The sequence below is a fragment of the Neofelis nebulosa genome, chromosome X (assembly GCF_028018385.1).
Source record: "Neofelis nebulosa isolate mNeoNeb1 chromosome X, mNeoNeb1.pri, whole genome shotgun sequence".
Lineage (NCBI taxonomy): Eukaryota > Metazoa > Chordata > Mammalia > Carnivora > Felidae > Neofelis > Neofelis nebulosa.
In genome coordinates, this window is record NC_080800.1 from 98,855,860 (window position 1) to 98,927,948 (window position 72,089).

The 72,089-nt window shown below is 43.1% G+C and overlaps 1 protein-coding gene across 1 annotated transcript; it reads right to left on the reverse strand.

Annotated features, from left to right (window-relative positions):
* Window positions 1–11,539: 11,539 nt before the first annotated feature.
* Window positions 11,540–47,911, reverse strand: LAMP2 (lysosomal associated membrane protein 2). The gene is given in 10 exon segments (XM_058713848.1): window positions 11,540–12,048; window positions 22,403–22,567; window positions 23,064–23,127; window positions 26,014–26,136; window positions 27,169–27,356; window positions 29,575–29,733; window positions 33,859–34,072; window positions 34,714–34,832; window positions 47,675–47,893; window positions 47,896–47,911. Coding segments are annotated over 10 exon segments (1,407 nt in total). The 3' UTR covers window positions 11,540–11,908.
* Window positions 47,912–72,089: the final 24,178 nt, after the last annotated feature.

A 72,089-nucleotide genomic window follows, 5' to 3' on the forward strand; every position in this document is an offset into this window, starting at 1 on the left:
AGGGAACGGCTCGCGTGGCACCCTTCCTGCGGGGCCTCTGCAGGCAGCGTGGGGGACAGTGGAGAGACGGGGACATGGCCGCTCAGGGGTCACAGGAGGCGGCAACGGGCCACGAGAAACGCACCTCTGCTTCGCTCCGGGGATGGCAGGGCCGCGCGGGAAGCACGGGAGAGGCCGGGTGACCGCACTAAGGAACAGTGGGAAAGCAACGCATGTTTCTTTGAACTAAATGTGCTCCCCATGAGGGGAGAGTCCTGATATCCGGTAGGAGTAGAGGCTTCGTCCCCTCACGGAGCCGGCTTACCTCTCTGAGCAGAATGGCCAGAGAGAACCGAGGAGATTCCACACTCGCTCTCTTGGATTGACCAAAACAGAAATATAAAAAGCAGCTGAAACCGCCCACAATCCCCAAACCTGGGGCTGACTGCTGTTTATATTTTAATGTATTTGTTTGATATACATACAGACACATGTACATGGATGTATATGCACACACACCAAATGGGACACGTTACGTACTTTTTGGTAGCCTCCTCGGCTGCACAAGTGCTGGTTCCAATCTGGACCCCTCTTGTGGTGGACTCTGTGCCCAGCACGGGGGCGGGGGTGGGGTGCGGAGGTGGGAGGAAGGCGAGAAGCCCTCACAGACATGATATATATGAATTTATTTACTGAAACAGAATAATGGTACATAGTTCTTTCCAACACTTGTTTTTCCCTTCACAGTAAGACATGAGCAGTCTCATATTCATATTGAGAATGTGACTTTAAATACATTTTAAGTTTTATTTATTTTGAGAGAGCAAGAGACAGCACATGGAGGAGGGGCAGAGAAACAGGGAGAGAGAATCCCAAGCAGGCTCCTCGCTGTCAGCACAGAGCCCAATGTGGGGCTCGAACCCACGAACCAGGAGATCACGATGTGAGCCCAAACCAAGAGTCGGATGCTTAACCGACTGAGCCACCCAGGCGCCCCTTGAGAATGTGATATTATTAAATTTTTTTAATGTTTATTTTTAAGAGAGAGAGAGTGTAAGCTGGGGAGGGGCAGAGAGAGAGGGAGACACAGAATCCGAAGCAGGCTCCAGGCTCCGAGCTGACAGCACAGAGCCTGACGTGAGGCTTGAACCCACGAATGAGGAGATCATGACCTGAGCCAGAGTCAGATGCTTTACCAACTGAGCCACTCAGGCGCCCCAAGAATGTGACTGTAAATGACCGTGTAACATTCGGTCACGTGAATATTTCCATTTGCTTAACTAGTTCTATCTTACTGGGCATTTAGATTGTTTTAAAATTTTTATTTTCACACTCAACATTGTATTAGTATGCACAATATTCTGTACCATGGCTAAAAGTGAATTTCATCACCAAAAATATCCTAACGAGTTAGAAAAATACTTGTTTTAATTTCTTTCTTTGCTTACTAGGAAGATGGAACAGTATTTCAAGTTACTTATTCATTTATACTCTTCTATCATGATTTAGCTATTCATGTCCTTATTCAAGTTCACTCGTGCAATATTCATCTTACCCTGTATTTGATAGTAACCTAACCTTTTGTTATACTTAAGATTGCAAGTATTTTTCCTTGTTTCTGGGTTGTCTTTAAATTTGTGCCTGGTGACATTTTGATGATCAGAAGTATTAAATTTTTAGATGTTGAGATCTTTTCCACTGGTATTTCTTCTTTTTCTTAGGAAGGCCTTCTTTATTTTGAGGTAAGATCTACAGCCATCTATATTTGATTCTATGTCTTTTAAAGTTTTCAAAAATGTCTTTCTTTTTAGCTTACTTATTTTGAGAAAGAGTGCCCACATGAGTGGGGAGGGGTAGAGAATCCCAAGCAGGCCCCGAGATCTCAGTGCAGAGCCCGACGTGGGGTTCAAACTCACAAACCGTGAGATCGTGACCCAAGTTGAGATCCAGAATCAGACACGTAATGTGACTGAGCCACCCAGGTTCCCCCCAAAATATAAGCCTTTAATCAGTCTTGAATTTATTTTGGTACTTATTGTGAGGGAGATGTCTAAATGTAATTAACCTTGTACCTCAGCTACAATGTTCTACTTTTTCCCCTCTGATCTGAAAAGAACATCACACACAAACACACACACAAGTTGTTGTCTGTTAAAACTGTTGGTCTATTCTTAAAGATCTCAGGGTTGTGGGATCAAGCCCTGTGTTGGGTTCTGCATTGAGTGTGGAGCCTACTTGAGATTCTCTCTCTCTCTCTCTCTCTCTCTCTCTCTCTCTCTCTCAAAAAAAAAAAAAATGCAATGCAAGTTATCACTCATCGATCTTTTTCTAAATTTCCCAGGGAGTCATCACCTGTATATTCTCTCAGGTGAAGGTTTGTAATTTAACTCTCTGTTCCTTTGAATCCCAGATGTACTTCCTTCATTTGAATTCTGGGAGACTTACCCTATAACTTCATAGTCCATTCTTCTGTTTTTAAACCCAGTTTGAGTGAATTTCTGTTCCCAGAGTTTTTATCTCAGTCCTAATCTACTTCCTGTGTCTGTGATCTTGTCTAAAAATTCGACATCTACCAACTAAATATTTTGTTTGACATCTATCATCTTTAGAAAGAAGATCTCCATCTATATCATTTAAAAAGTCCACGTTTGGGGTGCCTGGGTGGCTCAGTCAGTTGAGCGTCCGACTTCGGCTCAGGTCATGATCTCATGGTTCATGAGTTCGGGGCCTGCATCAGGTTCTGTGCTGACGGCTCAGAGCCTGGCATCTACTTCAGATTCTGTGTCTCCCGCTCTCTCTGCCTCTCCCCTGCTCGTGGTCTGTGTCTCTCTCTCAAAAATAAACAGTAAAAAATTAAAAAATAAATAAAATTAAAAAAAATTAAAAACCCATGTTTATTGCCTTACTAGTGTATTTGGTGGCATCATGTTACCTAGTTTTCCTTAAAACCCTACTAGACGGCTAATAGTACCATCTCCATTTTACAGATGGACAAACCTTGGCTTAGAGGTTAGGTGACTTGCCCAAGGTCGTACCGCCACTGTGTGGTAAGAGCCAGGACTCGGGTTCTGCTCTCACACACCTGCCATGCTATACCATAAAGCATTTAAAAGAAAGGAAACCGAATGCTAAACGCTGTCTGCTTTAAAAGTGAAACGTATGGCAACCAGACATAGGCTTCTGTTTCTGGAATTGAAAATGACACAAGAACCCTGTCATACTACAGGGAGGCTGTCACGGCAGAGTACCGAAAAGCTCTGCGTCTGAATCCCAGATGCACTCAATGCACTACAGGTAGATGGTGTAGCACTCTCCACAGTGCCTGTCACACATCAATTTTCAGATGCACATTTGTTCTTTTTTTTTTAATGTTTATTTCTTTATTTTGCGAGGGGCGGGGGGAGAGGCAGAGGGAATCCCAAGCAGGCTCCACACTCAATGCAGAGCCTGACGTGAGGCTTGATCCCGTGACCCTGGGATCACGACCTGAGCCGAGATCAAATGTCAGACACTTAACCTACTGAGCCACCCGGGCACCCCACGTTTGTTCACTTTTATATCTGAAACCCATGGGGTTCTCACAACCAGTTTAACTGGCAGCATTTACCTTACAACTGATGGCATCGTAGATGTGATGAAAGCAAGTATTAAGTGCTTAATAAATGTTTAGTGCTTACGCAAGACGACCACTCATATGTTCAGGAAATATTTATTCAGTGTGAACTATGTGTCAGGCACCATTCTAGGGACTGGGGCAGAATAGTAAACCACAGCAAAAATTCCTGCACTCGTGAAGTTTACCTTCCAGCGGGAGACATCCATGAAACAGATTAGCAAGTACGATGTGCAGGGTGTCAGGTGGTGAGATGGGTGATGAGAAGTAAGGGGACCAGAGCAAGGGGAGTGGAAAGTGGGGGTGGGGTGGGGAGTGCCATTTTAAATAGGGTGGTCAGGGAGCGCTTCACGGACCGTGGGGCATTCGAAAGGAGAGCTGAGTGGGATGACAGGGTGATCCCTGAGGAAAGCTAAGGGGGAGATCTTTTCAGGTTAAGGCAGAGCAGGTGCGGGGGCCTCAAGCACCCTTAGGGGCTTTGAGGAATAGCGGGCAGGCCATCTGGCTGAAGTGGGGTGGGTACAGAGGGGCAACGGACGAGCTAAGAAGGGGGGCACTGATTTAACTACGCGGCTACACATTTCTTGAAATCTTTTCAAAACAGGCTCCAGATCTGAGAGTAGGAACCGCACACCAGGGCTCAGAACCACCTAGCGAGGGCCGCTGGGTGTCACGGCTACACCGCACTTAAAGCCTGGGGACGGCTGCCGGGGGGGGGGGGGATGGTATTAATTTAGGCAAAGTGAGGGGAGAGACAGTTCCATTTAGTCTCTTAAACACACTAATGCACAGTCAAAATGATTCACGGTGCAGAACAGTTTGAGGGCAGAATGATAATGATACGTGATCAGAATAACTAGATGGGGCTCCTCTGAAAAAAGCGACATTCAGGGCTGAGTGTTACTGATTAGGCACAGCACGAACTGGCCTTGCTCTGATCTTTCAGAAGGCGCGCTGCCACAGCATCTGTCCGCCCCTCAAAGGGGGCTGGACAAAACTCAAGTTATTTTAAGAATACTGAAGAACATCTACAGAACGACCACACACAGGATAGAAGAGTACAGAAGTCAGATTTCTGGAAGCATTTAATGTAAGGCACACGGTTTTTGGTTTTTTGTTTTTTTAAATCTATGGTTTCTTAGAAACCAGAATGCCTAGGGGTTAAGGGCGCGGTCTTGAAGGCAGACAGAGCTGAGCTCAAATGTCGGTGTTGTCACTTACTTCCTGTGTGACTTCCCTTAAGTAACCAACCTAGTCAGGTCATCTGCAAACCGGGAGCGTTACTGCACAACCTCAGCGGGTTGCTCTGAGAATGAAATAATGTGTGTCAAAGTGCGCGGCTCTGCAACAACTCAATGAACCCATGCCTGAGTTTTCCTGCTAAAAATGCACTGTGTTGCATGACGTCTCCTGTTTCTTCTGGAGACCTCTTGAAACAAAGGGACTCAAGGGCACGCCGCCATTAAAATACATACAGAGGGCAAAAGCCAAGAGCAAATAAAACATTGCCTCAGAGTTCTAGAGCCGGTTCTGGCATTCAGAGTAGTCGCACCGAGCTGATAAAGATGAACGTTGCCTTTCCTTTTTCCAAGTTGACTCTCTGGTACATGGTAGCTCTCCCAGCAACATACATAGAACCACTCTTCTTGCTGTCAGTAAACTTAAAGTGCTTCTTTTAGAGGCCCAGTGAGGTGCAGAATCATGAAATATACTCAGTGAAGAAGCTGAGACAAGAAAAATGGGCTGTACCGAGAACCCCTTTCCCGGTCCCACAAATGCAAGTAAGTTTTTTTTTTTCTTTACTTAACAGTCACTAAACATCTCATAATCAGAAAATGAAGCCCTATTACTCAAGAGCTATAGAGCCAGTGTTCAATTCCGTCTGCCATCCAAAACGCACCCTCTGTAAAAAAGGGGTGTGTTGTCATTTAATCCAATGATCTACCGTTTGAGTAGACCAGGTTAAGGAATGTAAAGGAATTTTCAGAAACTGGATAGCTCCTCCTCTGCCCCTGCCGTATCCCCGAGGTCTACCCTGCTCAGAATGCCATGAACTTCAACAATGAGTACAGCGCATCAAGGAAAAGCAGACATAGGCTGAAAGGATGTTTATTTGGAAACTTTTATATTTGTTAGATTTCCATGTTTTATTTTCAGTGTTTCCTTGGAATTTTCATGACCACACAGGCCCCCATCTTTGAAGCGTCTGTACTAAAGGTTCCTGGTGGCTTCTTCCCGATGGCACTTGGTTAATCTGCAGGACCTATGAAATCATACGATTCCTACTGACAATTCAAGAGACTAAAATTTGAGGAACTCAGATTATACAAATCAATCCAAGCTCTTAAGGCTGAGCACATGGAATCAAAATGAAGTTATCCATAGTGATACGGATTGCATAATCTTTATTGTCTTTTAATCCACTGGTCTAAGAATCACACATATCAGATTAAACAGGACTACCACAAGAATGCTTTATTTTGCAGGTACTGATTAGTTCACTAAATTGATATAATCAAAACTTTAGGCAGCAGCAAGCATCAGTTCTTCCAAAGAAGCTTAGGTGAAAAACAATCCTTTATACTCTAGTTCAAAGTCCTACTGTCTGATCTGCTGTTGTACTGACATAAAAATAACCCCAGTGAGCAAAGCTAATACTCAGTTCATAGATTGGGGGCTTCCTGTCTTTGACTGGAATTGAAGCAGCTTTTGTTTGAACCCTCCATTAATATTTTGTATTTTAATCTTCATTCTCAAACAAGAATTAAACACGTTTGCTGATTATCTACTCAGAAGGTAGAAAACTTTTAAATGAAGCCAAAATTTTGAATGTCTTTCAATTTCCAGTTCACATACTTATTAGCAAGGTCACAAGCTGATTTAAATAATCGGGCTTTCTAGACAATCATCTCAAAAATATTTATTGAAACGAAGCCACTGTTCTTTATGCTGCCATCATTTTGACCAAATGACAAATGAGCAATTGTTTTCGCGGGAGAACATTTTAAGAGAAAACTTTCTTTCTACCCTTAGCAAATGAGGAGAGCTGGAATCTGCAAGTCAGAGCTAGACAGTTGTAAGGGAGAGGTAATCGAGCAAGCTGACTCTATGCCACATTGGAACATATGCTTTCTAGACGAACATATAGATAAGATAGTAAAGAAAGATGTGGATGAAGCTTCTTCCTTTTAAACAAAATTTAATAACAAACTAACTTTATTCAAGGTTTAGGCTTCATTTTAATCCATGGAACATTTCTGAAGTGAAGGCAGATCTTTGGAGACTTTGGGTTTTAGTCAGAGATAAAACCGCTTGATAAAATAAACATCTGCCTTAGGCTAATAACAGGTATGCAAAGCAGCCATTTGGGCCCTGGAGGAATACAACACTGTGCTTCCAAATCAAAGGGCAATTCACCAGCCTAGCTCATCAAGCAGGCCCTGGGATGAATGGTTCCCAGCACCTTACTCCAGAAGCCAGAGTCAGTAGAGGTCCCTACAGGGATACAAGTCTATATCAATATCAACAAATTTATATCAAGATCAACAAATTTACAGTATAATCCCAGTCCAGCTTTGGCTAGGCATTCCTCTTACCGATGTCACTTCAGGGCCCACTAGCCTCTAGAGTTAGCACTTGCTGCTGCGTGAACAGAGAAATCAATACATTAAAAATGTCCATTGGAACGTATTTGTATAGGGAATGGGAGACTGCAGGAGGCACACGAAGTATGTAAGTTTTGGGTTGGTTTTTTTTTTGAGGATGAATTAACTTTCTGAACAAGTAAAGGCTCAAGGGAAAAAAAATTCTAAATCATAACCCTAAAAAACCATAAGCCATCCTATATCAACACTTTTTTTTAAAGCTGAAGATTTTCATTCATCCGTCAGCATAAATGTCAAGTCTGAGATAATCAATCTAGTCCAAACTCCAGAAGGCAAAAAAAAAAAAAAAGACATCCTTATTAAAATACGGTAGCCACTAACAGTGATGAAAACAGCCAGACTTTTGCTATTAAGCACAATATTCTGAAGCCATTTCTTACTTTCTGTTTTAACAGAAAAATACTAAACAGATTTAAATAATCATGATTAGGAGGTGAGGAAAAGAAGTCTTAATGAACCAAATTTTATGCTTGCCACCAATGAAAACGAATTCATTATGTTCTTGAATTTATTTCCTGAAGCAAGTTAAATTCTCGAACAGCCTTGATTTTGCAAAAAACGTCAAACAAAGTAAGCAAAATACCAGTAACCGCAACATACAAAATTATTCTTCTGTAGAAATGCTTTCATAATTGAATCCAGAGGCTTAAAATCGTTACTTACTAAAAAACATACTCCAGCCCACAATTTTTCTTCCCATTACATTTTAACAAAGGAAGAAAAAAATAGAAAAAAGAATGGTCCTAATACATTTTTTCTTAAATAAGTGCTACTCATGCCCAAGTTAGCTAGCAATTCACTGAAGTTAGTCTGCATATCTTCAACAATCAATTGCACAGCATTTCCTGGCACCTCGCCAAGGGAAATGTAACTTCTGATGGCAAAAAAAGCGCTAGATTTAATTGATTACACAGACTGATAACCAGTACGACTTTTCCTTCTTCCAATCATATAAGAGATAAAGACAACAATTATAAGGAAGCCCAAGGCCACACCCACTGCAACAGGAATAAGAAAGTTGAGGTCAGAGTCAGCAGAACATTCTTCAGCTGTTAGAAAAGAACAGACAGAGAGCAAGGAAATTAGTAAGGAATGCAATTAAGCAGAAATGAGCCAACAAGAAACAAGCATTTCGAAAGTGAATGTAGATTAGTCTTTAATAGCATTACCCCCACGTCCTTATCTTCTTGATATTCACCCAAATATCTCTAAGGAACTGATCTTCCGATATCTCTCATTTTCACTTCATCTCAAATCACATCTAATTCCTCAGTACAGAAAGCAGAAGTTAAGGGATGAACAAGAAAAGAACTGTACTTGCCTAACACGGGAAATTTTTCTGTTTGTCTAATGGCACCAGGAAAAGAGCTGTCATCTGCACTTAACACACCGCCTGTGTGTTTTCCCACTCCCTTTCTCCCTTGCCACAACTATCATCAAAATATAAGTAAGAATTCTGTAGGAGTAATACAATTTAAGTTAAAAAGGACTTTGGATCAATAAAATGCAGCATAATGTTTCTTTCACACAGGTATCAGGTAGTGAACAGTGGCCTGGAAGAACAGTAGAACCTGAGACATGGCAGTCCATTCCAGGACCACCAGGAAGGCAATGTGTGGTGTAGGTTTTGAGCTGTGGATTCAGACAGAGTCGAGTTCGAATCTCAACTACTTCAATAAGGATTTAAAGGATCTTGGTCAAGTTATTTAAACTGGGCTTCACTTTTCCTCATCTGTAAAAGGGGGATAATAATACCTGTATTTTAGTAAAAGGGGGATAATAATACCTGTATTTTAAGGTATTTGAGGATTAAATACAATTGGATTTCTAAAGCATCTGACACACATCAGATGGTCAACAAGTATCCATTCCCTTCTCTTTTCCTCCCATGTTTATGATCCCATCCAAGGTTTAGGTTTTGAAGCAGCAAGTAGGGATCAAAATAAGAGTGTTCATGGGGCGCCTGGGTGGCGCAGTCGGTTAAGCGTCCGACTTCAGCCAGGTCACGATCTCGCGGTCCGTGAGTTCGAGCCCCGCGTCAGGCTCTGGGCTGATGGCTCGGAGCCTGGAGCCTGTTTCCGATTCTGTGTCTCCCTCTCTCTCTGCCCCTCCCCTGTTCATGCTCTGTCTCTCTCTGTCCCAAAAATAAATAAAAAACGTTGAAAAATAAGAGTGTTCACTATATTTTTATTGGAAAAGCCAATATTCAGTGCCTTCAAAAAGTACTTAAAGTTGGTATCATGTGTTATTTATTGAAAGTAGTTAGTAGAGAAGCTCAAAGTGCCCCATTCTAATGTCACAGTTTTATGTTTAAACTAGTTTTACTATTGAGTGACTAGATTTCCTTGGGACAATTTTGATCAAAATGCTAACAATAATGGTTTAACCTCAATGAAGTCACCCTCTTTTCTGTAAAATTATAGGGTGGGGCGCCTGGGTGGCTCAGTTGGTTAGCGTCCAACTCCTGGTTTCCGCTCAGGTCATGATCTCATGGTTCAAGCCCCAAATCGGGCTCTGCACTACAGCATGGAGCCTGCTTGGGATTCTCTCTCTCCCTCACTCTGCCCCTGCCCCTCCCCTGCTCATGCTCTCTCTTGCTCTCAAAAAAAAAAAAAAAAAAAAACCCACAAAACTTTAAAATTACAGGGTTAGAGGGGAGCCTGGGACTTCAGCTCAGGTCATGCTCTTGTGGTTTGTGGTTCAAGCCCCGTGTCAGGCTCTGTGCTGACAGCTCAGAGCCTGGGGCCTGCTTCAGATTCTGTGTCTCCCTCACTCTCTGCCCCTCCCCCACTCATGCTTGCTCGCTCTCTCTCTCTCTCTCTCTCTCTCAAAAATAAACAAACAATGGGGCGCCTGGGTGGCGCAGTCGGTTAAGCGTCCGACTTCAGCCAGGTCACGATCTCGCGGTCCGTGAGTTCGAGCCCCGCGTCAGGCTCTGGGCTGATGGCTCAGAGCCTGGAGCCTGTTTCCGATTCTGTGTCTCCCTCTCTCTCTGCCCCTTCCCCGTTCATGCTCTGTCTCTCTCTGTCCCAAAAATAAATAAAAAACGTTGAAAAAAAAAATCCTTAAAAAAAAAAAAACAAAAATAAACAAACATTAAAAAATTTAAGAAATAAAATAAAATAAAATTATAGGGTTAGAGTAAATAATCTTTAGGGTCCTTTCCAGTATAAACCTAATGCGATTAACATGACATATTTGGTGTGATATATGGTTGAGTAATACCTTGCACTTTTTCCTCTAATTTTACCTTTTATTCCTCTTGTGTTTTTGTCATTAATAAAAAAAAAAAAAAACACAAAACAAAACAGAAACCAGTTGCTAAAGGTACTGAGTACATGAATTTCAGTAATGACCATAGCTTTTATTGGAAGGATTTACTGTATTTCACTGAAAGCCTTCAGACACAGAAACCTGGGTACGAAGATACTGTCATCAGCGAGTTACAGAAATTCTGAACAAGCCAATATATACACAGAATGAATTAATAAAATAATCACTTCAGTGTGAATGTCTTCTCCCGTCCGTTGGTTAAACTTCCTTCTCATTTGTCTATACATTCAATATGCACGCTGTACTTATAATGAGCAGTATGCTTCAATAGGGGCTGATTATCTAGCTCATTTTAATGCCAACAGCTTCTCTCTACCCCCCTATCTATGCTCTGCCCCACGGGGGCCTTCTCGAAGAAGCAAGAGCCTAGTTGCTATGCTTCAGTGCCTCCCTTCTGAGATTGCTGTTAGCTTACATTTTATAAGTACCAGTCTGATGACAACACTAAATAGATTTTAATGCTCTAGAGATCAACAAGATGAGGTAGAGAAACACAACACAATCTGTCCTAATTAGTTCATAGAATATTTCTATCTTTCAATGCTAATCAGGCATCCAAAGAAAAGAAAAACACAAGGAAAAACAAGGCAAGTGGTTAAATACGCTTGAATCTTTTCAGTCTATGTTGCAGAAAAAGAAGCAGTTATTTTTTTAACTTTAATTCTGAAGCCAGTTTAAAGTTCTGTTGTGGTCTCTTGGGTCTGTTTTTCACCCAGGGAAAAGTCACAAGCCTGAGATCCTGGCTTCATCCTTAAATCAAACTCAAAGAAAACAGCAAGTCACATAACCTAAAAAATGTTGATGGTCCTGAGGACATTCGACTAAAAACCAAGTTTGAGCATATTTGATGGGCATTTATGTCACATCGATATTTATTGAATGAGCTATATGCAAAAGTACTGTGATGAGTTTAAATCAGGATAGTTCTAATATTAAAACAGAACACCGGTAGTGAAACAGGATTTATTAATTCCATTAAGAGACAGCTACATATTTTATTCTTATAATGGCCAGGTTAATAAGTTTAAGGCATCTGAGGTTAGGATCAAAATTTGGCCAAGGCCTCTAAAAGGGTAGACCTTAACACACCACACACCAATGTTTTTAACCAGTTTGTCTTCAGGACCAGTAAATACAGTATTTAATTTTAAGCTGATAAAAGAGAATAGTTTTTATTCATAAAGACTTATCTCTAAATGCTGGGACTGATTTCAAAAGTTTCAACACATCAGTCTTAAGAGAGCAACGTGTTTCAAAATTGAAAGGCAAAAAAATCTTATGTGCATGTATTTTTATATAATCAATCAAACTACAGGTTCTAGAATTGCTCATATCCAGCGTGATGGCGCTTGAGACCAATAAAGTAAGCCAGCAACACTAGAATAAGTACTCCTGCCAATGCTGCTCCCACCGCTATGGGCACAAGGAAGTTGTCGTCATCTGCACTGCAGTCTTGAGCTAGACATGGAGAAAGGACAATTGAGAACAGAAACAGTGACAAAATTTCAAATCTGCAAATGTTAGGTTAAAATGACAGCACTTCCTGACACGCGTATTTGTCTCTGACGCCAAGGGAACAAGTCACTGGCACTCCTTATCGGCAAATGAGATGTTCCACCAAAGCGATTTTCCAAATAACCAAATCGTACACTTTTAAGGACCTCCCCCGCCCCCCTGCAAATGCAGTCATTTTGGATGAAAGGTACATAAACTCAATCTTTCCTTGATGACCAGGCTGTGAGCTTTCAGAGGCCAACTGTTATAATGTAGAAGCAGCAGAGTGCCCAGAACACTGCAGATTGTGAAGCATTAATGCAAGGAGCCAACTGAACAGCCATACAAAGCAGACATATGAATTCAACATGTAGCAACCTGAGGTCATTGAGCAGAAAGGAGAAGCTGACCCTGATAGCATAGCTGCCTGCCTCTGGTATGAGTCAGACAAGAAAAGCAGGGGTTAGGATCTCAAAATGTGCTGTGATGGGGCGGCAGCCCACAAAGGGCCATGGAAGTGTTTCAGGGGCACACTCAACTCGGCCTTGTTACACAAGGCATACTTTGAAAGGGGTGACACTGGTGACTGAGGAATGAGCAGGAACCGGGGCGCCTGCATGGCTCAGTCAGCTGAGCGTCAGACTCTTAGCTCAGCTCAGGTCATGATCTTGTGCTTCGTGAGATCGAGCCCCGTGTTGGGCTCTGTGCTGAGAGCACAGAGCCTACTGGGGATTCTCCCCCTGCTTCTCCCTCTGCCCCTCTCCTCCCTCTCCAAAAAAAATTTATGAGTAGGAATTAACCATGCAGATAATGCGGGAAGGGCATTCCAAGTATATGAAACAGCACAGACCAAAATATGGAGGGCAAGAAAACATGGCATTTCAGGGGAAATGCAAGCAGGTCGGCATAGCTAGGATGGATCAAGAGGTACTCTTGGCTGGAAAAGCAGCAGAAAAAGGACTCCAGGACCAGCTCACAAAGGCATTGTATGCTCTAGGTAGCCTGGCCTCATACTGATGGGGGAAAAAAACAGTGTAGTAAGATTTTAACCAGGATATTGTTTTGGAAGTTACGGCAGCTGCAGGACTGGAAGTGACGAGGCGTCTCTATTGCTAGAGGCCAGAAGACCAATAATATGGTCCCGAACCAGGTTAACGAAGCACAGATACAGAAAGGGACAGACTAGCGATCCAATGAGAAGGCAGAATTGACCACACAGATATTGGGGGTGTGGTAGGAGGTAATAAAATGGCTTTCAATTCCACACTTGAGTGATTATGTAGATACTGGTGCCGTTCATCATGATAGGGAATACAGGAGGGAGAATCTGTGCATTCAGATTTGTTTGTAGTTATTTTTATGTGTGTGGGCTGGGTTTTTTTAATTTATCTATTTTATTTTTGTGAGTGTGGGCAGGGTGGAGAGAAATATGTGGAAGAGGGAGATGGTCAGTTTTGGATCTTCTGGGTTTAAGATGCCTGCCTGTGTCCCAACCGAGTGGTTGATGAACCTAAGTGACAATAAAAACCAGGGACACATTTATGTCTCAGCAAGGGCAAACAGAATTTAAAAAGGACCAGAGACAAAACCCTTGGGAACACTAATATTTGAGGAATAAAGGAGCAAGGAAAAGAAATAGAAAAGGCATGTAGAAAGTGGTGCCACAGAAGCCAAGGAAGGAAACAGCTTCAATCAGCATGGAAGAATAGTGAAAAATATTAGAGAACCTACTGGATCTCTAGCAATATGGAAGGTGTTGGTTGTGAGTCCAATTACTATAGGTTTAGGAGCAAAAGGAAAGTGATCAGTTGGGAGATCAACGACTTGGGATGGGGAACATTCAGTAGTCGTTCTGACAAGTTTAGAAGAAGAGAGGACAACAAGGAAGTAGGTAGTTAGAAGAACAAAGGCTAGCTTTAGGGTGGAAGAGACTTAAATACAGTCTGTAGACCAAGGGAAAGAGCCATTAACAATTGACTGAAGACGGGGCGCCTAGGTGGTCCAGTGGGTTAAGCGTCCAACTTCAGCTCAGGTCATGATCTCACGGTTCGTGGGTTTGAGCCCCGCGTCGGGCTCTGTGCCGACAGCTCGGAGCCTGGAGCCTGCTTCGGATTCCGTGTCTCCCTCGCTCTCTGCCCCTCCCCCACTCACACTCTGTCTCTCTCATTCTCCCTCAAGAATAAATAAACATTAAAAAAAGTTAAAACAGGGGCGCCTGGGTGGCTCAGTCGGTTAAGCGTCCGACTTCAGCTCAGGTCACGATCTCGCGGTCTGTGAGTTCGAGCCCCACGTCGGGCTCTGTGCTGACAGCTCAGAGCCTGGAGCCTGCTTCGGATTCTGTGCCTCCTTCTCTCTCTGCCCCTCCCCCTTTCATGCTCTGTCTCTCTCTGTCTCAAAAATAAATAAACATTAAAAAAAATTTAAAAAAAAAGTTAAAACAAACAAACAAACAACAACAAAACAAACAATTGACTGAAGACAATGGTACAAAGTCGCCTAGGAGGCAGGTGAAATGGGATCCTGGAAGCACCGAGCAGGAAAAGAAAAGCGACCGAGAGTGGAGAGGAGGAAGCAATGGTACAGATGGAGGTACACCTGCAGAGGAAGGCAGCTGGGATGTTGAACCATCACTTCTACTTTCCATTTCCTTGCCTCTTACTGCCCTAGCTTGCAATCTACCAGGGTTTGAGAAATCAGATAATTAAGCTCGTTAGAACTGTGTCGAAATAAGAATGGACAGGCTACAAGGCAATTCTGATTGTGCCTACATTTAAGAAATGGGCCAGGCTTTTACTAGCCTCTGGGGCAATAACTGGGAACAGGATGCAATCCTGGAGTTTATGGACTTTATGATATAGGCTTTGGCTGCCAGCTCAATGATCTTTTTTACTTGCTTCTTGGTTCTGTTAGAGATCCAGATAGCGGAGATTGCCAGATGTGACTTGTGAGTATATGGGCAGGAGCACCCGGTGAGCTGACTCCTCCCCTTCAATTTCCCAAATTACCACCCAGCATATAAACTATGAGGTGACATGAACCATAAAGTATTATGCCTTGGATGTAATATAACTTGGTTTTTAAAAAATTTATTAGCAGATTAATTTCTTATTCTGGCAACGGATTCATAGTCCTCTCTTTCCCAAATTGGGTATTTGACCTAGTACTGAAACGACTTTCATAAATACTGCCAATAAGGCTTTCATGTAAGACAAATATTCCCAGAGTAGATCAAAAAGGCAATTCCACTAATACAAAGACCTTTCTCGATGCTGTCACTTACTTAAAATGCTCTCAATTAGTATGTGAAGTATTAATTTATAATAACTATTGATTTTACGAATTCAGCCTTTAAAAATTCTTTAGGTGATGGAAAGAAATTTTGGAAAACAGTAATTTTAACAGGATCACATCCTGAAGGAAAGAAAATCTCTCAGGTCATTTTGACCTGATATATTTGCAAAATGTAGACTTGAGACCCATACTGAAAATATTTCTGGAGAAACAAAGAGTGTATTTGTGGAAGAGTTCAATAATTAATTACAGAAGCACTGAAGATTTTTAAAGATAAAAAGGTTTCACGGCCGCTGAAATTTCAATGAAAAGTTTCATATAGATTAAAAATTCTATTAATCCTCAATTTTCTGTTAGCTCAGAAATTTTTCAAAAACTATTTTCAGTGAACAGTTTTCAGTCGGAAAGCTGAGATATACATTTGTGACAAAATATAAAACAAACTCATCTTAAAAACCAACTGCCTCAAAATTTCTCTTTGGAAGAATCAGCATTAAGAATCATATTTTTTTTAAGATTTTTAATGTTTATTTTTGAGAGAGAGTGCACAGGTGCACAAGCAGGGAAGGGGCAGGGAAAGAGGGGGATAGTGGATCTGAAGGGGCCCCCACACTATCCGCAGAGAGCCCGATGCAGGGCTTGAACTCACCAAAGGAACCGTGAGATCATGACCTGAGCCGAAGTCGGAGGCCTGACAGAGCCACCCAGGTGCCCTAAGAATCACAGTCTTATGTGACACCTAATTATATACCTTTTAGATCTACAAACTGTTTGAAGTGTATCACATGAATCTGAAGATACTTGAAGCTACTCAGTGTTACCCAAACATGTCTATACTAGTTTTCAAAAACAAGATATGGTAATTATTGATGCAGAAAGCTAGTTACCAGAATAAAAGAGATGGGTGGGAGCAAGAGGAGCCCAAGATAATTTAACATTATCTACTTAAAGAAACAAAGATGAAATGCTAAAATCTTAAAAAATATCTGAGTCTTACAAGAATTCCTCCTGAAAAGTGCAAGAAGCTTCAGATGGTATATTTTACGCTGTATATAAAGTATGCTCTTGATTATATCTAGTAGCTTCTTTTCAGATTTGTTCTAAAAATACTCAAAATTTTCACTGAAATGGAAACTATCACTCAAAGAAATCAAGAGTAACAGGATTTTAAAGCCCTCAGCCCCCAGATGAAGAAATGGAGACCCCAGAAGTTAAGCAGCTTGGCCAAAGTCACATGGCAGCTAGTAGCTGGAAGTTGTGACAATTAACTGGCAGTCACATGGCTGAAGTGGGCAATCCAGAGGAAAGTTAGGTTGGCAACGCCAGGTTGCCAAGTTTTTGTGTGTACTAGGTGACTGGGAAGCTAGGTGAAAATTGGATGATTCAAGTATTTTAGGGTGATCTGAGAGAGTGATTGCACCCAATCTTATTTTGGTTCAGATCAATAGCTAGCTGGGTTTGTATGGCTGCAATGTACAGCTACTATCTATATCAGCCTCAACTTAGAGAGTTGAGAAAAGTGAACAAAGAGGGGCACCTGGGTGGCTCAGCCGGTTAAGCATCCGACTTCGGCTCAGGTCATGATTTCACAGTTCATGAGTTTGAGCCCCACATCGGGCTCTGTGCTGACTGCTCAGAGCCTGAAGCCTGCTTCGGATTCTGGGTCTCCCTCTCTCTCTGCCCCTCTCTGTCTCTCCCAAAAATGAACATTAAAAATCTTTTTAATAAAAATAAAGGAAAAAAGAAAAGTGAACAGGGAGATACTCTAAAGGTCTTCCTATGAAATAAATATTCCAGATCACTGGTTCTCTAATTGGCTACATGCCAGATCTTACTGGAGCGCTTACACACACATACACGCGCACACACACGCGCACACACACGCACACCCAGACCTGCTAAGTGAAATCTTCTAGGAATTGAGGCTGGCATGTGAATTTTTCTAACAAGCTTCCCAGGTGATTCTTAATCTGTAGCCAGCCCAGCATCAGTACAGACCAATGCACGGGACCACTCTTCCAGATGGTAATACACAGAATATTTTGGAAATAACTTAGTTCCACTTCTAAGCTTTTCTAAAGTTTTCCCTTTTGGAAGAAATCGTCATCATAAAGTATACAAAAGTTTTACTTTAACCAATGGGAAAAAATGTGAGCAAATTTCCTTAAGAAATAAAAGAATCTTTATTGTTTGTTTTAGAAGCAGTATGTTGAGCAAATTGGACAGGCAAATATCTAAACACCATACATCAACTAGTGGTTTAAACATGAGAAAAAAACATGAAAAGTATTTACATGGACCAGTTTCTTTATACAAATGCTAAAACATGAGAAACACCTAGAACCAAATAGCATGTGAGACCAGCAAGGTGTAAACCCAGTACAAAGAACAAAACTACAAAAGGTACAAAGAACATGTGGCTATAGGAAGTAATAGTGTAAGTAAGAGGATATAAACTGGCCCATGTAAAATACAAAAATATTCAATGAAGTCAGATTTTCTACAAAACAGTGCTAATTAGAGGTATTTTAATATGAATTAGGTATATAATCTAAATGTAAAAACTTTTAGAAACATCAACAGCATTAAGCAAGCGCCACCCACTTGTGCTTCCGGTTTTTATTTTCAAATAAAAAGCTGCTTTATTTTGACTCATGAGAAATATCTAACGCCCATTTTCTTACAAGCATTATCTATTCATATAAGGTTAACAATCCTACACTAGAACACTATTTAAAAGTAAAAAATAACTTTTAAAAATCAGATTTATATTTAGTCTTTAAAAAGTGCCTTAAGCTGGCAATGCAGCTCAATGTAGCTTTAAGGGAGGGGCTGGCCAAGAATCTGATTCTGAGCCAGTAAGAGTTTCAGGCTACTCTAAGCAGAGAGCAAATCTAAGTGGGAGAAAGTATTTGCCACTCCAGCATAACTCGAAAGATACCTATAGACATACACATGCTAACATGCAATTGCCTGTGTGTGTGTGTGTGTGTGTGTGTGTGTGTGTGTGTGGTGTATATAGCCAGACTACCAAAGTAATTTAACATCAGTCATAGTTTGGAACCCACGTATCCCATTTTCTAGTGAATGTGGGGGCACATAATCTCCCACTCGAAAATCACAGAAACCTCCCTTCCATATATGGCTGCATACTAAAAACTTTTAAATATTTGCTCAGCCATTCCAATACCAAAAAAAAGGTCTCCTAGAGCAGTGAAAACTACCTGATGTGTTAACTATCAAGCTGAAATGTTTTGCTTTCTCATATAAACATTAGGCAGTGCATGATAAGTGGACAATTGGTGCATATCTCCAGGGCACAAAACTGAACACAAAGTACATGAATTAGTAATGATTCCACCATAATGAACAATAATAACGTTAAGTTTTGATTAGCACAGAACCATTTAAATGTGAAAGTCAAATTAGTAAATGCTGTAGCAATCGATGCAAGCTGGAAGAAAGCAGAACTTTTTAATGGACTAAGAGAAGACCAAGACTTTTAGGTTAGGTGCGAGTTACTTTCTAAGTGTAAGTGCACTTCTTTGTCTGGGTTCTAGGACATCCTGGCATTTCTTCTTTAAGAAAAAGAGAAGGAAAGGAAAGGAGAAGAGAAAAAAAACACAAGAAAAGAAAGAGCATACTACCACCGAGAAGCATACTGCAAGGCTAAAGAGAAACCACATTGATTTCTGCACTGCGTGTAGAGGCCAATTTACAGGTACAAAGATCTAACGCCCCAAACTGGCACTGCCTACCAATTATCTCTAAAGCACCTAGAAAATGGATTGAAATGCCCAGTTGGAATAGTCTTGTGTCTTGCCATTAAAAGATTGAAAGAAATCCACTTTTTTCTTTAAAAAACAAAAAAAAAAGGATTAAACAAGATTAACACCTATTCCAAAATTTATACAGCTTTTGTATCTTTTGTCATTACAGCCACATTAAATACAAATGTATTCAAAAGGCATTAGAAAAGCATTCATCGCTAAGAACATAATACCAGACCCTGTTCAAATCTATTGGCATATCTCTCATAGGTCAAATATGCAGCAATGCCAAGGTAGCTAAGTTAACCTGCAAACAAAATCACAAAAAAATGCAAAAGGAGCAAGTACAAATCCACTGTAGGATGCACTGTGTCAATTTTGACTCCATGTAGGAAAAAAAAAATCTCTTTTTGAAATCTGTTTCCTGAACTGTAGATTGCTCACCAGAATACCTACAGCAAATATGCAGAAATACTAATTCAAGACAATAGAGTAGAACCAATAACCCAGGTGATTTCACACATGCTTTTTTGCCGTGGAAATAAGTTTTAAATTCCTTGGCTTGGTGGGGGGAAAGACCCAAAATCACGTGATTAATGTGTAGTTTATAGTTTTGAGGGGGGGGTTCTATTTATTTAAGTTCGAAATCCCCCACACCACCCATTCTAAGATCAGAACTGCAACTAAAATATACCTCAAACTGAACAGTATTGCATGTTGGAACTTGTACTTGCTTTGTTATTTTGTAACAGAGATCACATATGGATCAGTATTACAGAGTCTGATATCCGGCATAGCTTTTTCTTCTGCCAATTAGGTAAGCAATCACTATAACGATAATCAAGCCTGAAAGACCAGCACCAACTATAATTGGTATTAGAATGGTGTCATCATCCAGCGAACACTCCTGGGCTGTAGGTGAGAAAAAGTGTGTGACAAATAATGAGTATAATCAAAAATGAATGTCCAAAAGTAAAAGATGTTGATTCAAAAGTCAGAAACGCTCTTACGAAATCAACGTTAAGTAACTAAGACAAATATAGTGTAATGATAAAGCTAAAGAAAATTATGGATTGCTCTAGAATTAAAATCCTAAAACTTACTGGTCTTTTCTTTCGTGTGTGTATGAATACAGGTATTCACGTATATGAATACATATATACTATACTCCTTTATATCTCTGAGTAAACACATACATACATGTACGTGTTTCATATTTCAAGTCCTTTCCAAAATAGAGGAATGTTACTTTACCAGAAATGAAGAGAGTTAATCCAGCCCATTTCTACATGGGCAGATTAGCCTCTTAGTGGTAGAGTCTTTTGGGAAATTGAGCACAGATCAGAAAGGTTTAATCATGGGATTAGAACCGTGCTGGCTCTGGAATCCTTTAGAGCAGAGAGCAAACTATAGCCTGGAGGCCAATTCTGACCCAAGAGCTAAATATGGCTTTTCGACATTTTTAAATGATATAAAAAAAAAAAAAGAGGAAGAAGAAATTTTGTGACACATGAGAATTATATGAAATTCAGATTTCAGTATCCATAAATAAAGTTCTATTGGAACCCAGCCACACTCATTTGTTTATTGCCTGTGGCTGTTTTCATGCTACAACAGAACTGAATAGTTGTGACAGAGCCCATATGGCCTCCAAACTTAAAAACACTTACTGTCTGTGCCTTACAAATACACTTTGCAGATCCCTGACCTAGAGTGTATGATTTTAATGGCTACAGAAGTCAAGAAACTGGGACCTCTTACTAATTGGTGTGTGTTTACTGCATTTATCAACCTGCCCAAGGCTGGCAGCCCACACGGGCTAGCTTGTCTATTTCTGGAGAGTAGTCCCATCCAGTAGAATCCAATCAACACTCTTTTACCTTACTGCAGGTCTATTTCCTCCTCCTCTACAGTCAAGTATATCATATTTATGGGTACCCATGGTCAAGAACCTAGCTCCATGAGTACATTACACACCCATTACCAGGATTAAATGCTGTATATTCCTTTGGGTACCATTTTTAACTCTACATACAAAAAAACCAAAGTTTCAGATCCGAGAAGGAACGCAACCCATCTCTATCTCTATTACAGCTGACTAGCTAAGCAGACCCGAGCTGCTATCACACTGAAAATGATTTTCAATTCTAAACACAAATCTGGGCCTAAAATTAGGGTAACGATGTAGGGGAGCTAGATAAAGACTCAAAAATAAAACTATGAAAGGATCAAAATAATCGTAGTACATAAGCAAAACTGACGAGGGAAAAGGAAGGCTTCAAAACAATTTCTAAGTGTGACTGACCTCTCCGGTCACGAGAATGGTGGGATAAAGGCCCCCCACTTACCCTAGCCTAACCAGGTCAGGCAGGGGGATTCAGCACCACTGCAAAAGCGGTTCAGGGGCTCATGGCACATTTGCTTTTAAACACGGCTTCCACATTTCCTTCTAAACCAGAGAATTAATTGTTAAAAAGGATGCAGACGGTTTGAATGGCTCTGCTCAGCAGAGCTGTGATCCACAAACCCCCAATTTTAGGTAATCAGTCTAAAAGGACAAGTCAATTAAGGAATTCTATGTACTTTTTTTCCCTGTGTGCAAATGTTAATCTTGTAATGCCAAATGCATCTTTCATATTCATATCAACACACTGAACTGAGCCCTCCACAAAGGTTTCATTAAAAAATCTGATAAATACCACCATTAGCCCTGAGTAGATCTTCCAAAAAAACCTCATTCACACTGGCACATGCTTTTAAAAACTCTCCAAATCATTTTGGCTGACCAAAACACTGCTCACTGCATTGGAGGCTTTGCTAATCATAATCTTTTGTCTTAACAAAATAAGACCCAACTGCTTTTATTCGCGTATGAAAACATTTCCGATGAGAAGATGGCCCCCCCAAAACAGATCCAAGATGCTCAAAGCTGCCATCCTTCTCACAAACTAAAACCTAGGAGTGTCTATACCTTAGGCTCACTTAAGCTCATTGAAAGCTTCCATCAGTTTTTAGCCGTAAGAACTTGGGTGCAAATGGTTCTCAGATCCACACAAAAAAATCTAGTTTGAGCAAACCGATGAGCCAAATACAGTTCACACAACTTGCTCAAGGCTATGCGAACTCTCCAACAGAGTCACAAGAGGTGAATTCATATTTCTGTATTTCAATGCTTCGATGCCCATGAGCCAAAGGAAAAGCCACCTATCAGTCAACATGAGAACATAAATTATCAACAGAACTTGCTCAACTCTTACCTGTAGAATACTTTCCTTCCATCACGTTGAAAGGCTGAACCCTTAGATCAAAGGTATTTATCTGAAATGCTCCAGACACTGAAACAGTCTGCTCTTTGTTGCACATATAAGAACTTCCCAGGGGCGCATCCCAGTAGCTCAGATTGTTATTTGCGATGCTGAAAACTTTAAGGAAAACAGACATGTTAGTAACTTCTTTTTAAAGTAGGCTCTATGCCCAATGTGTGGCACGAACTCACGACCCTGAAATCAAGAGTCGTATGCTCTACCGTCTGAGCCAGCCGGGCGCCCCTGTTAGTAACATCTCATCCTGTCGACCTAAGAAATGGGACAGTCCTCAGAATTTTCCAGGGAAGTATGGAAGCTTGGGGTACAGGGTCTACCCACAAAAAGCCATTCTTATGGCCACTAGGTTTCCTATCTTTCTATAGAGGTTTCTATGGTCAAAAAAAATCAGTCACATCCTTGACTATTAGCCACCACACTTCGAAAATAAGGGAGACTTAAGTTACTGATTTTCATGTGTGGTCGAGGTACAATTTCCACACAGAGTCTTCTGTTGCATTAAATAAGGTACTATTTGGTAACAAAACAGCTATGGTTTCTATTTCTTCAGTGAAACCCAGCCCACTCTTCTCCCCGAGGCCAATGCTTTGCTTACCAGAGCCATTTACTAAATACATGCTGATATTCACTTCCTTCAGATAGAATCGGTTTTCATTTTTCTGTTAGGAAAAGAGCTTCGAGTTAATCAACACATCGCAACTGTCTACAGGTACAGTTAATATCTACAGACAAAAAGCAATCTAATACTATTATCCAGAAAATAAAGCCACAGATTAGACCCCGGGCCAAGACAATAAACTGCAATGAAGTAAAACGTGACAGAATCTTTTTTCCTCTGCATTTTGTTCCCATTTTTGGACCAAAGGTGTAGTCACATGGCTCTTCGACACTCAACAGTTCAGCCCCTCATTTTATTCCTCGTGTCACTTGCTGAGCCCTCGCCTCCTCTAGCCTGGATCTCGACAGTCTCTTCTTAACTGGGCTCCCTCCCCGCCTTTTCAGCCTCTCCAGCTGGGATCCTTCCTTCACTGCTATTATCTTTGTGAAGCACTCATCTGATCAGCCAGTCATTCTAATTATTTTAGTGCTTAGCATGTACAAGGCAACATTATCTAAGTGTTCCAGGGAGCCGGCCACGTGAACCAGACTCAGATCCCACCCCCACCATGTTTGCAATCTGCCAGGAAAGATAAGATAAATACATAAAGAAATAACCATATTGCAAAAAAAAAAAAAAGACAGTGACAAGTTATAAAAATTAAAAGGAGACAGATGACATCCAAGTAGGAAAGAAGCAAAGTGATACAAGCTTAGGGATAGGCCATTTGAACTAAGTAGGACTCAATCAGGAAACAAGCAGGAAAGGGTATTCGAGAAGGCAACAGCATGAGCTAAGGTAACCAGAAAATAAGCATCGTCACAAGTACGCTAGCATTTGAAACGTACTCAGTACCAAGCAATGTTCTTAAAACTTCACATCGAATAATTATAATGCCCCGGTCTGGGATGGGGTGATCGAAGTAGGGAGATGTTAAAGTGATTTTCCCCAAGGCTATATGGTTGGTAGTCAGTGAGGTGGGGTTTGAACCCAGGAAGCCTGGCTGCAGAGCCTATGTACTGATTACTACTATGCTCTCCTACCTCACTGAAAGTGCACAGGGCACAGGGTGAGGGGAGCGTGGGATTCATGAGAAGGGAGAGAAGGAAACAAAACCGGACATGCAAGTTACGTTGCATGGTGCGGGCGGGGGGTGCCGGGGGAGACACTGGAAATACACTGCCGTGGAATTTAGAGGGTATCTTGTTGGTAAAACAGAACCACTGCAGGTTTCTGGGGAAGAGCTGTGCTGCAGGAAGGTTACACCGATGCAGAAGAACACTGAGGGAGGAGAGGCAGAGGAAGGACTAGTTAGGAGGCTGTTTCAACAATCCAGGTAAGAGGTCATGCAAGCTGGAATCAGGGCCAGGAAGGAAGGTGACAGATGGGGAAGGAAAATGGAAGGGAGAGACGCAGAGAAATGTCAGGAGGAAGCGTAAAAGAGGCTATCTCTCTCCTTGACTTAGGCTACATCTCAGCTTGGCATTCAAGGCTCCTCACAGTTTGTCCCAACTACTTTTCCATACCTGCCACATGCCTCATTCTCCTAGCTGGTCTTGACTGTGTTCCTTTACCCAGAAAGTACCTGTACTTTTCCACTTACTCCCCTTAGCTCCATATGTATAAATCTAACCCATCTTTGAAGGTCCAGCTCAAATGTCATCTCTTCCGTGAAACCTTGACTCTCCTCCACCCAAAATGAACCACTGCCTCCTTTATACTCCCACAGGCTTTGTATTTTCTTCTGGTCTATCACTCATCCCACTTTAAGTTTAGTTATTTGGTGGGGGGAAGGGAAGAGAGAGAGGGAGGAAGAGAATTTTAAGCAGGCTCCGCAGAAGGTTCCCAGGGCTCAGCCCTGGATTTGAGCATGAACAAAATCCCGAACACTGCCATTATAAACTATCTTGATTTATTTTTTTTTTAATTTTTTTTTAATGTTTATTTATTTTTGAGACAGAGAGAGACAGAGCATGAATGGGGGAGGGGCAGAGAGAGAGGGAGACACAGAATCGGAAGCAGGCTCCAGGCTCTGAGCCATCAGCCCAGAGCCTGACGCGGGGCTCGAACTCACGAACCGTGAGATCGTGACCTGAGCCGAAGTCGGACGCTCAACCGACTGAGCCACCCAGGCGCCCCTAAACTATCTTGATTTAATGAATTTATGTGTGTTAATAAGTACTTAAGCCAGAGCCTTGCACATGGCAAGTACTCAATAAATGTTAAGTATTATCATTGCTGGTACTGTGACAAACAGTAGAGCCTCCAAAAAGCACTAAGATATTATAGCAGACAAACACGAATTTTCTAACCAGTAATAGAGAAAAATATTATGGAAACTACTTTTTATCTTTTATAAAATACATGACATATAAATTCATGCATACTTTATGATTAAGTATATCTATATGAGATGGATTACAGAGTTTCGGGGGGGGAGGTGGGGTAATTCTCGCTCCTATCCTAAAGTCTGTGTGACGGCAGAACGGTCACTTCTGGTGAACATTAATACAAGAGTCCTGCCCACGGACCACTGAGGTGACTCTCAGGGATGAAAGCGGATCAATGGACTACACTTTATAATTAAGTAGTGCTGAAATGGAAAATACAGCTAAATAGCCAACCCCCCACCAAACACACAGCTGTTTAGACTTTCAGATGTGTTCCTAAGAAAACGAACCTAATCTTTTTTTTTTTAATTTTTTTTTTAACGTTTATTTATTTTTGAGACAGAGAGAGACAGACATGAACGGGGGAGGGGCAGAGAGAGAGGGAGACACAGAATCGGAAACAGGCTCCAGGCTCCGAGCCATTGGCCCAGAGCCCGACGCGGGGCTCGAACTCGCGGACCGCGAGATCGTGACCTGAGCCGAAGTCGGACGCTCAACCGACTGAGCCACCCAGGCGCCCCAAAACGAACCTAATCTTAGAAAAGTCTGTTACTCACCACGGCAAAGACAAAGTCAAGAAATTTGATGTTGCTGCTGTTCAGCCTAAGCAGAGCGCTCTGAGGATGGCAGTTACCGGTGAAGTCGGTTGTGTTGGGGTTGATGTTAATAATCGAAGCAACCTGTCGTGGAAGGAGAGGGAGAAAAGTACACATTAACCATACGAGTCCACGGCAAAACCTTATACTCTAATCCGCCACGTCGGTGGAGAACAGAAATTCCTTTTGTCTGGATACCTGGGTTCATGGTGTCTTACTTTCAAACAAAGTTGGCACGGGCTCTCAAGCTAGGACTCAGACAACTTTAAGGAAAAAAAGAGAGAAAAACAAGAGGGAAGCTTCCTCAGCAATGAGCCAAATGACCAGACACATTTTTATGGAGCACAAGGGCCATCTGTCTAGCTTGTTTAAGTTGCCAGACTCCGGGAACGGGCTTGGGCGCCGGCACGCCCTCTGTAGCCTCAGCGGAGCACTGCAGCTAGAGGAGTGCATCTCTCCGACCTGAGTCATCAAAGAGCTGGAGACACAGCTGCGCCGTTCCTGGCATCATCAACCTACACTGCGCTTCAGATACAAATGCGAAGGATTCATATTTTAAACGGACTGAAATAAAGATCAACTATTTGTACTCCGATCTGCTGACGGTAAATACAATCCAAACCCCAAGGAGTCCTGGATACAGCTAGGTTTCCTGCTGGCCAAGACAAGGCCTTGACAGTGACATTAACTCTTTGTGTAACTCCAAACTAATCAAACCTCAACGAGTCAACATCAAATCTCTGTTTAAAACAGAATCAGTCTAGAGGCACCCGGGTGGCTCAGTAAGACTCTTGATTTCAGCTCAGGTCATGATCTCACAGTTTGTGAGATCGAGCCCTGCAATGGGCTCTGTGCTGACAACGCGGAGCCTGCTTAGGATTCTCTCTCTCTTCCTCTCTCTCCGCCCCTCCCCTCTTCGCACTCTCACCCCTTCTCTGTCTCAAAACAAATAAATAAAGTTTAAAACGAAAACCAGAATCGGTCTAGTGCTCGCTTCAGCAGTACATATATTAAAACAGAATCAGTCTAGTAATAGGACTCTTGGGCCAGACGTAGGATATACCGTATTTGAAAGGAAATACGAGAAGAACGTACCAAGAAAAATAGACAACTAACCTTCTCGTAAGTAATGTTCAGCTGCAGCCCCATGGTAGCCAGGAGACAAGTACCATTGCTATTATTAACCGAGTAGGACCCAACCTCTGGTTTTTCCTTTGGAATGGGTGTCGTAGTAGGAGCCGGTGTGGTGGTGGGAGTGATGGGCGCCACAGTGGTTGAAGTTCGATCTTTTTCACACAGAAATTCTAAAAGAAACAAAGGACAAAATAAACTAAAGGGGACTTTTCCTTAATTCATAAGGCCAGGAAAGAACGAAATATCTCTCACAACAGAAGTCTAAAGGTTACATTAGGGGCAGGGGCCACCTTGATACTACAGAGGTTCCCCAACTGCTGCTTCAGATGCACACCGTCTCTAAGGGTTATGACACACCAGACACATACAAACGCCGTATCTACTTACACGTGGCCACACACTCCCATTTGTAGACCCTTAAGTCCCTTTATTCCCAAAGAACTTCACCTGCCTCTGATGTGAAGATGAGAGATTTAAGCTTTTTTAAAATCGTTTTACTTATTTATGTTGAGAGAGACAGAGACAGCTCGAGCAGGGGAGGGGCAGAGAAAGAGAGGGAGAGAGAGAAAATCCCAAGCAGGCTCCCTGATGCCAGCCCAGAGCCCGACTCGGGGCTCAAACTCACGAAACCGTGAGACCATGACCTGAGCCAAAACCAAGAGTCGGACACTTAACCGACTGACCCACCCAGACACATGGAGAGATTTAAGTTTGAAAACATTCCACTCCTACCTAGGCCCACCCTCTTCTTCCCCGCACACAGCCACTATAAGGAAGGAGAGCGTTTACCAGAAAAAAAGTTTAGAGATCATTAAAGGGTTCAAATGGTAAACCCATTTTTTGGTAGCACCCCTACAGCAAATCAGACACATTTCAAACTCCCCTTAGGCAGTGTTGGTAGTTTTCCAGAGCTCGTGAATGAGAAATTACGACATTTCCATAAAGTCATATGTAAGTTACAAAAGCAGTTTATAAAATTCAAGCTTCGAACACAAGCTGTGACAACGCGGAGCCTGCTTAGGATTCTCTCTCTCTCCCTCTCTCTCTCTGCCCCTCCCCTCTTCGCACTCTCACCCCCTCTCTGTCTCAAAACAAATAAATAAAGTTTAAAACGAAAACGAGAATCGGTCTAGTGCTCGCTTCGGCAGTACATATATTAAAACAGAATCAGTCTAGTAACAGGACTCTTGGGCCAGACGTAGGATATACCGTATTTGAAAGGAAATACGAGAAGAACGTACCAAGAAAAATAGACAACTAACCTTCTCGTAAGTAATGTTCAACTGCAGCCCCATGGTAGCCAGGAGACAAGTACCATTGCTATTATTAACCGAGTAGGACCCAACCTCTGGTTGGTCTAAGATCATCCTAAGATCATCCTGTGATCATCTAAGATCACAACCTAAGCTGTGGTCTTAGATCATCAAAAGCTAAAGAGCTGATGATCAAGCTATTTGAGGATTTGTTCAAACAAAGATTAGGTTTGATCAGCTGAAAACATTATAGGTGAAACATTTTTCAAAAACCATCCTATAACAGGTACGTCATCAACTTAAAATTCCAAGTTCCGGGGTGCCTGGGTAGCTCAGTTGGTTAAGCATCCGGCTCTTGGTTTCAGCTCGGTTATGATCTCACGGTTCGTGAGTTCGAGTCCCACATCGGGCTCCGTGCTGACAGTGTGGAACTTGCTTGGGATTCTCTCTCTCCTCCCACCTCAAAATAAATAAGTAAACTTTAAAAAATTGCAAGTTCCACAAGAGTACGAATTGTCACTCTTTACAAAAACTTTACAGTCCACCGTAAACCATGAACAAATCTCAGGACAGAAATGCTTTCATGGGGTGCCTGGGTGGCTCAGTCAGTTAAGCGTCCGACCTTGGCTCAGGACATGATCTCACAGTCCGTGAGTTCAAGCCCCGCGTCGGGCTCTGTGCTGACAGCTCAGAGCCTGGAACCTGCTTCCGATTCTGTGTCTCCCTCTCTCTCTGCCCCTCCCCCCATTCACACTCTGTCTCTCAAAAATGAATAAATGTTTAAAAAATAAAAATAGGGGCGCCTGGGTGGCGCAGTCGGTTAAGCATCCGACTTCAGCCAGGTCACGATCTCGCGGTCCGTGAGTTCGAGCCCCGCGTCAGGCTCTGGGCTGATGGCTCGGAGCCTGGAGCCTGTTTCCGATTCTGTGTCTCCCTCTCTCTCTGCCCCTCCCCCGTTCATGCTCTGTCTCTGTCTGTCCCAAAAATAAATAAAAAACATTAAAAAAATAATAATAAAAATAAAAAAAAAATAAAAAAAATAAAAAAATGCTTTCAGATAACAAGTTCAGTTAAAGCCAGCTGGTATACTCCAACCTTAAATTAGGACCCAAGTATCTATACTTTAAGTACTCACCTTTTGTGCTCACTGTCCCATTCTGGACAAAAGCTTGTACATGAACATCCCAATAGTACTGGACAACATCATCCTTTTCTAAAGTCGATAAACTATTGCATCTGAAGATGTTGTTCAATGGAATTCTGAATCGCACAGGGTCATAAACGGTCAAAATCCCTGTAAAACAAGATTAACACCAGCCATTTCCAAGAAGGTAGGAGAAAAGCAATAGCGTAAATACATGTGTAGACTTTCTTCTCCTTCCGTCTCCCTGTCTTAACCCCATCCTCAAGTGACAAAGCACATGGCGCGTTGAGGAAATGACAAAGTCACTGTGGCTGAAACATAGGGAGTAAGAGGAAAGACGCGATGGGGGTTAAGAAGGAAAGACGAGCTGCAGGTGGCCACACACCGAAGCAAACCAAATGAGCTGAGGACAGGTTAGGCTTTGTTTTGTTAGCAGTGGAAGGTTAGCTCCAGTTTTTAAAGCTGGAAATAAATAACACACATATCCTTTATTTTCAGGAAGATGGCAAAATCGTGGGGGCTGGGCAGGGGAAAAAACTTTTAAGAAAACTCATTTAAGAGGGAAAGTGCTTAGAAAGCTGCTGACCCGGTTAAGGGAAAAGGGGAAGGGGTTGCCTGAATTAGGATGGTGAGTGGCAGAAGAAACAGCAAAGAGGCCAAACTGAAAACATATCTAAGGTAGAAGCAACAGGGCTTGGGGCACCTAGGTGGCTCAGTCCATTAAGCATCCAACTCTTGGTTTCAGCTCAGGTCATGATCTCACGGTTTCGTGGGTTTGAGCCCTGTATCCGGGCTCTGTGCTGGCGGTGCGGAGCCTGCTTGGGATCCTCCCTCTCTCCTCCTCTCTCTGCCCCTCCCCCACTCGTGTTGTCTCTGTCTCTCTCAAAATAGATAAATAAACTTAAAAAAAAACAGGGCTTAGTGCTCAAGGAAGGAAAAAAGATGGATTAATCAAGGATTTTACAGTAAATCCTTATTTTTGTGCTACTATCCCAGAGGAAGTTGCAGTAACTAAAATGAGCTTTTGAAACCTCTTCCTGGATAGCATTTAAAGACTATTCCATTTCAGGAAATCTTCAGAATGTGAAAGGAATAAGCTATGTCCATTCCGAAGAGTTTTGAAACTTTAAAAGACTATGATCACAGTCATCCACCCAAATGGCTTCATTTCTTGCGGAGAAGCGGCAAGGAAGGAAGGTATTTAAGGTCCCTAATACAGGCTGCCTTCCATGCTCTCCATCATGTAGCAAGGCAGACAAATAATGCTGTCTTGGCGCCCCCTAATGGCTACAGGGAAAAACATTTTTTAACCGACTAGAACATTTTTTCCCCCCAAAATCATTTCTCACTGTCAACATAAATGAATGGACACTTGACCTATCTTACATAGACAGACCTTAAAAACAATCTGTAGACATCCTGCAGTTAGACTATGAATTCTTTAAACTATGTATTATTTATGAATATGTGTGTATTCGTCAAATATGAACATATGCATAGCAAGACTACAACTCAACATTCATAAGAGTGGCTGCCTCTTGAGAGGCAGAGAGGAAAATGGCTCTGGGGTCGCAGTGAGTACAAAGGAAACCTCAAATGTATCTGTAAGGTTTTATTTCTTTAAATAAGTAAAAAAAGATGAGGCAAATAAGAAAAAAAGGCAATTTAATAAATTCTGGGTAATGGGTACACGGAGGTCTATTATTCTCTGCAATTTTCTGGATTTTAATCATGAAAAACAATTTTAAAAGAAAACAGCAGCTTCAAACTTACTTCAATTGTCAGACACCTAAAAATAAAACACTAAATCAAAACCCAACAGTCCACTGAAGGAAACCATTTTAAATTCCGAATAGTTTCAAATATCTTAGTACAGAGATGTTAGTAATAAAAAACTGCATCCTCCCCATGTTTAAAATAAAAAGGAGGTGAGTTAGGTGTTTAGAGTCCCTAGTTTTTCCATTCAGATCTGTCAGATCTGTCCTTTTCCTGCCGCCCCCTTGGTCTAGGCACGCATTACGTCATCCCTCGGTGACCAGAACAGCCTCTTAAGCTGGCATCTCTGCCTGCAGTCTCCTCACTTCCACATTAATCCTGCAGAAAATTCTTTATAAACTACCGTGTCTGCTTTGGTTATGGCATCCTCCTGCTTCAAAACCTAAAGCAGTTCCCCGATGCCTACCCCATCAAGCTGAATGCCTTTCCTTGGCTTCCGAGGCCCCCTATAATTTAGACCCACTGCACCCAGCAGCCAGCCTGATTTCCCCTCTGCTACACACACAGCCTCTATTTTAATCAGGCAGCTCTCCAAACACTGCTCCACATGCTACGCTTCCCCCTGCTGGAAATCCTCTGCCCAAATTCTCCACTTACCCAAATTCGACCATTAGCTGAGTTTTCAGCTCGGGTCCTTCTTTATACCAAGCTTTCTCACCCCTCCAACGCACACTGACCTCTCCTTTCTCTCTGCTCCTAATGAGACCACTTGTGAGGGCACTTTTTTTTTTAAAGTTTATTTATTTATTTTGGGAGAGAGAGCACAAGCAGGGGAGGGGCAGAGAGAGAGAGGATCCCAAAAGAGAGAGAATCGGGCACTGAGATTGCACTGATCTCATGAACCACCAGATCATGATCCGAGTCGCAGTTGGACGTTTAATCGACTAAGCCCCAGATCAGGCACTCTTAACCATGGGCACTCACAGACAGGCTCGGGAAGTATATACCATCTGCAAAGTTTACTCTGTACTTTGAGAGAGAGGGTCTACAGCTTTCTTCCTGTTGCCACCCCCTCAACAAAATCACAAACAACAACAAATCACACTATCTCGATGCTTTCTGCTTTTTTCCATATAACTTGGAAAAATAATTTTGCCTTGTGTCCCCAACTAGTTTTAAAGCTCCTTGAAGGTGAGGGGCAAGTCTTATACTAGTTCTAAAAGACAATGTCAGGCACGAGGCTAAATATGTAAGATAACCAGTAACAGACTCGCTCTAGTTACCCTCTCAAACTAAGATTAGGAAAGAGAAAACTAGGACTGATTTCCAGGTCTCAGTCCGTGTTACCTCCCAAGTTTTACATGAGCTCATTCACTTCTGGGTCTTGAAAATATGGCCTTTTGATGTCCATAAATCCCAGTAAATCATTCACCCCCCAAGCCTCACAACTGAAGGTCATCTGCCTGTGTTTTGGGGGTCAGAATGAAATCCTATCTGTGAAGAATGCTCGGCTACCACGTTAACCCAAATCTCAGTAGAAGGGAAAGAAAGGAGAGAATTCTATCCCTAACAAAACTGAAACCTCCACTATCCATGCCTTCAAAATGTTTAGTACAAAAAAAAATCTAGTACACATTTCGATTCTAAGAGTTACAAGAACGCCTTATTACTAATGCTTTCCCAAATTCGTTTTGACCTGAAATTGTCTCAAAATAACAACAGATGTTGACTTTACTTTGCCTTTACTTAATCACTTAGCTTTCAGTCAAAATCTTATCTAAGTGGTAAAAAGATCTAAAGATGAAGCATTTCTGCTGATCTCAGGTTACTGAACTTGTACATATTTAAAATAGTTATCAGCTAAAGGATTTTCTCATTCATTCAGATTTGATGAACTACCCACTACTGAATGAAATAAATGATAATAGTCAAGTGCATGAACTCTGTAGCTTAACAGACTTAGGTTCAAACACCAGCTCATCCACTTACTAGCTGTGTAACCTCTGGGAAAGTTATTTAATCTCATTAAGCCTCATTCCCTTTACCTGTAAAGTTGAGACAGTATCTACTTCCCAGGCTTGCTGCTGTGGATTGAGACGCAGCTAGTCACACACTTAGGGTACTACCTAGTACAAAGTAAAGCACTCAGGGACACTTGGGTGGCTCAGTCGGTTAAGCGGCCGACTTCGGTTCAGGTCATGATCTCATGGTTCATGGGTTCGAGCTCTGCATCGGGCTCTGTGCTGACAGCTCGGAGCCTGGAGCCTGCTTTGGATTCTGTGTCTCAGGCTCTCTCTCTGCCCCTCCCCCGCTTGTGCTCTGGCCCTCATAAATAAACAAACATTTAAAAAAAAGTTAAAAAAAACAGAGTACGCAAACAATGACAGCAAATATCATCATCGTGTTGAACACTGCTGTATGTGGGGCGGAAACAAAGATGTAAACTTTCCATTCTAGTTAGGAAGACAGTCATGCATACAGATGACTTTTAAGTCATTTACATTTGTATTATTAATAAAGAGTAAGAGAACAGAACACAAATCTAATTCTTAAGTTTACCTTTATCTTTGGCATCAGGAAATGTTGTGTTGTCACTAATGTTGTAGGAAAATGAGATACCGTCAATCGAGTAAGTAGACCCCTCCTTTGTAAAATTCACAACCCAGGAAAAACCGGATCCAAATTGCACGGCTATTTTGGGACCATTCTGGTCTTCCCCGCAAGTGCTTCCATTATATGTTGCAGTGCTGAGGTCTGAAACGGTTACAGTTTTCTAAAAGAAAAAGAAGTTTGGGGGTAAGGAACACACAGGCGGAAATGACCATCAGGCATTTACGTCGGATGTGCCAATTCAGTCTACGTTACACATCCCCCCATGGCCAGGCTGCCCTTTGGCTGGCCTGTTGTGGAAACCAGTCTCAGATTCTTCATCTACAGACCAGTCCTCTGGACAAAAGGAAAAGGAAAAATGGCCTGAACTTCTCTTCCTGATTTTTTTTTTTTTTAAATCAGGTTATAAGCAGGCAGGACCTTAACCAAAAGAAAATAAGACAAAAAGACTGAGAGGGCACCCCCCCAAAGGAGATTATAACAGCAAACTATTAGAAATGGGAATGCTTTGATGTCAGTACATGTTAAAGCAGCACCGATGTGGTGAGGCATGAACACCACACAGTCTTTGGATCACGTGCCCTTAACCGACTGCAAGGAAAACTCCAAAGAACCAAGGAAGTAAAATATTCCTTCTAACACTACACAGAATACCTTCAGGTATCTAGGTTTTTAAAAAACCCACAGAACTGAAGCGTTAAGTCAGTTAACATATGAAATCTCATCCATAGAAGTGTATGTAAAGGATAAAGAATGGAACTGAGTTTCTACTAGAAACCTCAAGGAAAAAAGAAAAATACTTACATAACTTTTGCTTGTAGTCTCATAGCGTATTGTGAAATTCATCTGCCATTTTGCATAAAGGCAAGTGGCTTTTCCTGAATCTGTCAAATTAAGTTCTAATGCGTAAGATGAGACAGCTCCTAGATTTATTAAAAAGAAATAAGATTGTGAAACTGTACCACAAAAACATATCTAAAATAAAAACGACCCCTATCCGCCACTGAAGTTCAACCAGCTCTAAGATGAAACAAAGTCCTTTGGTATCTTGGTGATGGTTTTTCTTTGTATTTTTAGTGGACTCCTATTCATAAAGTTAGCATTACCCCTTCCAGAAGGAATGGTTACTTGACCTAGGATGCCGCCTAGTAGTCATAGCCACACTCGCCTGTGCCTGGCTAGTTTTGTTTTAAGCAATTATAGTTTGCCCATTAGACTTTTGTTTTTAAGGTAAATGAGGTTAAGGGGGAGCTCAGAAGGGGGCGTTAAACAGTCTTTCTCAAACCAGCTGATGGAACTTTCTCTGCAAAAATAATGACAGATCGGATGTTCTATGGTCTTGTTGCCTTCAACCCGGTCACAAGCTATGCGGCCTATGACGCATGGACGTCTTGTTGAACTGTTTTATTCTTTTAATTTTTTTAAATGTTCATTCATTTTTGAGAGACAGAGACAGAGAGAGTGTGAGTGGGGAGGGGCAGAGAGAGAGGGAGACACAGAATCAGAAGGAGGCTCCAGGCTCTGAGCTGTCAGCACAGAGCCCGACGCGGGGCTTGAACCCACAAACTGTGAGATCATGACCTGAGCCGAAGTCAGATGCTTAACCAACTGAGCCACCCAGGCGCCCCATGAACTATTTTATTCTGATGTGAAGATGTGGGATGGCTCTTTGTAAGCATGTGTACCATGTGACCAAAAGAACAGACCTTCAAAGGTTGTTAGATCCATAAGCAAAACGTTATTTTTTTTTTTTATAAATGTAACATTCATCATTTGGCTCCATTTTAAAATCCAACTAATCAGAAAGGCTGATGAATCTTTTGACATGGATTCAAAGTCACTTCCTGTGTTCTCAACCTGCTACCTCTTTAGGCAGAGAAACCTTACCAGGACAGAAAAGCCATGGGGCTTTTGAGCTAACTTGGCTCTCATCTACACTAGGTTCAACACAGGGACATTCCCTATTAAACTGAAGAGCCCAAGAACTAAAAATACTATGTGCCAGCAAACACACCAGCAGCATAAATGACAGGCAACCAGCTTTCTTCACTGTCTCTCACATTACCCAAGGGAAAAGCAGTTTCCTGCTAAGACAGCCTTTAATGATAGCTGGGCAATCCGGCGTCATCTACAAGCAGGGACATGCTATGGACTACAGAGAATCAAGTCCTAAGAGGACTAGCGAGAAGGCGTGCCTCAGCAACAGCTTTCAAGTTGTACACAAAAGCCTGTGGTCATGATGCTCCGGAAGCCAGGCTGTCCTGCAAGCCTGAATATTATGCTGAAGCGTGTGGTTACTGAGTGCTTAAATGTATTGGTTAAGGCTTGAACAGACCTCCCGAGGCCTGAGCAGGTTCTGTAGCCATTCTTTTCTAAGTGCAATATGGAACGGAGCTGTCGTCCCTGATCCAAGGCTATCTGGTAGTGGAACTGAGGGCTCTGGCTTCTAATTTTCCTTTTTGTTTTCTCTTGCCTTTTCTTTCTTTCTTTTTTGGTTTATTTTTTAGTTTATTTATTTTTTGAGAGAGCGAGAGAAGAGAGGGCAAGCCGGGGAGGGGCACAGAGAGATGGAGAGAGACATCCCAAGCAGGCTTCATGCTGTGAGCGCACAGCCCGACGCTGGGCTCCAACTCACGAACCGTGCGATCATGACCTGAGCCAAAACCAAGATTCGGACATTTAACCGACAGAGCCACCCAGGCGCCCCTGGCTTCTAATTTTTCTGATCAACTGGAAGCCTGCGTTTTATATGCTGTCTTTCTTGGTCTTTTTTTTTCTTTCAAAATTCCAAAAATTTATTTTTGTATTTATAGACAAGCTTATTCTCTTTTTTATTATTTTTAATTTTTTTTAATTTACATCCAAATTAGTTAGCATATAGTGCAACAATTTCAGGAGTAGATTCCTTAGCGCCCCTGACCCATTTAGCCCATCCCCCCCCACACCCCCTCCAGCAACCCTCAGTTTGTTCTCTGTATTTAAGAGTCTTTTCTGTTTTGTCCCCCTCCCTGTTTTTATATTATTTTTGTTTCCCTTCCCTTATGTTTATCTGTTTTGTATCTTAAAGTCCTCGTATGAATGAAGTCATATATTTGTCTTTTTCTGACTAATTTCACTTAACATAATACCCTCCAGTTCCATCTACGTAGTTGCAAATGGCAAGATTTCATTCTTTTTGATTGCCGAGTAATATTCTAGTGTGTGTGTGTGTGTGTGTGTGTGTGTGTACCACATCTTCTTTATCCATTCATCCATCGATGGGCATTTGGGCTCTTTCCATACTTTGGCTATTGTTGATAGTGCTGCTATAAACATGGGGGTGCATGTGTCCCTTCAAAACAGCACACCTGTATCCCTTGGATAAATGCCTAGTAGTGCGATTGCTGGGTCGTAGGGTAGGGTAGGTAGGGTAGTTCTACTTTTAGTTTTTTGAGGAACCTCCATACTGTTTTCCAGAGTGGCTGCATCAGCTTACATTCCCATCTCTTGGTCTTGTTTAAAGTCCGGAGCTTTAACAGATCCTCCTTGTATTCAAAGCATTCAAAACTGTTAGACATAACCAAGAAAAGCCTCACGTGAGTCAATCTTTTACTTTTCAGAGATATTAAAGGAACAGAAAGAAAATGGCATAAAATAGTAATAGCACCAGTGTGTACCCATGTGGGAGACCTCATACCTCATGAAGCAGAAGGTACAGGTTGTGGTTCAAATTTACCACTACATTAAATTCAAGATAGTCTAGCTGCCAACCTAAAAATAAGAACTGAGAAGTGCCCTGAGGGCTCCAGCACTTTCTGTTCTAGTGCCTTTCTTCCTGTGACAGCTATCCCTTTCACAGAGCTTCCTGGCTTCCCCTACATCTCCAACTGCACGGGGACCACTTTTACTCCATATCTATCACCTCAAACTCAACAACTCCAAAACGAAAATTCACTCTTCTCCTTCCTCTAAACTGCTCCCCTTCTCTGGCTGTAAAGGAAAGGCAGGACCTTGAGGATTCCCCCTTGGGAATTAGGGGCACCTGGGTGGCTCAGTCGGTTAAGGGTCCGACTTTGGCTCAGGTCATGATCTCACAGTTGGTGAGTTCAAGCCCTTCATCGAGCTCCGTGCTGACGGCTCAGGGCCTGGAGCCTGCTTTGGATTCTGTGTCTCTCTCTTTCTCTGCCCCTCCCCTACTTGTGCTCATGCTCTCTCTCTTTCTCTAGCTCTCACAAAAATAAATAAACATAAAAAAATATTTTTAAAAATTTTTGGGAATTAGCTTCTACTTCATTCTCTTCGTGAAGTTCTACTGATGTTTTTTTTCCCCTTCAAATCCTCTCAAATCCAAACTTTGCCTTTTATTTCTTTTTTTTTAATTTTTTTTTTAATTTATTTTTGAGAAAGACAGAGACAGAATGCGAGTGGGTTGCGGCAGAGAGAGAGGGAGACCCAGAATCCAACACCGGCTCCAGGCTCTGAGCTGTCAGCACAGAGCCCGATGGGGGCTCGAACTCACGAGCTGTGAGATCATGACCTGAGCCGAAGTCGGCCGCTCAACCGACTGAGCCACCGAGGCGCCCCTGCCATTTACTTCTATTCCCTATCCACCACCCCACCCCTGAGTTATTACAGATGCCTCCTAGCTGTCCCTAGAAATGCTCCCTGATTAATGGTCCTTCAATACCTCTTCCTGTCAGGACATTGGTTCAAATACTTTTATTAGCTCCAAAAGTCCCATATTAAATTTAAATTCCTCCAGCTGACTTTCAAAGTAATCCTTGATCTCATCCCACCCTATTCCTTCAACTTCTCTCAAACCATTTTCCCAGAACACACCCTTTAATCTGGTTAAACTTGTTCCACTGGACCCAAATGCCATGCTCTATTCAACCTCTACCCCTAGGCCTCTACTGTCCCTAACTTTTGAGATTTACTTTTCTTCTACCGATCGATCTAAGTGTTCACTTGAGGAAGGACCGCCTCTCTTTCAGGCTGCCTCCAAATGTGCAACACCTTCAGACCCTGCCTTTTTCTAATAATTTCTGGCAGATGTCACCACCTACTGTAAAAGCTGAAAATGTCAGATGCTTGCTTTCCCAGCCTCCCTTTCAGCAAGGATGGACAAAGCTCCACCTAACACAGGCATCTGCCCCAGATTTTAGATAGGAGGGCGGCGGAATGGAGCCAGGAATGGAAGTGTCACCCTCAGGTGGCAGTTGCTACAGCAGGATCAAGGTCCCAGGCAACAAGGCCTGCAGAGCTGGCGGTGGTGACAGTAGTGCGCGAACTGCAGTCCAACGCCTGGCGGCGCTCGTACAGTTCAGCGACATGACGGGGAAACGGCCAGGCCTTGACATCCACAGCCAGGAGCCCTGGTAATTCCGAGCCACTCGATATGCATGTTTTTATAAAGAAAAATGTTATTGATGCCTAACATACAGAGGGACACACACTATCACATATGAAAGGGAAAGGTACATGGAACCTTAAGCACACAGCTCAAAGAATTTCCACAAGCTGAATCCACTTGGGTTAAGAAACAGAACATTCCAAGTGCTCCCGAAGCCCCTTCCAGGTACTTTTTCCCTCCCAAGGGCAACCACTATCCCGACTTCTAACAGTACAGGTTAGTTTTGCCTGTTTTTCAACTTGATGTAAATGGAAACACTCACTATGTTCCTTTGTGTCTGGCTTCTTTCACTGCATATTAAGTTAGTGGGATTCGCCCAGGTTGGTGTGTGTAACTGCAGTGTGTACGTTCTCACTCTGTACATATAGCTTTCTATTATTGGGTAAATACTCCACTACTTATCTACGCTATTGCTAATGGGCATTTGGATAGTTTCCAGTTTGGTCCTAATGCAAATGGACACGTCGGTGAACATGTGTGTATGTGTGCCTGTTGGGTATGTATCTAAGAATGAAACGGGGGATCAAAGGCTATGCATATGTCCTGATAACTGTTTAATAAATTCTTTTTCTGCTTAAAAACTACCAGATTTTATTTCTTTTATTTTTTAATGTTTATTTATTTTTGCGAGAGAGCGCACGTGCGCGCATGAGCGGGGGAGGGGCAGAGAGAGAGGGAGACAGAGGATCCAAAGCAGGCTCTGCACTGACAGCAGAAAGCCCGATGTGGGGCTCAAACTCACAAACCATGAGATCATAACCTAAGCCAAAGTTGGACACCCAACCAACTGAGCCACCCAGGTGCCCCTATCAGATTTTATTTCTGTTGCTCACAACTAAGAACCTGGAATGATAAGCTATCCATTTTTCAGCAGCCATTTTCTCCACAAAGATCTCCTGAACTATAGAAGCCTTGAAGAGCAGTCATAGTGCATACCCCCACCTTTCAGTATATTTTTGTACTATTCTGAATTATTCACTTATTTTATGCCTGTAAATCTTAACCCCTCTGTTGTCACAAGCTCCAAAACAGCAGTCTTCAACTGTAACTTCACAACCAACTGATGTGTCACAGTAAGTTACTGTATACAGCAGGTAATTTGTTAACTAATAAAAAAAGGACCCAAGTCTGTGAATGAATGATATATCTGGATTCAAGTTTCCCTTTTGATAATGTCTCTGCCACTCATTTGAATTCCAATATGCTCCCTTACCAACAGATGATCCAATCTATGCCACAGCCCCTAGGAGTGGGCCTTCGATATGAATGGCATCCATCACGGGTGCCATGGTCGGAGAGACCATGTCTATTACTTTTCCTCTATCTCCTCTCATTCCTAATAGTGCTGAATATATATTAGTTTCTCAATAAATATTGACTGATTGTATCAATGCAAAAATATCCTGCAACAAGGACCTGAAATATAGCTTAATCTAATTACAAAAAGGCAAATCTTCTAGTTTTGCCAAATCATGAACCTAACCTATCCGTCTTCTGGATTCTTCCTCAACCCCCAAGTCAGTTTTCGCCTCAATAAATTCTGACATGAATTTCAAGCTAGGAATAATGTATTTCCCACAAGGCAAGTTGATAGTTGAAACATTTACACTTTGCTAAAAAGTCTCCAGAAAGCCATTTCCATCCTTATTGCTGTATTTTCTTTTAGCATAGCTAAATCGTTTTTGTTTAAAAGTCTTTATGGCATTAAAAAAAAAACCCAAGGGTGGGTGCCTGGGTGTCTTGGTCAGTTAAGCATCCAACTTCGGCTCAGGTCATGATCTCACGGTTCGTGAGTTCAACCCCCACTTCGGGCTCTGTGATGACAGCTCAGAGCCTGGAGCCTGCTTCAGATTCTGTGTCTCCCTCTCTCTCTCCCCCTCTTCTGTTTGTGCTCCCTCTGTCTCTCAAAAATAAATAAATGTTAAAAGAATTTAAAAAGCCCAAGGCTGGGGTGCCTGGGTGGCTCGTCGGTTAAGCGTCCGACTTCGGCTCAGGTCATGATCTCATGGTCCGTGAGTTCGAGCCCCGCGTCAGGCTCTGTGCTGACAGCTCAGAGCCTGGAGCCTGTTTCAGATTCTGTGTCTCCCTCTCTCTCTGCTCCTCCCCTGTTCATGCTCTGTCTCTCTCTGTCTCAAAAATAAATAAACGTTAAAAAAAAAAATTAAAAAGCCCAAGGCTGTGTCAACTATACTCAAATAAAAAAATAATTAAATTAGTTAAATAATGTTTAAAAAAAACCCACACAGCTGAATATATCCTAGAGTGTGTAATTACAGAGCTAAGAGTTTATTCTCTAAAGAAAAAGGCATGCCTCAAAATCAACTTTCTCAAATTTAAATATCTTCTCAATCTTATTTCCAAAAAGTTCATTTATAGGCTCTTATAGAACTCAACTTATTTTTCCGAGCATGAGATGCTGCAGAAAGTGGCTGGGTTTTTACAAGTCTATCTAACCCAAAGCATAGTTGAAAAACATATATATTCGTAAACAAAATCGGGGCGGGGTGGGAACATAATACTAGTCGTACAACATAACCAATAAAAAACAATAATCTAAGAGGCGATATAATGAGGCGATTAAGAGCCCCATCTTTTGGGGCGCCTGGGTGGCGCAGTCGGTTAAGCGTCCGACTTCAGCCAGGTCACGATCTCGCGGTCCGTGAGTTCGAGCCCCGCGTCGGGCTCTGGGCTGATGGCTCGGAGCCTGGAGCCTGTTTCCGATTCTGTGTTCGAGCCCCGCGTCGGGCTCTGGGCTGATGGCTCGGAGCCTGGAGCCTGTTTCCGATTCTGTGTCTCCCTCTCTCTCTGCCCCTCCCCCGTTCATGCTCTGTCTCTGTCCCAAAAATAAATAAAAAAAAATTAAAAAAAAAAAAAAAAGAGCCCCATCTTTGGCACTGAAAAGCTAGAATTCAAATCAGTCAGTCCAATTTATTAGCTATGAGACTCTGGGCAAGTTATCCTCGCTAAGAATTGGAGTGTGTATTTCTTGAACAGGTTCTTCGAAAGCATGCGAGCCCTTCAGAGCTAAGAGAACTTTGCCAAGCAAGCTGGATATTCCAGCTTACAAGCTTCCCTTGTAGTAAACGTAGCAAGCACCTAAAGGAATCCTTCCCAAATTTTAATTATAGGTTTTTTTCATCATGTTAAGTTATGAACTCCTGAAGTCAAACTGATCCGTTCACAATGATGTTGGGCAAAGGGTCTTTTAAAAAAAAAAAAAGGGACATAGGCATACAGTATCTACGTACTCTTTCTCCTCTGTCCCCAGGTTTGATAAATCAGATTAACTGTTCCTCATTTACAAGTCCTCATTTATGCTTCCTAATATAAGTACAATCACCCATTCAGTTGCTGATACTCTTGATTTCTGGTACATCTCTTTTGAAAAGAAAAGTAATGAAATGATTTTAAGCTACAAAATAATTTTTTTTAAGATCAGAGAGTGGGTAAGGAAGTAAGGTTCAACACTATTCAACTAATGGAAAGTGCTTATTGCTGAGTGAGTGGTGTTTGGCAGATCTCCAGAATTCTTTTGCAATGCACAGCAACATACCAACAAGTACTTACAAAGTGTGCTTTTGGATCTGAGGCAATCTCTGATCACTGTAATATGGAATTATGATCGGAATGCTTTTGTCACTACAGGAGGAAGAGCAGTCTTCCTGCAGGAAGGATCACTTAGGTCAGCTACAGTGCTGTGAAATAATCATCGATCACAAATTCCATCCAAGGATATAGGGGAAGAAAGCTGCACTCAAATATTTGAATATCCAGAATCCTATCGGATGTGATAACCAATGACTAACGGCCAAACAGTAAGCCTGTCCTTTCAAGTATCTTTGTTACAGCTAAAATAATTTTAGCAGAACCTTGAAATCAAAGTAATCAGGTTAACAAAATGTGGTAGGGTTACAGAAAGATCCCATGCTTACTTTCTCTCTTTTAGATCACCTGCAAAAGGGAAGAGACTGGTTATTTGTGAAAACCTTATTCTCATTCTCACCAAGGACTTTCCTGCTTCTCTATGCTAACTCTCACTACTATGTAGGTATATCTGAAGGGGTACAAGTAAGATACTAGCATTATTATATGGGATTATAGTTCAGTAAATTGGTTTAAACTATCTGTATTGTTTAGCACTGATCTTGAAGTTCTAAGTCCAAAGACACAAAAAAAATTTGTTTTGGCAAAACATAATTTAAGATTCGCAGAAGAAAAAGGAGACCAAGCTGGTCTAATTTACAATCATCCCCAGTACCCACCAATGAATACCCTCAACAAAAATTCACTGAGGGTTAACTACGTACCAAGTGCTGTGCTAAGTAGGCAATGGGAAATGACAGTCCATAAGAGTCTTCACTCTCGGAGACCAGTGCCATAGGGGAGACTTGACTGGCAATGGTATTAAGGAAAAAAAAAAAAAAAGAATGGGGGGTGCACCTGGGTGGCTCAATCGGTTGAGCATCTGACTCGATTTTGGCTCTCAGGTCATGATCTCACAGCTCAGGATCCTCTGTCTCCGTTTTTCTGGCCCTCTCCCTCTCCTGTGCTCTCTCTCTCTCTCTCAAAAATAAACAAACATCAAAAATAAATAAATAAAGTGGAAAACAGGCTAGTCTAAAAACCTGAGAGTTTGGGAACGACAAGATTTACTCCTATTCCTTCAGATGGTCACCTGGCTGCCCCCCCCGCCCCATAACACTCAGGTCTCTGCTCACCAGGCAATGGATAACCACTTGAGGGAGGGAGGGGCTCCTACCCCTTAAGTTCACAGTCAGGATATTTATAGGAGGTTTTTCCCACCCTGAGAAGCATCAACCCTATCAAAACCAGGAGTCAAGGGGCGCCTGGGTGGCGCAGTTGGTTAAGCGTCCGACTTCAGCCAGGTCATGATCTCGCGGTCCGTGAGTTCGAGCCCCGCGTCAGGCTCTGGGCTGATGGCTCGGAGCCTGGAGCCTGTTTCCGATTCTGTGTCTCCCTCTCTCTCTGCCCCTCCCCCGTTCATGCTCTGTCTCTCTCTGTCCCAAAAATAAAAAAAAATAAATAAATAAATAAAAAAAAAAACCAGGAGTCAAACTAGTTACAAAAATCAATAACCACAGAAGAATTCTGAAATCTCTGAGGTCTCAAAGAAAAGACCCTTAAAACAATGATGCTCGGAAATGAGTTTCACCTACTATTCTCTTTATAATGCATCTACACAGCTTTTCTTCAGAAAAATCATATAGGTTTTCTTCAGAAAGTTCCCTAGTCAGTTAGAATTCATTCAAATAAACAGCACAATGTAATCTCTGTGAAAAGGACCAACGCATAAACCCTTCAAACTCTTTTCTACGCTTGCTGTAAAGCGGCTGTTTTTTTTTTTTTTTTTTTTTTTAAAGAGTTACCCTCTGGAGCCAGGATAGTTACAGAGTGAAACTGGCACAGCTTGAGTGCTCAAGCTAATGAGACTATAAACTCAGGACAGAACCTCCCCTCCGTTCGAACCCAGGAGCAGCACAAGATTCACAACAGGTCTTTTATGAGTATTTATTGACTGCTTGAAAAATTTTTGGTATCCACTCTGATATATAAAAGTAATGTACACGGGGTCGCCCAAGTGGCTCAGCAGCTGCGTGTCGGACTCTTGGTTTTGGCTCAGGTCATGGTCTCACTGGTCAGCTAGTGAGTCAGAGCCCCTCGCCGGGCTCTGCACTGATGCTGATAGCTGGGGCTGGCTTGGGATTCTCTCTCCCTCTCTCTCTGCCCTTCCCCCACTTGACTGACTCTCTCTCGCTCAAAAAAAAAAAAAAAAGGCAATGTGCCAAACCCATGAAGCAACTCAAGATCTGCTCAGTTCTTAGACCGAAAGCCACATGAAGGAGTCTGAGCCCCACACTGAACCAACAGCTGTCAGAAAAAGCAGCTGTATACAAGAAATGCTTCCCATTTCATCCTGATACCTTCTAAAAATCTAATCTAGGTACATTATGAACGTTTACTTCTCCAAATCCTGTTCTAAACCTGGAGGTGGAGGAAATCGATCTTGGAAATCTTCCAAGAAGATGAATCTAGTTAGTCCCAATCAATAAATGGCAAACTAGCAGATGAGCTGATGGGTTCTTTTATGTGCTTCTTTATGCCTGTTTATTTTCTGCATTGAGCAAGCATTGCTTTTGTAAAAACAAGACAAAAAAGCTTTCAGTAAAAAAGAAATCTAATGACACAAAAGCCAACAAGTAAGACAACTATTATTTTTTTTTCACTTTCTCTAAACAATAACAGCGTTGTGTTCGTGCAGATTCAATTGGCAGTGAACTACTGATTAACAGATGCCTTGGTCAGATGTGTTCCATCACTGATAAGGTGCTTTTCGTTGTAAACAATCCTCTCTTAGGGTCACTGGCCCCTCAGTAAGCGCTTCACTCCAACGTTACAGCTTTGAATTGTGTTTGAGCGAAGCCTCCATGGCCCCCTTTCACAAGGGCTATGGAGGCGTCTCCTGCCCTGTGTGGACAGCTGCACTAGGGGCAGGGAGTCTGAACCATTTGGTGTCAGGACCCCTTACTCTCTTATCCACTGAGAAATTGAAACAGCTTTGGTTTACATGAGTTATGACTACTGGCGTTGGCCATATTTGAAATCAAAAATGAGAAGTGAATACAACACAACATCAGAGCCATCAGAGCGGTGATGTCACCACACATTATGTAGCCTCTGGAAAACTCCACTGTACACTGGTGAAGAGTGTTGAGTGAAAAAGACAAGTAACTTCCTAGTATTACTTTAGAAATAAGTTTGTATCTGACATACGCCTCCTCAAAAAGATCCTTGAGAATCACTAGACTAGATCATCGAGAACCCTTCCAATACTATCACTCTGGAGCCAGACTTGTCAACTTTGGCACTAGTGACATTTTGAGGTGGATGAGTCTTTGTTGGGGGCACTGTCCTGTGCATTACAGGATGTTCAGCAGCATCCCAGCCTCTACCCACTAGATGCCAAAAGCAATCCCAGATTGACAACCAAAACATCTGTTTGACAACCAAAAACGTCTCCAGATGTTGCCAAATGTCCACTGTTTGAAAATCCACTATTTTCAGGTGCTGATTTTATTCCACTGAAATGGGAGTTAGAATGTGTACCTCTCAGTGCCTTCTCAGACCCCTATTATGTCTATTTCCTCCCCACTCCCATCTGGGTCTGTTCCTTCTGTTCATTTATTTGGTCACAAACAGCAAGAGTCAGTGGATAGCAGCAAGCACAGGATGAATCAGGTCAGGAAGAGACCTTCTGGTCAAGGTTCACCTTTCAGGCATTAAAGCCCTCAGGGACTCAGCAATCACTGGGGGAGGGTGGTAGAACTCAATCAGCCAACATTCATCCAGCCATTCTTAGGACTTGGTAACACCCCAATCTTGAGCAAGTTACCTATGGTCCTCCTCCGAAAATGAAGCGAAAGGCCAGTTGTGTGGCTACGAACACAACCTTCTGAAGGCAAAGAGGCAGTATACGAAGACTCCAAAACCTCACATCTAGGAGACCCTCCCAGCTGAAAGAGCTGGAGATTTTTTTAAAGGATTTTTAAGGTTTTTCTTTTTTGGTTTGTTTGTTTGTTTAAATCAGGATCTGGCTGGGAGGAAATAGCCGACTGGTAGAAAATCGACATCTTCAACAGTTCCAAGTCAGATCTTCACTCCCCACCAAAGTCCCCCCTCATCCCCTTCGTTTCCAGACCTTACCTCCGTGCTTTCTTGCCTGGAAATTGCCCCGGGCCACCCGAGGTCCCTACCCCTCCAAACTCGAGCTACCAAACTCAAATACAGCATCATTCCTCGTCTCTTTAATCACCCTTCCTCCACAGCCTCAAATTCCTGCCCACAAACCGCCCCCAGCCCTCTCACTGCCCCCTCAGACTCTACTGTCATATCTGCCTCTACCCTCCCCCCTTCCCCCAAGTTTCTCCACGCAGGCAATAGTCTCTTCCCTCCCCAATTTTTGCTCTCGCCCCTAAGATCCTAAGAAACCAGGGCTCCCCTGATTGTCTCTGCCACCCCAGAATCGCACGTACCTACGCTCACTCCTCAGTATCTTCCCCAAGTTACTCCTTCTACCCGGATGTGCTCCACTCCTCCCTCTTCCCCACCTACTCCCTCGGCGCCCACCCCCCCTTACTTGCCCCTTCTTACTCTCACGGGCCCTTCTTCCCCGCCATCCCCCGGTCAGGCCTTCTCTAGGTCACGGCTCGCTTCCCTGGGCCAAGCGCCACCGCCCAGTGTCAGCCTTTCAGGTTCTCACCCCCACCCCCCGGACCAGTCTTGCAGGTTGTGGCCTTTGAACTGGGCGCCCCGGGCCCAGGCTGAGGGACTAAGCAGGAGGGCCCGACAACTCACCCAGGACTAGGCAGAGCAGAACGAGCCCCGAGCCCGGAACCGGGGAGAAGCGGAAGCACACCATGATTCCGCAAAGGAGGCGGCGGCGGCGGCGCGGCAGCAGTGGCGGTGACGGTGGCGGTGGCAACAACAGCAGCAACACCAGGGAAAAAGCTTGCTGGGACCCGGGCAAGAGGAGCGCGGACCACCGACCACAAGTGCTGCAAACGCCAGGACAGGCGCTTCAGCGCGGGTCATAAGACTGGGGGCGGGGCTCTTTCTTGCCTTTAGCCAATCTCCACGCTTGAAAGCCGCGAGAAGGGTGGTGACGTAGGAGCCGGTGGGCGGGGCGACCACGCCCTGGCTTTTTGGTTCACAATCATTCTTATGCGCCTAAGAGATATGCGCGGACGGCTTTTTCTAAGGCTTAAAAGAGAGAATTAACTTTTGGGGGGTACAGATAGTAGAGTTTATTTCAGTTCCAACTCCTTGAGGAAGAAGAGAGTAATTTTACTGGAGTGAAACAGTTGCTAGGCATCACAACATAATACATATAAAAATAGTACCCAGTTATTACTCCAAACACTGTTGTTAGCTCTGCAGTTCGTGTTATTAAATGCACAAGGGCGCTGAGGGTAGTATGGTGTCACGGACAGCCAGAGCAAGACGTGGCCTCGAAGTTCGCCCTAGTTATAACACCCTGTTTTTCAAATGGAGGAGTTAAACTCAGAAAGAGAAAAAACCTTTTTTGAATACAGAAAGAAAGATAATAGGAAATAAAAAAATAAAATAGAAGGGTAAAGGGGAAAAATAAAGACCCAGAGAGAGATGGTTATTGATCTACCCTTCCAGCTATTTTTCCTATGCATATCCACATGTGACTATTCTTTAATGAATTCGGACTAAGCATACTATTTGGTATACTTGACAGTTGAATAGATGAAACCTAAAATAGCAAACAAATGAAAGCATTCAAAAACTGTAAAAATCTCACGTTGGGATAAAGCACTAATTCTCAAATGTTAGTGTCCCAAAGAATCATCTAGGGAGCTTACTATCATACAAACTCCCATACCTCATTCGTAAGAGATTCTGAAACAGTAGTTCTGTGGCTGTCCTTGGAATCCGTTTTTTTAAACAAGCACCCCCAAGTGATTCTGATTTCTGTGGTTCCTGAACTACACTTTAAGAAACACTAAAAAAAAAAAAAAATAGAGCTTCAAAAGCTTCTAGTCCAGGAGATCTTAATCTGGTGACCATGGATGAACTTGCCGGGGGGTGGCGGGGGGGGATCTGTGAATCTCCAGAAATTACATGCAACATTTATGTATGTGGATTTTTCAGGGAGAGGGAGCATGTTATAGCTTTTACAAATTCTCAAATGGAACCTGTGAGTCCTCACCCTAACACCCACCCCTGCTCAAATATGAACAATCACTGATATACCCTATCATTTGCTTTAGCATGATTAATTCCTGAACGTGAGAACACTTATTCATGAATGTATTCTTTCATGGGTGAAACTCAGTCAGGAGCAACTGACTTGCTCTATGAGGAGCTAACATATACTATAGTATTAGGTACTGCTTTTAGCAATGAAAGGTCATTCGACTGTCCCACCACCAATAAGACTAGACAGGAGCCATGTCCTGGAGAACCCTTGATTGAGTTGAGTCCTTAGATGTTTCCCCACCCATGTTTAACTGATGGACTCTGTCCCTTCTCCCTCAACTGTAAATCACCGAACTGCACCATCAACAATGGCCAAATTATGGAAAGAGCCCAAATGTCCACCAACTGATGAATGGATAAAGATGTGCTATATAAGTGTATACACACACACACACACACACACACACACACAATGGAGTATTACTCAGCCATCTAAAAGAATGAAATCTTGCCCTTTGCAATGACGTGCATGGAACTAGAGTGTATTATGCTAAGTGAAATAAATCAGTCAGAGAAAGACGAATACCATATGATTCCACTCATATATGGAATTTGAAAAACACAACAGACGAACATAGGGAAAGGGAAAGAAAAATAAGATAAAAACAGAGAGGGAGGTGAACCATGAGAGGCTCAAATACAGAGTATGAACTGAGGGTTGCTGCAGGGGAGGTGGGTGAGGGGATAGGCTAAATGGGTGATGGGCATTAAGGAGGGCACTTGTGATGAGCACTGTGTATTAATGTAAGGGATGAATCACTAAATTCTACTCCTGAAATCAATACTACACTATATGTTCACTAACTTGAGTTTAAATTAGTTAAATTAGTAAAATCTTGAAAGAAAAAAAATCACCTAACTGCAATGTTCAGCAAAACTCTAAGCTCTAGAAGAGATGAGAGAGCACAGTGGAAGGAACAGTGGATGGGCAGTCAGAAAAGTTAGGGATGAGATCTACTTACTGGCAGCTTGACCTTGGGCAAATCACTTCATCTCTTTAACTTCTGTATTTTTATCCATAAAACAAAATAGTGAGACTAGAGCAGTTTCTCAGTCCTGGCTGCGTTGGAATAACTTGTAGGACTTTAAAACTAGCCTTGCACCTTGGTCCCACCCCTTGAGATTCTGATTCGGTGGGTATGCAGTGCAGCGTGGGCATTGTATTTTTCTCAAGACTCCCCAAGAAAATATTAATGGCCCAGAGACCATCTCGAAGGTGGCCCCAGCTAAGACTCTATAAGAGTAAATGCTCATTTATTTAAAATAGAAGGGGGGGGGCCGCCTGGGTGGCTCAGTCGGTTGAGCGTCCGACTTCAGCTCAGGTCACGATCTCACGGTCTGTGAGTTCGAGCCCCGCGTCGGGCTCTGGGCTGATGGCTCGGAGCCTGGAGCCTGCTTCCGATTCTGTGTCTCCCTCTCTCTCTGCCCCTCCCCCATTCATGCTCTGTCTCTCTCTGTCTCAAAAATAAATAAACATTAAAAAAAATTTTTTAAGGGGCGCCTGGGTGGCTCAGTCGGTTGAGTGGTCGACTTCGGCTCAGGTCATGATCTCGCGGTCCGCGAGTTCGAGCCCCGCGTCGGGCTCTGTGCTGACAGCTGGGAGCCTGGAGCCTGTTTCGGATTCTGTGTCTCCCTCTCTCTGACCCTCCCCCGTTCATGCTCTGTCTCTCTCTGTCTCAAAAATAAATAAACGTTAAAAAAAATTTTTTTTAAATAGAAGGAGGGGGAACGCCTGGGTGGCCCAGTCGGTTAAGCGTCTGACTTTGGCTCAGATCATGATCTCACCATTCGTGAGTTCAAGCCCTGCGCCGGGCTCTCTGCTGTCAGCACAGAGTCTGCCTTGGATCCTTGGCCCCCCTTTCTCCCTGCCCCAGCCCACTCATTCTCTTTCTCCCTCTCAAAATAAATAAATAAACTTTAATAAAATAGAATAAGATAAAATAAAATAAAGCAAAATAAAATAAAATAGAAGGAAACAGTGTCACGATTAGTCAAATGTCCAGTTTAATAAATGGTTGCCCTTAACATTCTGCAGGTGCCATCAAATTACAAAAACGGAACACAGCGAGATACGAACAGCCTTATAAGCTAACTCCCACCCCTTATAACCTTTTCCCCTTCCAGAAAACAAACGCCCGTTCCCCGACTGGGAACCGGGTGCAGTTCGTCAGGAGACAGAACAAAGTCTTTGAAGTGGTGAGTAAATGGAACAGGTACCTCAAGAGACACAACGATGTGTTTGAAGTGGTTAGTAAATGGGGGGCATCTTGGTAGAATCAATAGATTAAACGTTCCCGAGCCTTAGGCTGGTCTGAGCTTCCACATTCCCAGTCTTCTCATGTGAAACACTGAGAACGACTCCCGTTTGCAGGCAGCCTCCCATGACCCCCGCCCCCCAGTTGAAGGCTCTCGCCCCAAGCTCTTCTGTGGCGGAGGCAGGTCGGTGCATGGGGACCAGCATCCGTGTTGGGGAACCCTGTGAGATCCCCTCTCTTCTGAGCTTCAAATGGGGTGGCTTCATTGTTGAAACTGCTATATCCCGAGTGCGCTTACGTACACGTCCTCTCCTACCGTACCTCAACCCTCCCCACTGTGCAAAATTCCTCAGCACACCCCCTCCGTACCCTCTACCCCCAGAGGGAGTGTATGACTCTTTTAAAATTTTTATTTATTCATTCATTTATCTCTACCCCCAACATGGAGCTCAAACTCCCAACCCCCAAATCAAGAGGGGTTTTGCTCCTCCGACTGAGCCAGCCAGGCACCCCTGTTTATGACTCTTTTGAGCAGCTTTGATTTTTTTTTAAATTTTTTAAACATTTATTTATTTTTGAGAGACAGAGTGCGAGTGGTGGAGGGGCAGAGAGAGAGGGAGACACAGAATCCGAAGCAGGCTCCAGGCTCCAGGCTCCAGGCTCCGAGCTGTCAGCACAGAGCCCGAAGTGGGGCTCGAGCCCACGAACCGTGAGATCATGACCTGAGCCGAAGTCGGACGCCCAACCGACCGAGTCACCCCTGGCGCTCCTCTTTTGAGCAGCTTTGAGAGTTCATGACTTTTTGGCCAGGGAGCAGGGAATCACTGGCAAACACATCCCTGAATGTGAACACACCGAATGGTGTGAGAAATAATGACCCTATCAGATTTGGTAAATGATGGACAATGAAATGTGTGGGTCAGAGCAAGGAAACGGACATAATGATACAGAGATATAGAATGGGAAAGTGATAAATGTTTATGAAACATACATAGGAAATACAGGCGATGGCATTGTCATGGCGTTGTATGGTGACAGACGGTGGCGAGCACAGCATTGCGTATAGATTTGTCCGATCACTATGTTGTACACCTGAAATGAATGTGACATCGTGTCTCAACGATACCTCAATGTAAAAAGAAATACGTTTTTTTTTGGGAAAAAAAAAAGCTTATGAAATAAATGATTGAGTGGCCCTGAGGTATTGGTGTCATCTCTTTGCCATCATGTGGTGGTTTTATTTGCATCCTCTGTGCACCATCTTTCCTTTCCCTACTCCTCCTCCCTTAAGTTTCTCACTCTAGCAGGTCCCCCTTTCTGGATAATGCTTCCAAACCGTGGCAATATGTCATCACTCAACTCCAGCAGAGAGGTCACAGTGGCCTCAAGAGCTGTCAACCTCTGAGCTAGAGCTCTCTGGGTGAATGGAGACATGCCGTTTTGAGTTATTAGTTTTCTCACAGGATTTTTCTCGACACCCCCCCCCCCACCCCGCAAAAGATATGGTCTAACCTGCTAAAACAAAGTGGTTCTCAGCCTCGAGTACACATCAAAATAACCAAAAGGACTTCTGAAAACACCAGTTACTGGGCCCCACTATGGAGTTTGAGCAGATCTGGGGTGAGACACAAGAATCTGCTTTTCTAGCAGCTTCTCAGATGTTCCTGATGCTGCTGTTCTGGAAACCATATTCTGAGTAGTGAGGTCCCAAACTCATTTCTGTGGTTACCTGTCCTCTGGGGAATGGGATTAAGAGGTGACGGGAGAGGGACTTTGATTAACTTCTGCAGTATTTAAATTTTTACAGCAACTGGATTGTTTTTGTGATAATGATTTTTAAATTAATGAGTGCAAATCATTTAAAACATCAAATAACTTAAAAAGGGATAAAATCAAGGAGAAGCATCCTTTCCCCTCCCTCAGACCCCAATCCCACTCCTCAAAGTAATAACTGTTAGCACTATTTTTTAATACTATCAGGAAAAAATGATGCGTGTACCTGCATATGTATTTATATTCTTTTTTTTAATTAGACAAATATGCGCATGCTCTACATTTTGTTACTGACTGGTTTTTCTCAGTTATTGGCGTATCTTAAAGATGTTTCCTAGAAATCATATAGCTTTACCTCATTATTTCAAATGGCTGGTTAATATTTAATTGTGTAGCTATATCATAATTTATCAAAATACAAATATGCTTAAACCTCTCCTTTCCAAACAAATCCCTGCATCTGTCTGCAGCATCACCTTGTGGTTAACATAGGAATTGCATCATAGAGCAACATCAATATATGGGAGTTTTAATAAACCATTTGACTGAAGTCGCAGTTTTGAAAATTGGAAACTTACCACAAGATAAGCATTGCTGGTGTGGCCAGAGCAACGTGGGGTCCAGCAGCTGTGATACTGAAGTGGGTTTTTGGAACCCATTCAGCCATCAGATTATCATGCAATCTTCGGAAAATCACTTCACGCATCGTGCATCTGATATCCGTGTCCACGCCCAAATGAAGACTCGCCCTTGTTCCCCTTACCTTGACGTGGAGGACACAGAAACATAGTCAGATGATGGCAAGAAGTTGCTTCTTAGAAGAGGGCGAAGTTTAAAACGCTAGTTCGTCTCCTGTGTGTATTGCTTGGCTTTACTCTCTTAAAGAGGGGCAGTCTAGCCTAGTAGTAGAGAGCCAGGGCTCTGGCTCTATTTGATTCCTGCTTCTTCCACTTACTAATTGTGTGACTTCTGGGCCTCAGTTTCCCCAGCCATAAAATGGAGATGATAACAATGGTATCTATCACGTAGGATTATGGTAAGGATTAAGTGAGGAACATGGAAAATGCTGACATATAGAAAGGACTCAACAAACATTTCTAATACTGTGATTAGAGTGGTCATTGTCGTGTCCCCTTCTCTCCCTGCCAGTGTGTCACAGACCTAAGTTCTCGTTGGTGCTCACTGATTAAGGGAGGGCTGTTGCTATCCTGCAAATTCTAAAATTCTTTCTATATAAATGTAATCCATGTCCAGTGAAGAATATTTGTAAAACACTGCTAAGCACAAAGAGAAAAATTAAAATAACCTGTAGTCCTATTTCTGCCTACAACATTCCTTCTCTTCCCACCTCCTCCAACACTAGGCTGGATTCTGCTTCTCCTTCAAATAACATGGCTTTCTCCTAACAAACCTTCTTTAACCAGCCAAGGCTGAAATGGGGGGGTTTCATCAACGTGCTCCTCTAATATCCTGGACTTCCATCATCATGGCATCTGTCATGCTGTTATCGTCTGTTCACTGGCCGAGACCCCATAGTAGCCTGGGAGCTTCTTTAGGGTGGAGAACACGGCCATTTTTTCACCAATCTCTTGTCATAAGTGCTTAGGAAATGTTTTCTTGAATTAATGAATGAATGACAGATCTAAGAATAGGTCCTGGCTTTTGGAGACTACATGACGTCAGTGTCGAGCTGGAGGAATGGTCTCCCCAGCAGAATATTTCCCAAGCTTTTTCCGTCTGAGTCACACGAGGGAAAGTGGCTGGCTATATGCCTTCTTTCCACTGGACTGGCCAGCTGACCATTGACAAACTTCTGACTTTGACCACTTTCTCCTTGTCTCTGTCTTTCTAAGTCTCAGACTCTCTCTCTCTCTCTCTCTCTCTCTCTCTCTCTCTCACACACACACACACACACACATACACACACTTGCAAGCCTACCTTACTTATATCTCCCCTGTGATCTCCACATTCTCTTTCAACACGATAGATTATATAGGAGAGTGATCCCAGGACATTATGACCCACAAAACTGTGAAATGATGTATCACTTAGGAAATAATGTCACATTTCCCTTCCTTTGCAGTAGGAGTTTGGAAGACAGTGTTAAGATTCAGAAATCCTTACTCTCCAGCCCTCCCTGGGACCGTATTGGTGATGACAATAACTTGGCTCTGCAGATTTTTACTGAGAAGGCCCCGGCCAGCTCTCTGGTGTGAGATATGGAATAATGGACACTTTTTATTACTTTTTTTAACATTTATTTATTTTTGAGAGACAGAGCACAAGTGGGGGAGGGGCAGAGAGAGGAGGAGACACAGAATCCGACGCAGGCTCCAGGCTCCGTCCGAGCTGTCAGCACAGAGCTCAACGCGGCGCTCGAACTCACGAATCGCGAGATCATGAGCTGAGCCGAAGTTGGACGCTTAACCGACTGAGCCCCCGGGCGCCCCATGGAATAGTGGACATTTTAAAATCGCAAGGGCCCTTGTCTGCGTCAACCTTTTCATTTTGCCCACAGACCTCAAGTTACTTGCCCAAGTAGGCAGCCAAAATGGGACTAGAACTCTCACCTCTGTATTTCTTATCTAGTGCTCTACTCTTGGTTAGCTCAAACTCCGTAATCGAAAAGGCCCCATTCATTAAAAGTTCCATGCCAGTGAGAAAGGCCGGGAAAACAATGAGGGCTGTGTTCCGTTCTGGTACCGAATTCATCGGCTGGAAAGCCGAGCACTCTGCCGAACTCAGGCGTGCGAGTTTCCCGACAATCTCGCTCTTCCAGATGTTATTTATCCCCTTCTCCAGCAGACTGTTCCCGTAAGCACTTTCTGGCTTTACAGTGGGCTTGAAGGAAGACCGTCCAGCCAGCCAATCCCTTCATTAGGGATGTGACAGAAGTCGAGAAAAATAAGTGCACATCACTTGATTCCATCCCTTTCTTTCCAGCCACACTTCTCCATCTTTTCTCCCCAGACACAGTGATTTCTGGGAGCCAGGGTGGCTTCCAGAGGTAGACACATCCACCTGAAGGCCTGTAAAGCGGGATGAAGACACCAGCCCTCCAGACAAAACCTAAGGGATGGGTTTCGCAGGGCCCTACTGAAGTTCCACCATAATACCACATCAAGCCCCCGCTCACATCAAACATTCGCTCACCCTCCTCAGCATAAAGCTAGGAAAGCTGGTTTCCGATCCCAGTTTGTCCACTTCTCACTCTGTGGCTTATTCAGGCCGCTTAATATCGTTGGCCACTTAATCACACTATACTGTCTAAGTGTTTGAACTACACCAGTGTTTCTCAAAGTGTGTTCCACGGAGTCCTCGGGTTCAGGGGAGGTATCTCACAGCGAGTAAGGAAGAGAATGGCTCCAGTTTTCTTTGTTTTAGAGCATGAGTTTTTGTGGCTCTGTGGCTAAAAAAAATTACCAGAAACATTGGACTAGGAAATCGCCATGTTCACTTTCAGCTGTAATAGTCTAAAATTCTAGGTTCTTTCTGAGTTTCCAAGATGGGCCTGTCTGATGATGAAAGATTCTGGTGGATTTTGTTCTAAAAATAGAAGTTCAAACAAGAACACTCAAAGAGCATGTCTGTGGCAGTCCTCTAGAATCATCTGTAATCTGGTGACACCCAAAAAGCAATAACAGCAAGCATGTCCTATAAGCCAGGGTCTGTGGTAGGCCCTTCATATGCACTATCTGATGTAATTCTCACAGCCGTATAAAGCAGGCATTGTTACCTTTGTTTTACACAGGAGGAAACTGAAGCCCAGAAAGGTTAAATAACTTGCACATCTCTGTCAGTTTGAATTGCTGTAATGAGTTATCATAAGTTTTCATTCATTTATGGCAAATGTTCATTACATCTGTAGCAGCCATAGCTTGTTGCCTAACCAAACAGTCATTCCTCCTACTTCCTTAGTGACAGAACCTTATGTTACAGGTGACAGTGTGTTCAGCTCCAAGAGATGAATCACAGTTGCTTTAAGCCAGCCATGCAAGCCTGTGCTAATAACGGATATAAAGGTGACCAAGTGACTTAGTTCTGGCTAATGAGACATGAAGAGAACCCTGAAGGAGCTGCTGAAAGAGATTTTTCTTCTCTGAAAAAGCGATGAACTTGGGAAAGGCCTCCATCGACCTATTGCTTGAGAGATAGGGTGCAATGTATGGTGCTGTGGCAGCCATATTGGAACCATGAGGGAAGACTTCATCGTGCTGAGGATGTCGGAGCGAAAAGGCAAAAATATATTTTTTAAATGCTTATTCACTTTTTGAGACACAGACACAGAGCGCAAGCAGGGGAGGGGCAGAGAGAGAAGGAGACACAGAATTCAAAAGCAGGCTCCAGGCTCTGAGCTGTCAGTACAGAGCCCAACATGGGGCTCAAACTCATGAACCATGAGATCATGACCTGAGCTAAAGTCAGACGCGTAACCGACTGAGCCACCCTGACAAAAATATTTTTAATATCGTTGAGTTGCTACATAATCCTCTCTGGGACTGTCCACCTCCCAACTTCTTGTTAAGTGGGATAACAAATGTCCGTGTAAACTTAAGTCAGGGCACCTGGGTGGCTCAGTCAATTAAGCATCTGACTTCAGCTCAAGTCATGATCTCGTGGTCCATGGGTTCAAGCCGCACGTCAGGCTCTGTGCTGACAGCTTAGAGCCTGGATCCTGCTTCAGATTCTGTGTCTCCCTCTCTCTCTCTGCCCCTCTCCCACTTATACTCTGTTTCTCTCTCTCCCTCTCTCTTAAAAATAAACATTAAAAAAAGGAAATCTAAAAAATAAAATAAATAATAAACTTAAGTCATTGTTAGTTGGGGAACTTTATTGCTTGACTTGAAGTCACCTGAAGTCATATCCTTCGTCCGGGAAACCGTCCATCTGTTTCACCATCAATTCCAATCTTGAAATGTTTTCAAGACACAGCTCAGATGCTACCTGTAGACTTTACCAACCTCCTTCCCTCTTAAGGTTCTGAACCAGTGTTTACTGTGTGCTCTATCATTCGATATTTCAGTATGATGAGGTTTTGTAGAACTTTTCACTCTAGATTCCCCCACGTTCACTTTGACTGTCCAACTAGACTAAGGCCCTTGACGGACATGCCTTCTACTAGCTTATTTATCCCCAGCCTTCCCAGCAGTGCCAAACCCTGCGCTGCACATTCCGTAGTCATCAACCCCTCCTATCTGAATAATAATAATGGCAATTACTGTTGGGATTTTTAGTGCTGAATAAGAGGCACCTCGTGTCTCTCCTCACAATAAGTTCGTTTTTACTCTAGGACAACTAACTCAAAGTCCAAAGTAATCAGGTGACATTTTATGAGCTCAAAGGCTTTTCTTGAGATTTGACAAGCTGTTAAAGATTATTTGACCCTCAGATCTATACTGTAGAACATATAAATCAGTGTTTCTCAGTAATGGCTACACATGAGAATCCTATGGGGAACTTTCTTCGGCACACAGATACTAGGGTCCCACCCCCAGAAATTCTGAGTTAATAGGAGGTGTGGTCTTGACATGAGAGGTTTTAAAAGTTACGGCCCACTGCTGTAGATCACTGTGTTGAAGTCCTAAAGCAGGGTTCTTAAACTCCAGTGTCCATAAGAATAACCTGTGGTTTAATGTCAAATGATAATTTCTGAGCCTCACTACTGGAGAATCTGAGTCTGACTTGGGCCCAGGGGTCTGCACTTTTATTTTTATCTTATTAAAAAAATTTTTTTTAAGTAATCTCCACACCCAACGTGGTACCTGAGCTCACAAACTTGAGATCAAGACTTGCATGCTACATGAACCAGCCAGGCACCCCAGGGGTCTGCATTTTTAGAAAATAGCCAGGGGCGCCTGGGTGGCTCAGCCGGTTAAGCGTCCAATTCTTGATTTTGTCTCAGGTCACGATCTCACAGTTCGTGAGTTCAAGCCCTGCATCCAGCTCCATGCTGCGCATGGAGCCTGCTTGAGAATCTCTCAATCTCTCTCTCTCTCTCTCTCTCTCTCTCTCTCCCCCCCCCCGCCCCGCTTCTTCCCCCCCCCACCTCGCATGCTCTCTCTCTTTCTAAACAAACAAACAAACAAACAAACAAAAGGTTAAAGTTACAAGGAGCCAGCCAGGATTCGATTCAGTAGGAAGACTTTTCAACCTTAATAAGTACTAACTCATAATGACTTGTTTTGAGTCACTGCAAGTGTTTAAAAGAGAAGCTAAATGAGCAGTTGTCCAGAAAATGCAGAATGAGTTTCAGAACTGAAAGAAAAATGAGATAAGATGACCTCTAAGTGCTCTATCGACTTGGATCCCACAGCTTTTGGAAATTCCTTGTGCCTCAGTAGTTGTTCAAGGAGGGAATTTACAATGAACGAAAATACAAAGCACAACAACATCATAAAAGGAAAGGGACTACAAGATAAGGAACGTGGGCAGCCGATACAAAGTAGGAAAGGCAAGAAAACAAATTCTCCCCTAGGGCCTCCAGAGCGAACGTAATCCTGCTGACACTTTGATTTGGGGACTTCTGGCCTATGGAACTATTAGATAATAAATATTTGCAATTTTAAGCCACCAAGTTTGTGGTGATCTGCCAAAGCAGCAATAGAACACTAAGAAAACCACCCTTGTATGAAAGACTAGCAGATTTTAGGGAAGGAGAGGTGGGTCCCTGAGTACTCTGCCCCTGAAGTTGGCATTTATAAGATTCTGGTGGAAAATGTAATTGTTATTTTGGGGTTTGCGGTGGTTTATTTGCTTCCTTTGCTGCTTAAAAGCCCCAGAATAAGAGCACAGGCCAGTTCTCGGTGGGTTTGAGACAGATATCTCATCTAGCCCTCTAGAACCTGAAAGTCTTGACAATGATTGTAGGGCAGCTCGAGGCTGTGGCTCCGTTTTATGCACCCTGGCCGCCCTCCCCCACCTTCCACCACTCAAGTTCAAGGAAGCCTGCCCAGAACCTCCATCTGATCCCTTCTTTCCAACTCAGCAGCTTCCCCGGCCCTCATACCTTCCATCTGCAGTGTGGGTGGTGTTTTCATACCTGCTAACACCCTCCTTTGTAATCTAGCCATTTACTCACTTGCTCCCTTCCGTGCATGTTAACCGCCTTGCCATTCTTCAGGTACAGTCTCACTCCAGGGCTTTATGCTGGCTGTTTTCTGTGGAATGTTCTCCAGAATGTTCTTTCTTCGGATACCTAGATGATGAACTCTCTTGTTTCCTCCAAGTCTTACTTCCCACTTTCTTTTTTTTTTTAATAGAGAGAATTTTTTTTAATTTATTTGTTTTTGAGAGAGAGAAAGTGAGCAGGGCAGGGGCAGAGAGTCAGAAGATCCGAAGCAGGTTCTGCACTGTCAGCACAGAGCCAGGTGTGGGGCTCAAGCTCACCAACCGCGAGATCATGACCCAAGCTGAAGTTGGACACTTAACCAACTGAGCCACCTAGGCATCCCCCTTTTTTTTAGTTTATTTATTTTGAGGGGGGGCAGAGAGAGAGAGAGAGAGAGAGAGAGAGAGAATTCCAAGTAGGCTCCACGCCGTCAGCACAGAGCCCAACATGGGGGCTCAATCTCATGAACTGTGAGGTCATGACCTGAGCCGACATCAAGAGTTGGACGCTTAACCAACTGAGCCACCCAGGTGCCCCTCCTGCCACTTTCTTAATGAAGCCTATTCTGACTACCCTAGTTAATAGACACACACACACACACACACACACACACACTTTCAAACTCCCTTTTCCTGCCCATTTTTTTTCACAGCACTTGTCTCCTCCGAATATAAACTATAATCTATTTATTATAATATTTATTGTTTAGGGTCCATCTTCCCCCCATTAAAATGCTTTTATGTCTTTTATGTTGCCTTACACAGCCTAAGCACCAAGAACAGCTCCTGGTACACAGTAGATACTCTAACTATTGTTGAGTGAATGAATTTATTCTCTTCTCTGCCCTCGTGCTAGGCCAGATCTTGGGGTGGTTTGATTTCCCTTTGACTGTCTGGGCTGTAAACAGCTGGGGACACGACTGCTCTCTCACTTCCAGCTGGTACCCTGGCGCTCGGTCCTTCTCCCCTCCTCCACGCTAATTGTGCTTCCGGGGTTGCCCATTCTCTCCACATTTCTCTCCTCTTCTCAGTGGAAAGGACTGGGTGGGAAGGGAGCTAAATCACTCCTTCCACTGGTCGAGGTGCTTGTGGATGTATTGAAACACATTGGGAAAAACACAAAAGGTATTTAGAATAAGAGTTTTGGGGGGCTGGCAAACATACATTTATAGGAAAACCTCAAACCACTCCCAAACTTAAAAAAACAAAAAGTCCAGGGGCACCTGGGTGGCTCAGTCAGTTAAGTGTCTCACTCTTGATCTTGGCTCAGGTCATGATCTCACATTTTCATGAGTTCCAGCCCCATATCAGGCTCTAAACTGACGGTGCAGAGCCTGCTTGGGATTCTCTCTCCCTCTCTCTCTGCCCCTCCCCCACACACACTGTCTCTGTCTCTCTCAAAATAAATAAGCAAATAAAAAAAAAGAGTCCAGGTGTGGTTTACCTTACGTAAACCCAATAAATGAGAACTCAAGAAACTTATGGCCGGCAGCAGAATACAATACTTGGGGTAGAATTGTGTCATTTTGGCATGTGGGATGTTTGGAGCTGAAAGGCAATTAAAACCCAGCAAACTCAGGGAAAGCTCTTTTCTGCCCCCTCGACTGCTTAAAAGAATTTAGATAGGATAGGGGCACCTGGGTGGCTCAGTCGGTTGGTTAAGCATCTGACTTCAGCTCAGGTCATGATCCGGTGGTTCGTGGGTTCGAGCCCCGCATCAGAGGCTGTCAGCCTCTGAACTGTCAGCACAGAGCCTGGAGCCTGCTTCGGATTCTGTGTCTTCCTCCCTCTCTGCCCCTCTCCTGCTCATTCTTCCCCACCCCCCTCAAAAATAAATAAACATCAAAAATTTTTAAAGGAAAAGAATTTATTTTTTTTTAACGTTTATTTATTTTTGAGACAGAGAGAGACAGAGCATGAACAGGGGAGGGGCAGAGAGAGAGGGAGACACAGAATCTGAAACAGGTTCCAGGCTCTGAGCTGTCAGCACAGAGCCCGACGTGGGGCTCGAACTCACGGACCGTGAGATCATGACCCGAGCCGAAGTCCAACACTTAACCGACCAAGCCACCCAGGCACCCCAAGAAAAAGAATTTAGATAAGATGCCTGCAATGGGAAGAGAACTATTACCAGAGATAACATTTTCTATCAGAAAGATTTCTCTCATGGCTGGCAAATATTTGTTCTTCTCATCTCCATGTGAATTGTCTTCCTCTCCTTTGAAGCCCCAGACCGCTAGCTACCCCCTTCCCTGCGGCCAAGGTTGACACAGACCTTCTAGTACCTGACTGCCTGGGAGTCTCATAATTTTGTTTGTTTTTCTCCTGTTAATGTTAATCTGTCTTCTGTCAATGTGATTCTTAGGCCGGCCTAAGGATCATAGAAGGAAAAAAGAGAAAAGTTTTTCATTCCTACACGTTTAAAAATAGATTGGGTCTGAGAATGGCTATTTGCATTTCAAAAGAGGCTTCACTCCACAGAAAGGTTATTTTAAACAGTTTGCTCAGCTGAAAATATTGAACCTGAATGTCCCCAAATGGAAGATTAGATGATGCATGTTACATTGATGCAGTGGACTGCTAAAAACAGAAAAGTTATGTTCTTTCTTTTAATGTTTATGTACTTTTGAGAGAGAGAGAGAGAGAGAGAGAGAGAGAGGCAGAGCACGAGCGGGGGAGGGCAGAGAGAGGGAGACACAGAATCTGAAGCAGCCCCCAAGCTGTCCACACAGCGTGACTCGGGGCTCAAACTCAGGAACCCTGAGATCATGACCTGAGCTGAAGTCAGACGCTTAACCGACTGAGCCACAGAGACGCCCCAAAAGTTATGTTTTTAATATGATAGGAAGATGCTAACACTGTAATGAGGGGGGAAAGTTGGAATGAAAAATGTATAATTATGTAGGAGAGGAATATTTGCCACCCCAAAATATGTCTCTTTGGCATGTGGATTATTTTAAGCTGATTCTTTTTAAGAAATGGAAGACTCAAGGGGCACCTGGGTGACTCAGTGAAGCATCTGACTTCGGCTCAGGTCATGATCACATGGTTTGTGAGTTCGAGCCCTGCATCGGGCTCTGTGCTGATAGCGAGGAGCCTGCTTCAGATTCTCTGTTTCTCTCTCTCTCTCTGTCTCTCTCTGCGCTCCCCAGCTCAAACTTGCATTCTTTCTGTCTCTCTCTCTCTCTCTCTCAAAAATAAATAAACATTTAAAAGAAATAGAAGACTCACAAAGCTTTTCTTTTCTGCCTCCCCTCTCACTGCCTAAAAGAATTTAGATAGGGGACCTGCTCCAGGAAGGGAGAGGTCACCTTAGATACCTACATTATAATAAGTAGCGGTGTTAGACGCGATGTTAGCAAAATCTGTTTGTCAAAATTCCTCTCTATGTCCCATTGTTTCTGTATGACCCAGCGAACATTTGTTTACCAAACATTTACACTTTTTCATCTTCCTATGAATTGTCTTTCTTCCCTTTGAAGATCAAAGAACCCTAAACTCTTCTTCTTATCTCTAGAAGGCATAGGAACCTCAATTGCCTAACTGCCTAGGGGTCTCGTATTCTTATGGATCCCCCTGTTAACCTGTCTCACGTTAATCTGTCTGATGTCTCACTTTTTCGGGTTAATCTGCCTTTTGTCAATTTAAATTTTGTAATTTTGTAATTTAAAAAATTCTTAGACCAAAAAAAAGATCTTTGAATGGTCGAGAAAAATTTTTCTTTCCAACAATTAAAATGGTTTTCAAAATTCCATAATAAAGAGGATAGAAAGACACCAAATTATTAACAGGAATTGTTCCCAAGTGTTGAGATTGTAAATAATATCCTTTTTGTCTTTTGAATTGTCTGATTGTCCACATTTTCTACAATGAGTGCTAATTATTTTCGTCATAAAGATTAAAATAGACTTTTAAAAACAAAATTCAGGGTTTGTATTCTAAAAATTTAATTTGCACAAAACTTTTCAGAATTGTCATTATTGGTATGTATCTATGGGGAAGGGAGAAAAAGTCCCAGGACAATTGTCTGTTAAGTCTATCTAATTCTCCCATCTACTTAAAAATGGATCTGTAATAATCCAGAACTGGTAAAAGAGTGAAAAACAAGACCCTGATGATTTTTTTAATAAAACGTGTGGCAGTGGCTTCCGTGGGGAATGAAGGAATCACTTACGTGATTATTTAATCCACCACCCCTATCTTCTCATTTTGCGGGCTCGAAACGAATTGGTTAAGTGAATTTAACAGCTAATTTATTCGCTCTTTGTATCGAGTGGAAGAATTCCGCTTCAATGTTCAAAATCGGTAGGTAGGACTGTAAAAGAAAAGGTGAAGGCGGTGATGACAAACCAATAAATTAAAGAAGGCTGTTTGGAGAAATCGCTGAGTCAAGAGTCGGGCAATCACGTGAAGTTTTTAATAAAAACGAAACTTAACCAGTAGTGGTGAGCCAGCCCTCCCCTCCCCACCCCCTCTTGGTATTGTTACAGGCGCGGGGAGCGTCGGTCTAGTCAAGCCTTAGGCTCCTCCACTGGGCTCACCGGGAGCCGGCCGGAGCGAGAAGGGTGGTGGAAGGAGGGGGATCTGGGCCGGCAGGCGCGCCCTTGCACTTGTGGGTCAGCGTTTCGGCTACAGCAGCGCATCGATCTGGACGAGACATTGGCTTTTTGTGTCTCCTGCGTTGGGTAACTTTGGAGGGCCGGCTGCAGCGGCGGGAGGCTGCGCTCGCTGCCAGCGGTCAAGGAGACCTTGCTCGGCAAAGCGACTATTGTACTTTCAGCTAGTGACTCCGGAGGCTTTGCCGCTTTGTAGGCATTTCTCCAGGAGCTTTCTCCCCCTGGAGGCCTAGCCTCTAAATGCAGTTTGTTTTTTGCCGCGTGATGCTGTTTTATTCTTGGCTTTGGCGCCAAGAGTAGAATGCAGTCCTTACCAGTTAATTATGGCCTCTTGGTGGAAAGAACAATAAAGTGCCTTCCTTTATGTCCAAAGTTGGTGCTTCTGAGTTCAATGGCAGTAGGTCCTTTGAAGTCTTTACCCAGTGTATTACTCACCTAGTATTCTTTGTGAGTGCAAGAACCTGCACCGAAGCCCAGTGCTCTCCTGGGTTGGCTATGGTCAACTTCCAAACTAAGAGACACCCCAGTCGTGTCATGCGTATACATATGGCAAAACTCATCACATTGTACACTTGAAGTATGTATAGTGTATTGAATGTCAATAATACCTGAACAAATCTTTTAAAAAAGAACACATTCAGGGGCACCTGTGTGGGTCAGTCGTTAGGTTCCCAACTTCGGCTCAAGTCATGATCTCACAGATTATGAATTCAAGCCCCCCATCGGGCTCTCTGCTGTCAGCCCAGAGCCCGCTTCAGATCCTCTTCCCCCCTCTCTCCCTGCCCCTGCCGCCCCCCTCTCTCAAAAATAAGTAAATATTTTTAAAATGTTAAGAAAGGAGCACAATTCAGAGAAATAATAAATGGTAATCAGAATTAAGGAACTGATAAAATACAAAAGTATATTTCTTTTATCTATGTCACTGAGTAGTGAAAAAAAATCATTCCTGCCTTTTCTTGGTGAGTTAACTGTTACTTTTTTTAAAGCCTTAAATTTCTGTGAATATAGACACATGGTTTTAAATGCAAAGATTTTCCTAAATGAGGACACTTCATTAGTACTTTATTTACTACAGCTGTGACACCTAAGAAGACACAAAATCATCAGGCCTCAAAACAGAAAAGATACATCACTGCCCGGTAAGGGGTAACACAGCACCAGAGTCAGGAACCAGGCTAAGGAGTCAGGCTGGCCAAGGTCTGAACCGAAACTCTTGTCATCCAGCTGTGGGAGCAGAAGGAAGCTCCCTATTGTCTCCGAGCGTCAGCTTCCTCACAGAGTCTTGAGTGAATCAGGGTCAGCGGAGGGGGCCGTTCTAGAGGGATCATTTGGTTACAGGCTCTCTGCTCTAGCGGGACCTCAAATCCAGGGGGCTGCATGGTAGTAAACTATGTGGAATTGCTAGTAGGATGGTTAACACAAAAGTTAATCCTGGGGCGCCCGGGTGGCTCAGTCAGTGAAGCGTCAGACTCTTGATTTCACCTCGGATCATGATCCCTTGGTTCGTGAGGTCAAGCCCCGCGTTGGGCTCCAAGCTGAGTGTGGATCCTGCTTGGGATTCCCTCTCTCTTTCTCTCTCTCACCCCCTCCCCCACTCATGTTCTTTGTCTCTCTCTTTCTCTCTTAAAATAAATAAATAAACTTTTAAAAAAAGTTAATCCTAAGTGAAATCCATGGAACCCTGGTACTAACTAGAGGGTGGAGGTTGGTGAATGTCTCCAGAATCTGAAAGCTTCCCAGGCCTCGAGGATGTCTGAGGCATAAGTGAGATAACAATGAATCAATGAATGTGAAGGCTCAGAACAGTGCCCAATAGATAGTGAGTACTGTACTCCATCGATGGACTTATTTTTATTTTGTTATTGTTGGCGGTGGAACCGCTAACCCCATAATATCATTGTGAGCAGAGCATTAACGGAATAATATACAAGTAAAGTTCCTAGCAGATAGCCTGAGACATAAGAGGTAAACTTAGTGGGTATTAGTTCTCTCCCTGCTCATCTCTCCTTTGAACTGTTCACCTCAAATTCAGACTACTCTCTGAGGCTTTCCCTGCTTCATGTCCCCCAGCTCAACACCTGTGGCCCTTCCTGTGGCCCTGGGGCAGGATATAGGCATTGTGGGGTGGATTTTCCTCTACCCCTCAGAGCTCTTCTGGCTGGTCTGAGAGTTAAATCAACATGAGACAGATTAACAGGAGAAAATAAGATTTATGCAAGTGTGGGGAATCCACACAAACGTGAGATTCCAAAGACAGGCAAAATGAGGTGTGTGTCATCCTCAACTGAGGAGAAGGGGGTAGGGTTCTGGAACCTCAAAGGGAAGGAGAACAATTCACAGGAAGCTGAAAAAGTAAATGTTTGGTAAACAAGTGTTCGCTGGGTCATCTAGAAACAACGGGACCCAGAGAGGAATCTTAACAAACAGACTTGACCAAATTCTTTTCTGTCTGTCACCCTAATCCCTAATATCATATGAAGTAGTTGTCTATGGTGATCATTGTCTTCCTGGAGCAGGTCCTCTATCCAAACTCTTTTTGGCAGTTAGGGAAGGAGGTCGAAGTTTCTTCTTGAGGGGCCCCTGGGTGGCTCAGTTGGTTGAGCGTCCAACTCTTGGTTGAGCATCTCTTGATTTCAGCTGGGGTCATGATCTCACAGTCATGGAATCGAGCCCTGCATCAGGCACTGTGCAGAGCCTGCTTGGGATTCTTTCTCTCCCTCTCTGTTTGTCCCTCCCCCCCACCCCCGAAAAAGTTTCTTCTTGAGTATTTGGGTCTTGTTTTCAGCTCAGAATAACCTGCATGCCAAAGTAGTGCATCTTGGGGACGCCTAGTGTGGGAAACCCGGGTTGGCCACTGAGGTCATTGCCAGCATTTCAGTTTGCGCTGAAGTGTCGCCCTGGACTGTGTGTACTTTAGTTGTGGTTGCTATAAGGGCAGGAAGTGGGGTATCACAGATTGGGTTTTCCAGAAGCAGATGCTGAGGTGGAATTTTGGGTGCAAGATGTTTAGAGATCAATATCTGGGAAAGAAATGGGTGGGAGGCAGTTTTGGGCAGAGGGAAAAGCTGAACAGGGATGCCAGCCTAACGAAGTCTTGGTCAACTTCACAGGGAGGTCTGGAACAAGTATTGCCCATCAGAGTGTCCCACAACAGGCTGACAAGACCAGGCCTTTATACCTCCCTCTCTTTCGATCACGGGGTGTGGGCTGCCCCAGAAAGAGCGCAACCTCATGACCCAAAGTGGAGGCAGACCCTGAAGTGGCTGAAGGCTGGTGTCTGAGCATACATTCCACAGCTGGGCAGCAGGGGCCTCCTCGAATGGCAATCAGGATGGCGTGTTGTCTGTCTCTACCAAACTGGGGGTAAACCAACAATGTTGTAACACATACCAAGATGTAAAGAATGGGCAATCTACGGGGTGCCTGGGTGACTCAGTTGGTCAAGTGTCCGACTTCGGCTCAGGTCATGATCTCATGGCTGTGCTGTGCTGACAGCTCAGAGCCTGGATCCTGCTTTGGATTCTGTGTCTCCCTCTCTCTCTGTCCCTCCCCTGCTCATGCTCTGTCTCTTTCTCCCTCTCTTAAAAATAAATAAACATAAAAAGAGAAAGGGCAATCTGAATGGGTTCCTAAGTTACGGAAATAAACGGTGTGGTTTCCCTCCTAGTCAGTGTCCTGAACTCCCTGACTCTAAGCCTAGGGTCTGTAGATAGAGTTTAGAGGGGCCCATGAACTGGGATGGGAAAAAACATAGCATCTTTATCGGAACCAGCCATTTACTGAAATTCAGGATTTCCTTAAATCATGGATAAAGGCAACAACCCACAGTAGAATTAGCAATACCTATATTTGGTCACCAATAGAAACCATGGATATGTTTTATATCACATTACTATTATTGTAGGTATCTTGACACGTGGCTTATGTTCATCAGTACTTCAACACTGTTACTTTTTACATCTCTAGATCTTGATATTTAATGTGTTAATAGAGAGGTGCATATATTATTACACCACATATTTCTTGTTAAATATTTCAACAATTGTATTATGGTATAATTGGTATTTAAGAGACTATTCTGGGGTGTGCCTCAGTGGCTCAGTCACTTGGGCGTCTGACTCTTGACCTCAGCTCAGGGCTTGATCTCACAGTTCATGGGTTTGATCCCCAAGTCAGGCCCCATGCTGAGTGTGGAGTCTGAGTGAGGATTCTCTCTCCCTCTCTCTCTGCCCCTCCCCTGTTTGCGCACATGTGCTCGTGCTCTCTCTCTCTCTCAAAACAATAAATAAACTTAAAAAAAAAAAACCAAAACACTATTCTAGGGGCGCCTGGGTGACTCAGTTGGTTGAGTGTTTGACTCTTGATTTCAGCTCAGATCATGATTCTAGGGTTGTAAGATCGAGCTCCATGTCTGGCCCTGTGCTGAGCATGGAGCCTGCTTCAGATTCTCTCTCTCTCTCTCTCTCTCTCTCTCTCCCTTTGCTCCACCCCCCAAAGAACAAAAAACAGAAAACAAACCCCAGAAAATGACTATTCTATGTCAGGGTCCATAAGCTTCATCAAATTCTTAAAGAGGTGCATGGCACAAAAGACGTTAAGAAGTCTGGTAGTAGAAAAGTCTATGTAGCTAGTGGTCACTTACATTAGGTAATTTATACGCAAACCATCTGCCAACCCCATACAACACAACTACTCCCAACATTTCCCCCCATTATTTGCCAAATAAGACACATTAGAAAGGAGAGGGGCACCTGGGCGGCTCAGTCAGTTAAGCATCTGACTCTCGATCTTGGCTTAGGTCATGACCGCATGGTTCATAAGATCAAGCCCCACGTGGGGCTCTGCGCTGACAGCCTGCTTGGGATTCTCTCTCCCTCTCTCTCTGCCACTCCCCTGCTCACGTTCTTGCTCACTCTCCCTCTGTCTCTCTCAAAATAAATAAATAAACTTTAAAAAAAAAAAAAGAAAGGAGAGACAGGGAACTCTGCTTCAAGACCTTGACGTTGGGTAATGCCGTTGTTGCATTCATTCATTCGTTCATTTATTCATTCCAACAAATATTTATCGAACACCTCTTATGAGCCAGGAACTCTGGTGGGTCCTGAGGACACAGTGATGAATAAGATAAATATTGTCTCTTTCCTCAAGAAGTTTACATTCTAGTAGGGGAGACAAGTGAGAATCAAGTAAACAGACAAAATAATTTCAAGTTTTATTGCTTTATGAAAAAAAACAGGGGATAGAGATAATAATAGCCAACAGTTATTGAGTGGAATGTTTATTATGTGCCAAATACTGTTCTAAGCTTTACACTGACTAACACAACTCTCAAGGTCCCCATAGGCTTAATATTCTCATTTTAGAGATAAGGAAATTAAGGCACATAAAAAGGGCCAATATTACATAACCAAGGTTCAAACCCAGGCAACAGTTCCTTTTTTAGACATGTTAATTTTGAAATTCCTCTAAAACAACCAGGTAGATATGTTGGATAGGAAAGCAGGGATATGAGTCTGGGTATAAAGGAAAAGCCCAAGCTGCAGATATAGATTCAGGAGCCATCAACATAGAATTGGTTTGTTTACTTTTTATAATTAAAAACAATTTTTTAAATGTTTATTTTTGAAAGAGAGAGAGATAGAGCATGAGTGGGGAAGGGGCAGAGAGAGAGGGAGACACAGAATTTGAAGCAGAGTCCAGGCTCTGAGCTGTCAGCACAGAGCCCAACGCGGGGCTCAAACCCGCGAGCTGTGAGATCATGACCTGAGCCGAAGTCAGATGCTTAACCGGGTGAGCCACCCAGACGCCCCTAGAATTGGTTTTTAAAGCCATGGACCTAGATGAAGGTCCCCTAGGAAGAGAGGCAAGCCCTCGACTGAGCCCTAACACCCTTTAACATTTAGAACTTGGGTAAAGGAAAAGGAACATCAGAGTTCAGATAAAACTCCCCAGAAGCCATGGGAGAGAAGGACATTTTAAGGATAGTGTAATCAATGGAGTCATCAAAGTTCCAATGGAATCAAAGTTCCTCATCATCAACATCATCATCGTCATCATCATGTTATTACTCTAGGACATTGATTAAGACCATGTGGAGTTGTTAAAGGGGACCCAATTTAATAAATGATAATCTGGTGAAAAATCGTGTACCCAGGATGAGCATGCATTCTTGGTTTGTCTGGGACAGTCTTAATTTATACCCATTGTCCTGCCTCTCATCCAATTTAGCATTTGTCTTATACTTAAAATTTTTTTTTTTTTATTTTAAGGGGCTCCTGGGTGGCTCAGTTGGTTGAGCGTCTGACTTCAGCTCAGGTCATGATATCAAGGTTTGTGAGTTCGAGCCCCACATCAGGCTCACTGCTGTCGGCGCAGAGCCCGCTTTGGATCCTTTGTCCCTCTCTCTCTGCCCCTCCCCTGCCTGTGCTCTCTCTCTCTCTCTAAAAAATAAACATTTTAAAATTATTTTATTTTATTTTTTATTATTATTTGTTTTTAGTTGTTACTTATTTTGAGAGAGAGAGAGCATGTGCAAGCAAGTGGGGGAGAGGCAGAGAGAGGAAGAGAGAATCCCAAGCAGGCTCTGCCCTGTCAGTGCAGAGCCCAATGCCACCCGATGCGGGGCTTGAACTCACAAACCATGAGATCACCACCTGAGCTGAAATCAAGAGTCAGACGCTTAACTGACAGAGTCACCCAAGTGCCCCTAAATATTTTTTATTTTATTTTATTATTATTTTTATTTATTTATTTATTTTTTTTAAATTTTTTTTTTCAACGCTTTTTATTTATTTTTGGGACAGAGAGAGACAGAGCATGAACGGGGGAGGGGCAGAGAGAAAGGGAGACACAGAATCGGAAACAGGCTCCAGGCTCCGAGCTATCAGCCCAGGGCCTGACGCGGGGCTCGAACTCACAGGCCGTGAGATCGTGACCTGGCTGAAGTCGGACGCTTAACCGACTGCGCCACCCAGGCGCCCCAATATTTTTTATTTTAAATTGAAGTATAGTTGATACACAATATTATATTAGCTTCAGGTATACAGCATAGTGATTTGACAATTCCATACATTACAAAATGCTCATCATGATAAATGTAGTTACCCGGTCACCATACAAAGTTACTACAATATTACTGATTATATTCCCTATGCTGTACTTTTCATCCTTGTGACTTGTTTTATAACTGGACGTTTGTACCTCTTAATCCCCTTTACCTATTTTCTCATCCA